General features: G+C 35.9%; 2 protein-coding genes across 2 annotated transcripts in view; one reads left to right on the forward strand and one right to left on the reverse strand.

Annotated features, from left to right (window-relative positions):
• Window positions 1–20,188: 20,188 nt before the first annotated feature.
• LOC100890001 (sushi, von Willebrand factor type A, EGF and pentraxin domain-containing protein 1) lies at window positions 20,189–55,434 on the forward strand. Its single transcript, XM_030989886.1, has 33 exons — window positions 20,189–20,265; window positions 21,584–21,640; window positions 22,924–23,050; window positions 23,824–23,948; window positions 25,370–25,555; window positions 28,077–28,265; window positions 28,854–29,105; window positions 29,532–29,717; window positions 31,307–31,492; window positions 32,155–32,349; window positions 33,632–33,832; window positions 35,468–35,677; window positions 36,538–36,641; window positions 37,390–37,558; window positions 38,246–38,473; window positions 39,106–39,291; window positions 39,892–40,089; window positions 40,577–40,712; window positions 41,643–41,761; window positions 41,999–42,187; window positions 42,550–42,732; window positions 43,060–43,260; window positions 43,706–43,948; window positions 44,600–44,791; window positions 45,908–46,114; window positions 47,252–47,500; window positions 47,842–48,087; window positions 48,364–48,573; window positions 49,744–50,021; window positions 50,830–51,118; window positions 51,465–51,626; window positions 52,023–52,184; window positions 52,950–55,434. The coding sequence occupies exons 1-33, from the start codon at window positions 20,190–20,192 to the stop codon at window positions 53,120–53,122; spliced, it is 6,114 nt and encodes a 2,037-aa protein (XP_030845746.1). The 5' UTR covers window position 20,189; the 3' UTR covers window positions 53,123–55,434.
• A 6,677-nt stretch (window positions 55,435–62,111) lies between these two features.
• The window catches only part of LOC105438274 (signal peptide, CUB and EGF-like domain-containing protein 1), an 11,856-nt gene continuing 1,878 nt past the window's right edge, over window positions 62,112–72,089 (reverse strand). Inside the window, exons 2-11 of the mRNA XM_030990794.1 lie at window positions 72,056–72,089; window positions 71,450–71,656; window positions 70,162–70,328; window positions 69,347–69,428; window positions 67,079–67,255; window positions 66,599–66,772; window positions 64,363–64,536; window positions 63,392–63,568; window positions 62,806–62,967; window positions 62,112–62,214 (exon numbers count right to left, since the gene is read on the reverse strand). The exon at window positions 72,056–72,089 is cut by the window's right edge and continues 137 nt beyond it. Of these exons, the coding sequence (XP_030846654.1) occupies window positions 62,207–62,214; window positions 62,806–62,967; window positions 63,392–63,568; window positions 64,363–64,536; window positions 66,599–66,772; window positions 67,079–67,255; window positions 69,347–69,428; window positions 70,162–70,328; window positions 71,450–71,656; window positions 72,056–72,089 (1,362 nt within the window). The 3' untranslated portion in view covers window positions 62,112–62,206. The remainder of the gene's footprint in view (window positions 62,215–62,805; window positions 62,968–63,391; window positions 63,569–64,362; window positions 64,537–66,598; window positions 66,773–67,078; window positions 67,256–69,346; window positions 69,429–70,161; window positions 70,329–71,449; window positions 71,657–72,055) is intronic.

Below are 72,089 nucleotides of genomic sequence, written 5' to 3' on the forward strand. Positions count from 1 at the left end.
CAAGAGTTATATCATTTCCGGTCTTAAGTGTAATTAAGTCATCTTCCTTTTGTTTGCAGTCAATAGTATTTTTATGGGTATCATCCTATAAAAAAAGACAGGAAAAGATTTTTTTAATTTGAATATTTTACATCAAATAATAGCTGAGAGGGATATATCGAGTTGTTTAGAACACCTGGTTCCTCCCATTTACCGTCTCAAATCACATGTTTTACTTTCACTATACCAGCCTGAATCCATTTTTTGAATATCATCATATAATTATGAATTGTTATGTTACTATTTTTATTCTAGATGATCCATACATAGGCCACCTTTTGGGGGGCTATTTACACAAACATTTCTTTTTACCTTATCTTTGCATGAATTCCAAATAAAAGAGTAAATAATTTTATTCAAAACGTTGATAATAATCTCAGGTACCTTGATTATCTTGGCTGGATAAAAAATTTGAGACACCATCAATGTTTTAATTATTACAAATTTTCCATAGTATGTTAAATTTCTTGGTTTCCAAACTTGTATAATAATACGAATTTTATCAATTTTAGTTTGGCAATTATATTTATTAAGTTCTTTAGCATCCCCCACATATATTTCTAGGTATTTTACAGGCTTTTTAGTACATTCTACTTCAGTTTCTATATTCAATTTAAGAAGTTTGGTTTTAGCAAAATTTATTCTTGGACCTGCATGTGGACCAAAATGTACTATTTCTTCCATCAAGGCAGATAGTGATTCCACACTGTTAACAAAGATTGCTGTGTCGTCAGCAAATTAAGATATTTTTTTAAATTTCTACCAGTTCGTTCATTATATCTGAAATGGGTAGCATAAATCCCTTGATCCCAAAGCAGAGTCGATTTTTTTTAAAAATAGAGTTAACCTTACGCATCCACCCATGAGGTAGGCACAGAGGAAAAAGTGTTGTTCGGGTGGTGCTTTGGGAAAAATCTGGAGACTGATAAAAACCCTCCTTTAATATCCTTGTTTTACCCCCAGGAGAAAATCACTCAGTGAGACTCAGCTATTAAAGTACCCTAATTTTATTTGTTGAAGTTTTGAAAATTGAATGGATAGTAATTCTTCAAAATTTCGATATATTTTGATGTCTCTGTGGATGTTTCATAAGCACTAGAAAATTTAGCCCCTGAAACACTTCTGCTTTCGAAAAAATGAATAATCAAAATATTAAATATTTCAAATAGCGCCTAAGGCCATTCCATGGTAGCTGCGACCATGAAAATCTCAGAATATGTAGTTATGATATATCATTTCCAAACGGAAATATCACTTTGGTCGATTGTAGTCAAGAAACATTGTTTTAAATCTAAAGTAATATCAATATTGAGAGGGAGCTTTCAACATAAAGAGTTTATTATTTACAATTTCATACCTTTAGACTCGATTTCAACCGTGGCAACGATCATTGAATATTGTAAAATCGCATATGCTTCCAATATGTGCATTTGAACCAAAATCATGACCCTATACCAAAGCTTTGTAATATCTTCAATAATAATGACAATCATGATAATATTAACAGTAATCATAGAAGCAGTAGAAGAAGAATAAGAAGGAGAAGAAGATGGAGAAAGACAAGAAGAAGAAGAAGAAGAACAACAACAACAACAACAAAAAGGAGAAAAAGATGTAACAAAAATAGGATGAGGTGGATGCGGTAGAAAACAGGTAGCTAAGATTTACTCCTGTTACTAGTTATTGTGTTTATAGTTACAAGCGTTTATAAATCGTACCTGGTAAAGGTTAAATGAATGTCAGACATCCAACTACTGTAATGACATCGGAAAGGAATGATAGATCGCTCATCCATTCGTTTCATAGTATAGTATTAATGACTGCTTTGAGAGAAATAGTTGTTTTATACGCTCAAGGGAAGGTTAGAATTGTGCTATTGCCCGAGGCGTGCCGAGGGGAATAGCCCAATTGTAACCTTCCCGAGAGCGTATAAAAACAACTATTTCTCGAATATTAAAGCAGTCATTAATACTTTTATATGCCGAAAAAAGAGTCAACTTATGACACCACATTGGCCTTTATCTAGTTTATCTGCATGGTTGTTTATGAGTGTATCTTTGAGAGTAGACTAAAAAATAAAAAATAAAAAAAAACTTTTGTCGAAGATGGGATTCGATCTCTTGCGTACTAACGATGATGTAATTAAAATCACCGCCTTAGACGGCTAACTTAGATCAGGATCTATCGGCAGATGTTGTTTTTTGGAAGTTTATTTTCGTCTTCATGTCAACAATGCAAGATAAAATTGTCGGTAAGATCGATCGAGATTCAATTGTATTGAAATAACCGACCAATTCATCGCACACGTACGGTATCCTCGATCGCTCAGACCATTTTTTAACATGTAAACCTATGGGTATTTCACCAAGACAGAACTATTTTCCCGGTAACCATGGTTACTGGGATTTTAGAACTATTTTTGAGAACTATTACATGGGTTTGGAATTTTACCGGGAATTTTACAGGAATAGTTAAAGTTTATGAATACAATTTCGACCAATCAGATGGCTGGATTTCTTAAGTGAAGTATATAATTAATCTTACGACATTTAAAAAAAGAAATTTACCCCCTACACCCCTTTGTCCTTTTGTTATCACCCTCGTTTGTTAGCGCATTATTGATGAACATCCCTAGTATAAATGACTTGAATCTGTGCATTTTCATAATAGTTAAATGAGTGCTATTTGTTATCATTTTTATTTTGTACAGTTGCTATTAAGCAAGCTTTGTTAACTGGCTTACCAAAGCAGAGAAGATTTTAGACTTTTTTTTAAAAGTTGAGATAACTTTAATACGCAACCACCCAAGAGGTAGGCACAGGGGGAAAAATATTTTGTTCATGTATTGCTTGGGGAAAATCTGGGGGTCGTTAAACCTCAAGTCTTTGATATTTATAAACATGTATAACATAATTATGGTTGTTGATATCCCCCCCCCCTTGTAATGATGATAACAAATACTTATAATATTAAGAATAATGATAATAATACAAATAATAATAGTGGTAGTTATATAGTGTTAGAAGTAGTAGTAGTAGTAGTAGTAGACGTTGACGGAGTAGAAGAAAAAGAAGTAGAACAACAAGAAGAACAGGAAGAAACTAATATGAAGAAGAAGTAATAGAAGAAGAAGAAGTAAACAAATATAAAGAAAGAGAAAAGGAATATGAAGAACAAGAAGAAGAACAAGAAGAAATACAAAGAAGAAGAAGGAGAAAAGAAGAAGAAGGAATACAAAAAAGAGGAGGAGGATATAGAGAAGGACAGTTTGCTTGGATTTATTCCTGTTACTAGGTATTGTGTTTATAGTTACAAGCATGTATCGTACCTGGTAAAGGTAAAAAGAAGGGCAGACATGCAATTATTGTCATGGCATTGGCCGTAAGGAATGGTGAATCAGTCATCAATTATTTCCATATTTATTTTACGACATTTTCTAGAGCATTGGTTATGAACATCTCTAGTATAAATGGCTTGAATATGTTGCTTGTCGTTATAGATGATTAATTACTATTTTAATTCTTCTTAGGTACATGTTGCTAGGATATATGCAATGTTTACTGGTTACCGGCTTTACCAAAGCAGAGTAGATTCAAAATTTAAAGTAACAATTGAGTCAACTTTACGCATCAACCCATGAGGTAAGCACAAACGGAAAGGTAATATTCATTCAGTGCCTGGGGAAAATCTAGGGACTATTACAAATTCCCCTTAAATATACCTAGGAGAAAACCACTAAATAAAACTAATCTTTTATAGTATTTATTCATGCCCTTTGTTGAAAAAAGATTCTGAACAATATCATGAACAGTTTTGGATGAGAAAGTCGGTCTTGGGCACTAAGTCTTTGATATTGATGAACATGTATAACATCATTATGGTTGTTGATATCCCCCCTTGTAATGATGATAACAAATACTTATAATATTAAGAATAATGATAATAATACAAATAATAATAGTATAGTATTAATGACTGCTTTGAGAGCAATAGTTGTTTATATACGCTCAAGGGAAGGTTAAAATTGTGCTATTACCCGAGGCGTGCCGAGGGGAATAGCCCAATTGTAACCTTCCCGAGAGCGTATAAAAACAACTATTTCTCGAATATTAAAGCAGTCATTAATACTTTTATATGCCGAAAAAAATAGAAGATGAGATTCGAACTCTTGCGTACAATGAGTGATGTATCTACAACCAACGCCTTATACCACTCGGCCATCGCGCGGTGTTACCATGCTTGACAGTTTTGTACAATATATACATTAAAATGGATTGAAACCGGCTTCGCATGATGAATGCTTCGCAAAAGCTCCATTAAACGGACCCTTCTTTTACTTTTGCAATGCATATTGGCACGAACTTAGATCAAGATCTATCGGCAGATGTTGTTTTTTTGTTTTTGGAAGTTTATTTTCGTCTTCATGTCAACAATGCAAGATAAAATTGTCGGTAAGATCGATCGAGATTCAATTGTATTGAAATTACCGACCAATTCTTCGCACACATACGGTATCCTCGATCGCTCAGACCATTTTTTAACATGTAAACCTATGGGGTAACCATGGAGACCCCCCCCCCCCCCCCCCACTGAGCGACTTTTCGGCCGGCGCGATTTTAAAATTTTCGGGAGCAAAATATTTTGGGCCCGATTTTAACCCCCCCCCCCTTGAAAAAATCCTGCGTACGCCCCTGGTTACAAGCATGTAACGAACCTGGTAAAGGTTGAATGAATGGCAGACATGCACTTCTTGTAAAGGCATTGGGAAGGAATGGTATATCCGTCATCCATTCGTTTCGTAATTAATCTTACGACATTTTCAAAACAAAATCCCCCCTAGAGACCAAATATCGTACCTGGTAAAGTTTGAATGAATGGCAGACATGCACTTCTTGTAAAGGCATTGGGAAGGAATGGTATATCAGTCTTCCATTCGTTTCGTATTTAATCTTACGACATTTTCAAAACAAAATCCCCCCTAGAGGTCTTTGTTCTTTTGTTATCATCCTTGTTGATTAGCGCATTGGTTATGAATATTTCTAGTAAGAATGACTTGAAGCTGTTGCTTGTCGTTATAAATGAAAAATTACTATTTTTATTCGTTTTCTTATGTACATGTTGCTAGGAAATATGCTTTGTGTACTGGTGACTGGTTGTACCAAAACAGAGTAAGATTGAGGATTAAAAGAAAGAAGAAAAATAGTGTTAACTGAGCGCATCCACCCATGAGGTAGGCAGTGTGGGAAAATATTGTTCATGTGGTGCTTGGGCAAAATAAAACATCCCCTAAAATATATCTTGTTGTACATCTATTTGTAGCATTGTCTCAATAGATAAATTAGTGTTACTGTTATTGATCTTCTTTTGTACATGTTGCTAGGAAATATGGTTTGTTTACTGGTTACCGACTGTACCAAAGCAGAGTAGATTTAAGATTTAAAAGAAAAAAAGAAAAATAACTTCAGCTAACTTTACGCATCCACCCATGAGGTAGCCCGGGAGTTAGGCAGAGAAGGAACGGTATTGTTCATGTGGTGCTTTGGGAAATATCCGGGACGGTTAAAAATTCCCCTAAAATATACCTTGTTGTACATCTAGGAGAAAACCACTAAATAAAACTAATCTTTTATAGTATATTCATGTCCTTTGTTGAACAAAATTCTGAACAATATCATGAACAGTTTTGGATGAGAAAGTCGGTCTTGGGCACTAAGTCTTTGATATTGATGAACATGTATAACATAATTATGGTTGTTGATATCCCCCCTTGTAACGATGATAACAAATACTTATAATATTAAGAATAATGATAATAATACAAATAATAATAGTGGTAGTTATATAGTGTTAGAAATAGTAGTAGTAGTAGTAGTAGTAGTAGACGGTGACGAAGTAGAAGAAAAAGAAGTAGAACAACAAGAAGAACAGGAAGAAAAAAAATATAAAGATGAAGTAAAACAAGAAGAGGAAGAAGTAAACAAATATAAAGAAGGAGAAAAGGAAAATGAAGAACAAGAAGAAGAAAAAGAAGAAAAACAAAGAAGAAGAAGGTGTAGTGGAAGAAGAAGAAGAAGTATAAGAAGAATGAGAACGGGAGAAGAAGAATGAGAAAAGAAGAAGAAGGAATACAAAAAGAGGATGAGGTGGAAGCGGAGGAAAAATGCTTGCTTAGATTTATTCTTGTTACTAGGTATTATGTTTATAATTACAAGCAGGGGCGTACGCAGGGGGGGGGGGGGGGGTTTGGGGGTTCAACCCCCCCTTTGGTATTTTTATGTATGCTAACCCCCCTAAAAAAACCTAACCCCCCCCCCTTTGGATTTTTTTTTTATCATTATAAAAGAAAAAGAAAAAAAAATATGCCCACGGCTAACCTAAAAATGGTGACCTTACCCCCCCCCCCAACCAAGAAAAATGTGAAATTTTCAAATTTCGAGATCAAAAAGTGTCCGCTTAACCCCCCCCCCCCCTCCACTGAGCGACTTTTCGGCTTGCTGAGTCGTTGCGATTTTTTTTTGGACTCAAAAAACAAAAACAAAAGTGTACGCTTACCACCCCCCGATTTTAACCCCCCCCCCCCTTGAAAAAAATCCTGCGTACGCCCCTGGTTACAAGCATGTAACGAACCTGGTAAAGTTTGAATGAATGGCAGACATGCACTTCTTGTAAAGGCATTGGGAAGGAATGGTATATCAGTCTTCCATTCGTTTCGTATTTAATCTTACGACATTTTCAAAACAAAATCCCCCCTAGAGGTCTTTGTTCTTTTGTTATCATCCTTGTTGATTAGCGCATTGGTTATGAATATTTCTAGTAAGAATGACTTGAAGCTGTTGCTTGTCGTTATAAATGAAAAATTACTATTTTTATTCGTTTTCTTATGTACATGTTGCTAGGAAATATGCTTTGTGTACTGGTGACTTGTTGTACCAAAACAGAGTAAGATTGAGGATTAAAAGAAAGAAGAAAAATAGTGTTAACTGAGCGCATCCACCCATGAGGTAGGCAGTGTGGGAAAATATTGTTCATGTGGTGCTTGGGCAAAATAAAACATCCCCTAAAATATATCTTGTTGTACATCTATTTGTAGCATTGTCTCAATAGATAAATTAGTGTTACTGTTATTGATCTTCTTTTGTACATGTTGCTAGGAAATATGGTTTGTTTACTGGTTACCGACTGTACCAAAGCAGAGTAGATTTAAGATTTAAAAGAAAAAAAGAAAAATAACTTCAGCTAACTTTACGCATCCACCCATGAGGTAGCCCGGGAGTTAGGCAGAGAAGGAACGGTATTGTTCATGTGGTGCTTTGGGAAATATCCGGGACGGTTAAAAATTCCTTTAAAATATACCTTGTTGTACATCTAGGAGAAAACCACTAAATAAAACTAATCTTTTATAGTATATTCATGTCCTTTGCTGAACAAAATTCTGAACAATATCATGAACAGTTTTGGATGAGAAAGTCGGTCTTGGGCACTAAGTCTTTGATATTGATGAACATGTATAACATCATTATTGGTCAATTTTTTTTTCATCTCCCCCCTTGTAATGATTATTAAAAAACGTTTATGGTTTTAAACGTAATTCTAAGTTTTGGGAAATTTTGAAAATTGGATGGATAGTAATTTTTTTAAATTTTGATATATTTGGATGCCCCTGTGGAAGTATTATAACCACTAGAAAATTTAGCCCCCACAACACTTCTGCTTTCGAGAAAATGAATATTCGATATTTTACCGGTGCTCCCGGTAAATTTCAAATATTTAAAATAGAGCCTAAGGCCATTCTATGGTGGCTGCGACCATGAAAATCTCAGAATATGCAGTTCTGATATATAATTTCCAAACAGGAATATCGAATCGGTAGATTGTAGTCTGGAAACATTGTTTTAAAGGCCGTTTTTTAGGCTAGGAGGGATTTGACCATCCATGGTGGTCACTGACAGGTGGCTAACTCATAAACTCAGCTCTCAATTAACATGAGAAAAAGAGGATCATGTGGTCCAATGGTCACAGATTAGGAATGTTTTCTATATAGAGGGAGGAAGTAGCTACAAGTAGTACAGTGGGGCTTTAAAGCTAAAGTAACATCAGTCTTGAGAGGGAACTGTACAATATAAAAAAGTTTATTATTTACAATTTCATCACTTTAGACTCGATGTCGACCGCGACAACGATCATTTAATATTGTGAAATCGCATATGCTTCGAATATGTTCATTTGAATCAAACGCACGAACCCATACCAAATCTTGGTGTTACCTTTAATGATAATGATGATGATGATAATAATAATAATAATAATAATAATAATGATAGTAGTAGTAGAATTTGAAAAAAGTAGAAGAACAAGAAGAAGAAAAATAAGAGGAACAAGAAGATGGAGAATACGAGGGAAAGAAAAAGAAGTAGAAGAAGAAAAATAAACAGGAAGAAGAAGGTAAAGAGGAAGAAGAACAACAACAACAAAGAAACACAAAGAAAAAGGGGATGAGGTTGTTGTACTCCTAGGAGAAAACCACTCAGTGAGACTCAACTATTAAAGTACCTGAATGTTCTTTGTTAAAACCAAAATTATGAATTTATATGAATTAATAATTAATACAATGAGATTTAAGAAAATGATGATAATAATACCAATAATGTTATTAAATGTAATGCAAAGTTTTTGGAAATTTCCAAAAATTGGATGGATGGTAATTCTTTAAAATGTAGATATATTTGGAAGTCCCAGTGGATATATTATAAGCACAAAAAAAAAAAAGCCCCTAAAACACTTTCGCTTTCGAGAAAATGAATAATCAAAATTTCAAATATTTCAAATAGCGCCTACGGCCATTCCATGGTAGATGCGACCATGAAAATCTCAGAATATGCAGTTCTGATAAATAATTCCCAAACGGAAAAGCAAATCCGTCGATTGTAGTTAAAAAACATTGTTTTAAAGCTAAAGTAATATCAGCCTTGAGAGGGAGCTATACAACATAAATAGTTTATTATTTACAATTTCATCACTTTAGACTATATTTCAACCGCGACAACGATCATTGAATATTGTAAAAATCGCATATGCTTCCAATGTGTTCATTTGAACCAAAATTCATGAACCCATACCAAAGCTTTGTATTACGTTCAATAATAATAACAATCATGATAATATTAATCGTAATCATAGAAGCAGTATAAGAAGTAAAAGAAGAAGAAGAAGAAAAAAAAAGGGAAAAAGGGAAGAAAAATACAAAGAGAAAGGGAATGAGGTGGTAGGGAAGAGAAAAGTTTGCTAAGATTTATTCCTGTTACTAGGTATTGTGTTTATAGTTACAAGCATTTATCGTACCTGGTAAAGGTGAAATGAATGTCAGACATCCAACTATTGTAATGGCATCGGGAAGGAATGATAAATCAGTCATCCATTCGTTTCATAGATAATCTTACGACATTTTCAATTTTGTTTGGACCCCCTACAGCCCTTTGTCCTTTTGTTATCATCCTCGTTTATTAGCGCATTATTGATGAGTATCCCTAGGTTAAACGACCTGAATCTGTGCATTTTCACAATAGTTAAATGACTGCTATTTTTATTATTTTTGTATGTACATGTTGCTTTTACGAAATATGGTTTGTAAATTGGTACCGGCTTTACCAAAGCGGAGTAGATCTAAGATTTAAAAAAAAAAATAGAGTTAACCTTAGGCATCCACCTATGAGGTAGGCAGAGAGGAAAGGTATTGTTCATGTGGTGCTTTGGGGAAAATCTGGGGACTGTTAAAAACCCTCCTTTAATATCATTTTTTTACCCCCAGGAGAAAACCACTCGATGAGACTCAGCTATTAAAGTACCTAAATGTTCTTTGTTGAAATTTTGAAAATTTAATGGATAGTAATTCTTCAAAATTTCGATATATTTTGATGTCCCTGTGGATGTATTACAAGCACTAGAAAAACTGAAACACTTCTGCTTTCGAGAAAATGTATAATCAAAATATTAAATACTTCAAATAGCGCTTAGGCCATTCCATGGTAGCTGCGACCATGAAAATCTCAGAATATATAATTTCCAAACGGGAATAGCAAATTGGTCGATTTTAGTCAAGAAACATTGTTTTAAATCTAAAGTGATATCAGTCTTGAGAGGGAGCTATATATACAACATAAATTGTTTATTATTTACAATTTCATCACTTTAGACTCGATTTCAACAGCGACAACGATCATTGAATAGTGTAAAATCGCATATGCTTCCAATATGTTCATTTGAACCAAATTCATGACCCCATACCAAAGCCTTGTATTACCTTCAATAATAATGACAATCATGATAAGTAATCATATAAGCAGTAGAAGAAGAAAAAGAAGGAGAAGAAGATGGATAAAGACAACAAGAAGAAGAAGGAGAAAAAGATGTAACAAATATAGGATGAGGTGGATGTGGAGGAAAACAGGTAGCTAAGATTTACTCCTGTTACTAGGTATTGTGTTTATAGTTACAAGCATTTATCGTACCTAGTAAAGGTCAAATGAATGTCAGACATCCAACTATTGTAATGGCATCGGGAAGGAATGATAAATCAGTCATCCATTCGTTTCATAGTTAATCTTACGACATTTTCAAAAAGAAATTTACCCCCCTCCAGCCCTTTGTCCTTTTGTTATAACCCTCGTTTATTAGCGCATTATTGATGATCCCTAGTATAAATGACTTGAATCTGTGCATTTTTACAATAGTTAAATGAGTGCTATTTTTATCATTTTTCTTTTGTACATGTTGCTAAGAAATATGGTTTGTTTACTTGGTACCGGTTTTAACAAAGCAGAGTAGATTTAAGATTTGTTAATTAAAAACAAATAGAGTTAACCTTACCCATCCACCTGGTAGGCAGAGAGGAAGAAGTATTGTTCATGTGGTGCTTTGGGGAAAATCTGGGGAGTGTAAGTACTCCATAAATATACCTTGTTTTACACCCAGGACAAAACCACTCAATGAAACTCAGCTATTATATTACCCTAATGTTCTTTGTTGAAAGAAAAAATATGAATTTATAGGAATTAATAATTAATACTGTAGAATGATATTTAAGAAAATCATCATAACAATAATAAAGATAATAATCATGATAATGATAATGATAGTAATAATAATAAAAATCATGATAAAAGCAATAATAGAAGCAGTAGAAGAAGAAGAAGAAGAAGAAGAAGAAGAAGAAGAAGAAAGAAGAAGAAAAAGAAGAAGGAGAAGTAGAAGAAGAAGAAGAAGAAGAAGAAGGAGAAGAGGAAGAAGAAGAAGAAGAGGATGAAGTGGAAGCGGAGAAAACAGCTTGCTAAGATTTATTCCTGTTACTAGTTATTGTGTTCATAGTTACAAGCATTTATCGTACCGGGTAGTGGTTAAATGAATAACAGACATTCAATTATTGTAATGGAATCGGGAAGGAACGGTAAATTAGTATACAATTATTTCCATATTTAATCTTACGACATTTTCAAAACAAGTGTTACCCCCCCCCTTCAACCATTTGTCCTTTTGTTATCATCCTCGTGTATTAGCGCACTATTGATAAACATCCCCAGTTTAAATGACTTAAATGTGTGGCATTGTCATATTAGATATAAAATGAGTGCTATTTTCAATATTTTTCTTTTGTACATGTTGGTAGGAAATATGGTTTGTTTTATACTGGTTAACGGCTTTACCAAAGCAGAGTAGATTTAAGATCTAAAAGTAAAAAAAATAGGGTTAACTGAGTGCATCCACCAATAAGGTCTGCAGGACGGGAAAGGTATTGTTCATATGGTGCTTAGGAGAAATCTGGGGCCTTTTAAAATTCCCCTTAAATAAACCTTGTACCCCTCGGAGAAAACCACAAGGGACACTCAGCTATTATAGTACATTAATGTTCTTTGTTGAAGAAAATATTATGAACAATATCATGAACAGTTCTGGATGAGAAAGTCAGTCTTGGACATCATCAAGTCTTTGATTTTGATGATGGATAATCAGGGGCGGATCTAGCTTTTTGCTAAGGGAGGGGGGGGGGTTACCAATAATGACGATGCGGAGCATCGTCCACGAGCCGCGAAGCGGCGAGCCGATTTTTTTTTGGGTGTTTATTTCAACCCCGTAAGTGATGTTTTCCTGGCATCTATTAACACAATGGAGACCATAAAAAGCAGTGCATGATAACGTCTTTTTAAATCAAGTAACAGTTAAATACACAGTTATATCCAGAGTTATCATGTGTTTGGTTAAGTTACCAGATGAGTTGAATATCTTCTCACAATATTTGCACTTGAAAGGGTTTCTCTCCAGCGTGCGTTCTTTTTTTTTTTTTTTTTTTTTTTTATTCCTTTTTTTTTTGGGCCGCCCAAGGGGGGGGGGGGTTTAAACCCCCTAAACCCCCCCCCCCCCCGTAGATCCGCGCCTGATAATGATTAGTATAATGACAACAGAGATTAATGATAATAATAATAATAATAATAAACATATTAACTTTGATAGTAATAAAAGAAGCAGTAGAAGTTTGAAGAAGAGTTAGAAGAAAAGGAAGAAGAGGATGATGAGGTGGAAGCGGAGAAAAATGCTTGCTTAGATTATTCCTGTTACTATATAGTTATTGTGTTTACAGCTACAAGCATTTCCCGTACCTGGTAGAGGAGGAATGAATAGCAGACATGCAATGTTATTAATCGCTTTTGGAAGGAATAGTGAATCAATCATCAATTCTTTTCATGTTTAATCTTATGACATTTTCAAAACAATTTTTACCCCCCCCCTAATTTTTTCTTCTTCTGTTATCATCCTTCTTTATTAGAGCATTATTGATGAGCATGCCCAGTAAAAATGACTTGAATATGTGGCATTGTCATAATAGATTAAGATTACTATTTATATCCTTCTTCTTTTGTACATGTTGCTAGGAAATATGGTTTGTTATTTGTTTACTGGTTACCGGCTTTACCAAAGTAGAGTAGATTTAAGATGTAAAAGGAATTAGAAAATAATTTTAGTTAACTTTACGCATCAACCTATGAGGTGGGCAGAGAGGAAAAGTATTGTTCATGTGGTGCTTAGGAAAAATCGAGGGACTGTTAAAAATCCCTCTAAATATACCTCGTTGTTCCCTCAGGAGAAAACCACAAGTGAGACTCAGTTATGATAGTAACTAAATGTTCTTTGTTGAAGAAAAAAATTGTAAGTGACAGTGGGAATATAGGTAAAAAGTACACTTATCAGATGGCAATTTTCAGTATTTTCTCGAAAGTAACGAAGTAACATTACAATTTGAAAGGGGCACTTATTAGAAGTGAAAATGCGCGCTTATTGGAAGGGGAAAATGTTACTTATTACGAATAAAAAGGGGTACTTGAAAAGTCGCTGACATGTGAGCTGCTACTCCGTGAGTGCCCCATTCCAATAGGTGTTTTCATTATTATTACGATAAGTATTATTATCATTTTTATCATTATTGTTTTTATTATCATTATTAATGTTACTTTTATTATTATTATCATTATTATCATCATTATTATTATCAATATGAAAGACGCGTCAACGTGAAAAGCTTGTGATGATTTTGAGAAAACATACCAAGGGTATTGGTTACCGGAGCAGAGCAGATTTAAGATAACAAAAGTTAAATTTACGGGCCTATCAAAGGTATAGTTAGGCAATAAAATAAAGGTATTTTAAATATCGTGCTGGGGAAAAAACCCTGGGAACTGTTTTAAAATCCCCTAAAAACTTGCCTTGTTCTACCCCTAGGAAGAACAAAAGGCAAAGTGAGACTTAGTACATAAATCATAGAAAATAACCGCAATCGAGTAAACATATACCTTTAGTAGATAAAAGCCTGTAATCAGAATTCTGGTGGGGAAGGTTTGATTAGCTTATCCGGGTTAAAATGTTGCGCTGATTTAAAAAATGTCTTATTGACCCTGCTGACGACATTATGGTTAGTTCGGCCTCTAAGGACTATGCACATGTTCATTTTTACCCCAAATATGACAAAAAATACAAAAAATGTCAAGGGAGACGTTAATACGACTAATATTTCTAAAATCAGCACAAAATTCCACCTAGGACCAGTCTATTATAAAATCTTCCCCATCTAAATTCTGCTCAATTTAAACCCGGGGGTACTCACATATTACGACATACGGGGTATACAGCTCTACTGGGTAACTTTTCACAAAAATACCCCTTAACATGGGTCCGCTTTTTTCAAATTTTGAAAAATATGAAAATTTTCCGAGTGATTGACATGCAAACACCCCATTTTTGAAAAAATGGGCTTTACTTCGAGAAAAATCCGCCAAAATGACCCATAAAGATAGGTAGGAGTTTCGAAGCTTCAACGGCACACGCCCGTCAAAACCAAATCTGATCCCCCCGGAATTTAAAGCCAATTGAAACGCCCTGGTCACTAAAATCCCTTGTTTGATTCAAAAATAGTGTAAATGGTCAGTTTAGGTCGAAGAGGCCAAATGACCAAAGGAGTCCGAACTGTGTAAATTCATTCAATGAGATTGATTGTTCTGATTTCAACGCACATTCCTACATTGGATTTGGATGTCAAAACCCGCCCATCAATTGATTCTGACTGGAAATTTTGGTCTGATGTTAGACAAAAATCAATAAAAAACAGTAATTTTGGGCCAAACAATGACCAAAGTTACCACATTGTTGTTGATAGGGATCAATTTGACCACTTTTTTTTAGCATCACGGCAATTTTTAAAAACAATATTTCTGTTCTCGATAATCACTCATAGCTCGGTCGTCTTCATGAGTTTGCAGGTATCATTATTTGTCTTTTAGGTTCTTCGATAAAATTGTAATTTTCTCAATAATTTGTTTTGTTTAAGTAGAAGAAAAAACGTTATATTCGGATACCGAATGAGAGATGACGAATAGCAGAATAATGATAATAATAATGTATTTATATAGCGCATTTTCCACATATGTTCAAATGCGCTTTACAATTATGTTATTATCAGAAGAGGCGAGTTCTGATATATATTTTTTAAAGGTATTGAGAGATTGTTGGTTGCAAAGAAATTTGGGTATGTTATTCCACTGTTTGGGAGTAGCAGTTTTCAATGCTCTGTCAGGGTAGCATCCTGAGAGAAAGATGGTTCAACATGATGCCTTGAGAGGAGCGAGAGGGAGTGGCGGGATAGTTGCCTGATATGAGTGGGAAGAGGGGGGTCACACAGGCAAATCAAAGTGTGGTCTTAATATGCACGTCACAATCTTACTTAAATGTATCTTTAAATCACATTTTTAGACCAAAAAAAGGAAGGTTTTTCTAAATTGTGGATGAGGACCCCTCTTACATTTCCAGGGAGAGGGTCCCTCCCCCTACCCCCACTCCGACGTCCCGCCTGAGTAGCTGACCTTGCAATAGGTCATATTGGAAGTTTACAGGGAATATAGCATTTGTAAAACACGGGAGCCTCTACCTGTTCAATACGTACGGTTAAGAAATCTGCGACAATATTGTAAAGATTAAGTACTAGCAATCTCTGTAATGGAACGTAGCGACTGAGCGAGAAAAAAAAATCAGAGGTGAAATTGAGCTGTTTTAGAACAATCCCGAACCAATGGTCGCAGCCTTTACTCTTTATTGTAATGTTGTTGTTTTGTTTTCATTTTTCAAAATTTCCGAGGGGGAAGGTTCCCCTAGCTTATCCCTTTCCCCGGGATCGCCGCCCGTTATTGCTGAATACATCCGCTGTGTTAGATAAAATAACATTAAAAAAAAAAAATCTTCTTTTTTATCTTAAAGATACTATGTCCCTTTTGCAGCCAACCTCAAATTCTGTAGAACTTTGCAGGAATTATGAATATGTCATGTATGTCCTATCTGTGAAATTTAAACGTTAGCAGTGTCCTTATATTAAAATTATGCAAGAAAACCAGTTTACTTGCTAGACTTCACTGTCAGACACTATTGTCAGTATTGAGTGACTGACTGGCTTTTTCTTCTTCTTTGGTAATAACATAAAATGAACTGTAAAGGATTTGTCTACATCAATAACCCACTTCTTGTAATGGCAAAAATTAAACTGATTGAATCTTTGCGCAGCATAAAACGTACGACCATGCGGTACAATGGTCTGAAAATCAAGACTATTACTTATTGGCTCTATAGCTCCTAAGTCGATTTGCCAACTAATAGTCGTTATTTTCCCACTTTAAGACATTTTCAAGCCTCATTTTTTTTAAGGGGGGTTCTAAATTAGTATTATCTTTCAAATGCCATTGGAATTTAACCTTTTCATTTTGTTGGCCTGCAAAAGGGAACATAGTACCTTTAATATATTTTGACATGAGTAATCATTTACATTGCTCGTCTTGTAGGTGGGAAATATACAGTCTAGTCAATGAAGATAGAAACTGAACAGTTCGAACGAAATGGGGAATCATAGCGATGCATTTGAGTACCCCTCCCTATTCTTTGATTTTCAATAAACATTTCACCGGGCGAGTGCGCTCTTATATTTGAAACCACTTGCCATGAATGCGGCTTTCTGAGACCTGGGAGCTACTGTTTTGCAGACAGTTTATACTGGGATAGAAGAGGCTATTGGAGAATTTGGATATTGTGGCTGTGTACCTTGAAGAAATAATGTGAGTTGATTTTAAGATGTATGGTGTTTTAGTCAACTGTTAAATCTTGCTGTAGCGTTGTCATATACATGCATAATAAAGTTTTGGTTTGGGGTCATGAATTTGGTTCAAATTAACATATTGAAAGTATATGCGGTTTTACAATATTCAATGATCGTTGTCGCGGTTGAAATCGAGTCTTAAGTGATAAAATTGTAATTAATAAACTCTGTATGTTGTATAGCTTCCTATCAAGACTGATATTACTTTAGCTTTAAAACAATGTTTCTTGACTATACAATCGACCAAAGTGCTGTTCCCGTTTGGAATTATATATCAGAGCCCTGTATTACAAAGAGTTGATATCAACCGCAACATATTTGAGGTTGATATCAATCACAACTATGTACATAAGAGATGGGAGACTGCAAACTTGGGATTGATTGAGGGACTTGATATTGATTCGGATCAATATCAACTCTTTGTAAGACGGGGCCCAGAACTGCATATTCTGAGATTTTCATGGTCGCAGCTACCATGGAATGGCCTTAGGCGCTATTTGAAATACACTGTTGCTCATAAAGTTGGAATATTTTTTTTTACCCCATTTTATGGAATTATTAAAATAATTATTTATTCCTAATAGATCTGGATAACAGTATAAGTTCTCAGATCTTATTGAATAATAATTTGCCAGTGTTTGTTTTGTGTGACTGCTAAAGCATGTGTATGCTACTATGTTTATCAACTAGGGGACCTACGCCCTTAAGTCATAAATGACAGTAATGAGGATTAATGCCCATCAAAAGGGCACTAATATAGCACATCGACACGGTTTTGATCATGGGGCCTCACAGTTACATACAACAATCCTCTGTACGGCCATGCATTATGGCTCAAGGCATGGGCACACAGAAGATTTTTTTTATGTTGGGGACCGTGGTAAAATGCAATGAATTATTGATAATTTATTGCATTTAAAAAAATATATATATTTGTGGGAACTGCCCCCTACCCTAGCCCCCGCTGCGTACAGTCATGGTTCATTGGCAAAGCAATTGCCTCGTAACTGTGAGGACCCAGGATAAAAACCGTGTCGATGTGCTATATTTTTCTGTCCAAATGTCGAAAACCAATTGAATATTTGATTTGATTTTATTCTATTTTCTTCTGCATTAATTTTCATTTTTTCGATAACAAAAATATTAAGTACAATAAGTATTTTACTGACAATGAATCATAAATGAGCAAATACATATTTATATATATATACACTGTTATTTTCAAAAATGAAATGACAAACTGTTACAAATACAAAATTTTCTCAAACATTATAACACATTATAACATTATTTGCGGAAGAAGCACTGTCATTGTAAGCAGATTGCTTGATAATACGCCAGCCCCAGACAAAAACTCATGAAATTTATGAACACAATTATTAAGCAGAAACGGATAGTTCATTGGAAATACAAATTTCGATGATGGTGATGCAGATGAGGATGATGATGATGATGATGAAGATGATGATGATGATGATGATGATGATGAATATGATGATGACGATGGTGAAATAATTCGAATGAAATAAGAGATGACATGATAAAGAATAAAGAGTTGACACAACAATTCTACCTTGAGTATTGTGATAATAACATCGTTTTAACTTTGGCCTTAAATGAGTAGATAGAGCAACATAATTTAAAAGATTCTGGGAGAGAGTTCCATAGGTCAGGACCATGGTGTTTTATGGATCTATGGGCAATATAAGTAATTTCGGGTTTACTAGATGAAAATTTGAGGAATTACTGGTATAGGGTAAGAGTGAATAGCTTTATTCATAGTGTAAAAGTTTTGAAATGAAAGAAATATGTTAAGTATTGGCTGAGATATGACCATCTGAATAAATAGATGTCCTGTAGGAACTCAGTGTTATATTGCTCTGGCTTGTAATGTTATGAACATGGAAATGAAGAACAAAATTGAGAAATTCACCATTTTTTAAAATAGATTTTTGATGACGTCATACTTTACCACTCTATATCCAAATTATGCAAGGAAACCCGTTTACTTGTTAGACTTCACTGTCAGACATTATATACCTCACTTAAGAAATCCAGCCATCTGATTGGTCGAATTGCATTCATAAACTTCAACTGTTCCTGTAAAATTCCCGGTAACCATGCTTAAAACATTTCAATATTTTTAATAACCATGGTTATTAAAAAAATAGGTCAGTCTCCATGGTTACCCCATAGGTTTACATGTTAAAAAATGGTTTGAGCGATGGAGGATACCATACGTGTGCGAAAAATTGGTCGGCAATTTCAATACAATTGAATCTCGATCGATCTTACCGACAATTTTATCTTGCATTGTTGACATGAAGACGAAAATTAACTCTCAAAAACAAAAAAACAACATCTGCCGATAGATCTTGATCTAAGTTCGTGCCAATATGCATTGCAAAAGTAAAAGAAGGGTCCGTTTCATGGAGCTTTTGCGAAGCATCCCTCACGCGGAGCCGTTTTCAATCCATTTTAATGTATATATTGGAGAAAACTGACAAGCATGTTAACGGCGCGCGATAGCCGAGTGGTCTAAGCGTTGGTTTTCGATACACCTCTTGTTGTATGCAAGAGTTCGAATCCCGTCTTCGACAAAAATGTAAATTATTTTTTATTTTTTAGTCTATTTTTTTTCGGCATATAAAAGTATTAATGACTGCTTTAATATTCGAGAAATAGTTGTTTTCATACGCTCTCGGGAAGGTTACAATTGGGCTATTCCCCTCGGCAAGCCTCGGGGAATAGCACAATTCTAACCTTCCCTTGAGCGTAATAAAACAACTATTTCTCTCAAAGCAGTCATTAATACTATACTATTGAGTGACTGTTTGGCTTTCTTCTTCTTTGGTAATAACATCCATAAAATGAGCTGTAAAGGGTACATGAGCATTTGTCTACATCAATAACCCACTTCTTGTATAATGGCCAAAATTAAACTGATTGAATCTTTGCGCAGCATAAAACGATCGACCATTTGGTACAATGGTCTGAAAACCAGACTATTACTTACTGTCTCTATAGCTCTTAAGTCGAATCGACAACTAATAGTCGTTATTTTCCCACTCAAAGTCATTTTCAAGCCCCCCCCCTTTTTTTAGGGTAGTTCTAAATTGGTATTATCTTTCAAATGCCGTTGGAATTTAACCTTTTCATTTTTTTTGGCCTGCAAATGGGACATAGCACCTGTAAGGTAGGAATTCCCTTTAAACAAGTGAGAAACTGAATACAAGGATGTAAACGTATTCATTTTTGTGTTGGCCTAATACTTGTAGTGATTATTCAATGTAGTTGATGGAAAAGTAATGAATTGTTTAACATTTAAATAAAACGGAAAAAGGTAAGTACAGCTCTTCTTTGGGTTTTTACACTTTTTTTAATATTTTTTTTTTTTTTAATTCATCATTATGACCTCAGGCATTTCCATTAAACAAATTGTCAAATTCTGCTATAAACAATCAACAGATTCGGAATGGCGGACTGCAGAAAGTTCATCAAAATCCTCCTCCTTTGGATTGTCTTCATGTCATTTTTCACTGAGAATACAGGTGAGTTATTGTAGCCTTGATCAAAAACCAATGCATATTGTCTTACACTTTATCCTTCCCATCTAAATCCTCTGTCTCTCACTTGTTTTATTATCCAAAATCATGATTATGATTTGCGAGATCCAAGGCGCTCTGTCGGATTTAAACTTGACAACGACTATGTTTGGAAAAAGATGTATAATTATAAATGGGCATCTGAGAATCCTTGCAGTACTTGCAGTAAACAAAACGGACCGAAAAAAACCCGTTTAAGCAGATACGTAAGAAGGCGCTGAGATTATGGGAAGGCCTTTACCAAACTGGCCATTAAACTGAAACATTACTACGGAATTGAAAATCGCAACCGGGAGCAGGCGAAACCAATAATTTTGTTCTCGCTTGTCTTTTCTCTCAAAATGTTGACAGTTCATGAGATTGTGACGGTCTACTCACAAAAAAATGAAGGTCCCGTTCCATGTTTGCTCACTTTTCGTAAAGCCCACGAGACTGACAGCTCATTAGAACGACATTCTTTTTATTTCTAAATTCCACCTTTTTCCATCATTTTCCTTTCTCTATTTATGTATATATATTACATTACATTATATTGTTTTCAATTCCACAAATTTTATTTCCAAACCTTTGTAACATTGAATTTTCCATTATACTTATAAGGCTCCACTATTAAAAAGAAAATTGCTGGTCGCTCAAAAGAATAAATTTAGAAAGGAACATTCCACCAACACTGCAAAAACAAGGAGGACATTTTTTTCCCAATAATTTTGTTATTTTCTCCTAACCATTTATTATACACAGTATTAATATAATTATTATTTTTTGTGTGTTGTTTTTATTTCACCGTTTCAACAACCAATCTACTGCAGGATAAACAATCCATAATAAATCATAGCAATTTTCTCTCAAAACACGATTCCCATATCAGAACTCAAGATTATACATTAACTAGATTCTTTATAAATCTCCAATAAACTTTTTCTAACTATGCAAATATTTACGTTTTATTGATTATATACCTTGATTCATCTGTTTATCACATTTGAATATATCCAAGATCAAATCCGAAAGGATTTCTTATTTGCTCCTTTTTATACAAATGTCATAGATCTGATTATTAACTGTACACATTTATTAAAAGCTAATATTTTTGTTGTTTACATACCCAATAATATTTCATTTTCAATTTTAATGCTTTTGAAATGTAATCTTTTGATATGCTTCATCATTCTCAGCAATTCGGTTTTTTGAATGCTAATGCGAATGTTTATTTTTAAATTGATCTTTTTACTTAAATAAACCATTCAATGAATTTAATCAAAAGCGTTTTGGGATCGCCGGCGGCGACGACGGCGTAGTCCACCACCACCACCACCTCCAGGTAAATTTTACTTTCTAAGAATAGATGTGTTCTAACTAAATTTTAATAACGTCATTTTTTGTTGTTGACCCAATGGCTCCATCATATTTGAGCTCTGGGGGGCGTTTCATGAAACAATTAGTCGGTGGTTTTCACCGACTAATATCATATTCACCGACAATTATTTTGTCACCGACTATTTTCCAGGCCTGTGATTGGTCAAATTTAGTCAGCGCTGACTAAATTGTCGGTGAACATGATATTAGTCGGTGAAAACCACTGACTAATTGTTTCATGAAACGCCTCCCAGATCTTTGTTTGGTGCCTAGTGATCTAAATATTATAAAGACAAAATTTAAAGACCATTTCAACTAATATTGTTAAATTTTGTTAATGTTTAATGTTGTCAGCAGGCAGGTTTTGTTATGGTGATCCCACAACAAGACTAGTGCTTTAGGATATTCCGCCTACTTCCAAAATCTGAAATATATGCATGATACTCTCAATTTGTTTTTAAGACGGGAATAAATATTCAATGAATTGAATTGAATAAGGTGTAAATAAGGCTACTGCCATTTCAATGATGTACTTCGAAAAAATTGATGAAACCTGATCGAAATGTTCAGGCATAACCTTTTATATCATGACTGACCACTGCCAGGCATTTTGTATGGTGTCTGCTAGGGTTTAAAGCATTTTTGTCTACAACTAGTTCTTCTACTATCCAATTGGTCTGTTCTCATATACCCCAATCCAGTCCACTATCGACATGATCAAATAATTATTTCGTTTATTTGTTTATTTGTTGTTGTTTTTTCTCTGCGTTATCAATATAGAACTTAATCATATACATAAAGTAACAATTATTTCTTCATTATACATTATTATAATTTTTATAAATATTTTTCAATGAAAAAAAATAAATTACAGAAAACGCAGGAGATCGCCATCATCCATTAGGTCTAATAATTCTTTGATGATTATTATTGTTCATGATTAAATGATTATTAGACCATAATGGGTAGACACAACGGCCATTAGATAAACTGGGAATAAGCCCGATTTTCACTTTGACCAAATGAGTGATTGACGTAATGATTATGAGACCATGTGGATAATAGACGGGCTTGGTGGTGTAGACCGAATGGGAATAGACCAATTGGGTATAAGACGAACTGGTGGTAGACCAAACGGCAAACTGCATGGGTGAAACCTGGTGGGAACTTGTTCATCGATCCCCTTTGGCTCTTGGTTAAGTAGAAACAATGAAACATTTTTGTTATTAATAATTTTTCCTGAAACAGATACCACGAGACCAAGTTTCACCTACTGCCCTGGGAATCTTGGAAATCAGTACACAACAACAGCGTCTAAGGCAGTGTCTTGGAGTACACCAAGGGCTACGGACAATAGTGGATCTGTTACAGTTTCGTATGTCGAATATGTATTATATATATATGTTGCTAAATGTTAGTGCTAACAAGCAGTAGTAGTGGTGGTAGGATCGAGGAAGAAGAGGAGTAAGCCGAGTAACAGAAGTAGGATATGCAGTATTAGTAGAAGTGGTAGTAGTATAGTAGTAGAGTAGTAGAAGTAGTAGTAGTAGTAGTAGTAGTAGTAGTAGTAGTAGTAGAGGTAGCAATATTCGTAGTAATAATACGTAGTTGTAGTAGTAGTATAGTAGTATAGTAGTAGTAGTAGTAGTAGTAGTAGTAGTAGAGGTAGCAATATTCGTAGTAATAATACGTAGTTGTAGTAGTAGTATAGTAGTATAGTAGTAGTAGTAGTAGTAGTAGTAGTAGTAGTAGTAGTAGTAGTAGTAATCGTCGTGTAATAGTAGCATGACCATGAATCACTATAAATGTTTTAATGGAAATATTGAAAGCATCCGGTGATTCAATGCTCCATATGTTAAATTATCCATTCTTTAAAAAAAAAAAGTTTATGCTACGACAAAATAAAAGTATGTTTGAAAAATCATTTTTGGCAGCGTCTAACTAAAAACCGATTCAATTCCCCAGAATGTACACATTCATTTATTAGCAGGTTATTGTATAATCTGAATTCGTCTTCCTTTTCTTGTACTCAAACGGAAGATAAAGTTTGTTCATTATGACAAATCCATTAATAAAGTTAGGTCAATAAGCTGATGCTTGCCTGTAATGTTGATATTGCTTTGATACATCCCCTCTTGTAATTGACAGCAAAGTATCAGGATCAAACTCTGGAACTACGTTCAGTGTTTCCAGCTCTTCACACACCATTCAATACCGAGCAACGGACAGTTCCGGAAATTATGCTACCTGCGAGATCACTTTTAAAGTTGTAGGTAAGAAACAGACAAAGAAGTCTTTAAAAATACTTATATTAATTTTGTAAAAGGGGCACCAGTCCATAAGATCTTGATATTTTTCGGTTGCCCCTAACAATATGTTAACTTTATACATGTATATGATTATGTCAATATGTTTTATTGTATTGTACTATTTTTTTTCCATATCGTTGAATAAAGATGAATTGAATTGAAAAAAAAGCAAAATTCAATTTCCAGAATCTATTTTTGGTGATTATATAGCGATATCCTTTGATTCAGTAAAGATAGCAACCACAAATCAACGACAACAATTAAGAATGATAATAATATTTATATGAATATAATATTGTTGTTCTTATTATTAATATTATATATTATTATTATTTATATGATTATATTTTTACTTTTTATCAATGATATATCACAATCCATCAAATCTGGTGTTCTAACAATATATGCTGATGATGTTATTTTATTTGAAATAGGGAAAGATGTGCAAACTATAACCTCTAGACTCCAATCAAATATTGATTCTATTAATGATTGGTACAAACAAAACCACCTAAGAATTAATGTTGACAAAACCAGGTTTGTAAAAAACGCGTAAAAACGCGTCATATGACGTACGAAAACCAGGGTTTGTCGACAAACCTCCTTTGTCAATTCGGGTCTGTGTGTCTGGTGTCGGTCGTTGTTGTTGTTGTTGTTAATTGCTGTAATGGTAATATCAGTCAAGAACTGACTATATAATCATAAACGCCTTTCTTTTTAATATTAATTTCCTTCTAGGAACGGTATAGGCTTCTCTCTCTTTTTCTCCCTTAAAATCCTATATATTTAATCTTAATAACTCAAACAAGGAATTAAAATGAAAAAATAACAAAACAAAACAACAAAAACCCCCCAAACCGGCCACCGAAAATGCCCGGTGGGGTCACTCCCCTGCAAAGAGTGACACGTATGACCGTTACCACCAATGCATATAACCCCCTTTTGCGGTCAATTTCATGGACATTTTGTGAAATTTAACCCCCTTTTTTACGTCAAAAAAAGGACAAAATCGTGCTTTGGAATGCCCCTATTTATAAGATTGTAAGGACACTTTCGCAAATTTACCCCTATTTTACCATATTTCAAGGACAAGACTCGGCTCCGAGAATTTTTCTTCCCGGTTTTCTCTTTTCCCTTCCCGGTTTTCTCTTTTCCCTTTTCCTGACCCCTATTTATCAATTTCGGGAACACCTGTGCACCCCTGTTTTCTTTATTTCGAGGAATATTTTTTCCGCAGACATTGCTTGAAATTGACCCCTTTTTCCGCGATTTTGGTAACGGTCATGCGGTCCGGAAGTCACATTGAGTGATCCCACCGGGCGAAAATGTAGATTTTCGTTGGTCATCATCTATATCAAATTGACATGCCTGTATTGTGCTTGCAGGTATTCGCTGCTCCACGTTGGTAGCCCCCTCTCGTGGCCAAGTAGGATGCACCAATTCTAATTTTATCTCATCAGTCTGTACATACTCCTGTTCAACTGGATACCGAGTAGTTGGTGTGACAACTCAGTCTTGCTATCAGTCAGGCAACGATGGATCGTGGACCGGCTTAAAGCCGTCTTGTCAAAGTAAGTGCAACCTGGTAATCATCGCCCCCCCTCCTTTATGACCCCTTTGGCAAACCCGGACTTTAGTGCCCAGCTGAAAATCTCAGTTTATTATGGATTTAATATCAATAATATTAATTATGCTAATATATGCAAATATAAACATACCAAAACTTGATGATTTTTAATCATTTGACGTCATAAAAAGCAATTTTAAGCCAAAAATAGCAGCGAAGTAGGGGATCTCCTCTTTGCTTGATGCGAGATACTAGCGAACTGAAATAACCGAATAAAAACTATGGTGAACTAAAAAAAGAAAAGAAAAAATCAAACCACCTCTGAAATTACCTTTGAAATGTTTATTAATTTTTTCTTCCGATATGCGCACATGATAGGGGCAGGTTGGGATGGGATGGGGGGGGGGGTAAAAGGGCAAAGAAAGAAGAAGCAGAATGAAGAAAAGAGCCCCCGGAAAAAAAAATAGAAAAATGATTACAAAGAAATAAAAGTAAATAATAAATTTAGCCCCCCCCCCCAGGCCAGTTGCCCTTTTACCCCAAATTTGGCGAGTTTTCAGCACCCCCATTCCATCCCACTCGCCCCCTCGATGCGTGCATGCCTATTAAAGAGAAAGGGAGAAAGGGACGGGGGGGGGGGCAGAGAAAAAGAAAGAAAGATTAAAATAACCCTTAAATTTGGCGCCCCCATCAGGAAGGGGGGGGGGGTGTCATCTCTTCAAACCCCCAATGTTTCGTGCATATCTGGTGAGAAAGAAAGAAGAAGCAGAATAAAGAAAAGAGCCACCCCGGAAAAAAATTAGAAAAATGATTACAAAGAAAAATAAGTAAATAATAAATTTAGCCCCCCCCCCCCAAGGCCAGTTGCCCTTTTACCCCAAATTTGGCGACTATTGAGCACCCCCCCCCCATCCCATCCCAACCTGCCCCTATCATGTGCGCATATCGGAAGAAAAAATTAATAAACATTTCAAAGGTAATTTCAGAGGTGGTTTGATTTTTTCTTTTCTTTTTTTAGTTCACCATAGTTTTTATTCGGTTATTTCAGTTCGCTAGTATCTCGCATCAAGCAAAGAGGAGATCCCCTACTTCGCTGCTATTTTTGGCTTAAAATTGCTTTTTATGACGTCAAATGATTAAAAATCATCAAGTTTTGGTATGTTTATATTTGCATATATTAGCATAATTAATATTATTGATATTAAATCCATAATAAACTGAGATTTTCAGCTGGGCACTAAAGTCCGGGTTTGCCACCCCTTTACCCCCCCCCCCCCCCCCCCCCCCCACACTCAGTGTTATTTAGGGTACACGCGTGCTTATGCACGTTCCCTCCCTTTGAAAGCACCCCCTATCTCCGGTGTGTACATCATGCAGCTGCATGCTGCAGTCACACCGCAAAACCGACCCATGTTTTAGCCACTGATGGCAATGTAAATGTTCGATTTTTTGTCGGCCCGGTCAGGTGTATAGATCGCGTTGGTGTGACCGGGTTATTGAACTTTATAGTTATGTATGTAATGGTATGTACGATCGAGTCTTCCGGCATGGCCCCTAGGCCCTAATAATAGTAATAATGATAATATGCCAAACGTAATATATTTGATTTTGAATTTGAGAAGTGCTCCATCCAAGGCCAAGGCCAATAACATATTCCTAGGGGGCAGGATGATGTAGCTCTCTCTCTCTCTGTCTCTCTCTCTGTCTCTCTCTCTGTCTCTCTGAGTCTCTCTCTACCTAGGTTTTATGTTATAACTTGTGTTGTTATTGATTTCCCTGGCTCCCCCACTCCAGGAACGGAGGGACCCCATGCGTGTTCCCAAATTCTGGCTCGTAACAAAGAAAAAGATCTGCCCGTATTGACTTTACACCCCAGACTTATGCTGAAAGGGGGGGGGGGGGGGGGGGGGTGTGGCTGCTGGAAAAACGTATATACACAGGCGCGTACGCAGGATTTTTTCAAGGGGGGCCGGGGGGGGGGGGGTTTAACATTTATAAATCGGCCGAAAATTTCGCAATGACTCGGCCAGCCGCTGAATAAGCGGGAGGGGGGGGGGGGGGGGGGGGGGTAAGAGGATAATTTTTTTTTTTGTCTCAAAATTTGAAAATTTGACATTTTGATCCGTGGGGGGGGGGGGTAAGGTCAGCCATTGAAAAAAAAATTGCAAAGGGGGGGGGGGGGTTTACACACAGAAAAATACCAAAGGGGGGGTTTAACCCCCCCCCCCCCCCCCCGTGTACCCGCCTGCATATGCGTACCCTAAAAAACACTGAGGGGGGGGGGGGGGCGGGTTGATTTCATCCTTGAGGGGAAAATGATTGAAATTGCGATTAAATTGTGAGGTTAGAATTCGATGCTATTCAGATACCATGATACCTGAATGAGTGTATTTCACATCAGCATGTTTGTGCTGTTTGTGCGCAGAAGAAAAAAGTCACAATTTAGATTTTATTCACGTTCTATTAATTCATATCAGAGATCTTGATTCCTCGTTATTTTTAAATTTATTTTTTGTTAATCCAAGGGATCACATGCAGTTCTATAAGTGCTCCAACCAATGGTGCATTGAGCTGTACGGATGGTTCCTACTATGGCAGTTCATGTACCTTCTCCTGCGACTATGGTTACACTCTTGAAGATTCACAGCCAACATGGACCTGCTTGCAGAGTGGCCAGTGGTCCAATGGGCACGCTGCGGCATCACGTTGTGTTGGTAATAAAGAATATTTTGCAAAATTACATACAAATTAATTTTTCCCTGCTCAATCACAGCAAGCATAGATTGTCTAGTAATCACACGATTCTAGAGGTGTCCTGGTATAGTTGTTCATTTACTTGACTCTTAATCCAAGGGTCGAGAATGCGACTCTCAGCCCAGCAGTTGCGTCCTCTAGCTGGCAAGACATTATCCACATTTGCCGCCTTCCGCCCTGGTTTAAAACTGTAAACGGGTACCTGGCTATGGATAATGGAAGGGGGTAATATTTAAAGCTGATGAGACTCTCTGGTTGAACAATTTTATACTAATTATTATAATTTTTATTGTTATTATTGTTATTATTATTATGATTATTATTATCATTATTATTACTATTTTATTACTACTTTTATTGGTGTTAATTTGTTGCTTTGTTGTAAGCATTTTCTTAAAATCATTATTATTACTCTTTAAATTTCTTATTCTAGTACTAGTATTCCTGCCAAAAAAGGCAACATTCCATTTCATTTTCAGAATAAGTTATGTCATAAACTCTAAACATAATTATGAGCTAATCCTTGCTTCATTGTTCTTTTTGTTAAGACACTTTGCCGCCGACATTTACACAATGCCCTATGGCGCAAACCGTCTATGCCCCAGCTCTTGAAACATCTGCCAGTGTCTGGTGGTCAGTGCCAGTTGCCTCAGATAACTCTGGGGATGTTGTCAGTCTTGTCAGGGACCAAGGACCTGCACCTGGGAGTACATTTGGAGTTGGTAATCAATTCATTCTGTACAAGGTCACCGACAGTGCGGGAAATGAGGCAGTTTGCTCATTTTCAGTTACAGTGAAAGGTAGGAATTTGACTTAAAACCAGCTTACTTAAACTTGAAAATAACAATAATAAAAGAATAATAGCAGTTTCTTTAATATTGGAAAGGGAGATTATTTTTCAATTAAAAATGCTTGGTTATCATTAGATTTTCAATCCAGGAGATAACAAAGATTGACGAAAATCACTTGCAGAACAACCAGTACACAGATAAGGGACCACACACACACACACATGTAGCTTATTCCCCCCCCCCCATTTTGAATATATGGAAGCATGCAAGAACAAGCTTTAAGCATGTCTTCTCTTAAAGCATTCCGTACGTTAATAAAATGAATGAGAAAGCTTATAAATTTTGATCACCTTTACCAATAGGAAAAAAAGGACAACAGTGACAACAATACGTTGGAATATACTTGTGTTGATGCATATCTTTTCTTTTTCTCAGTTGTGTATTGTCCTGCCCAGGCTGCCGATCCACCTCTTCAGATTAGCTGCCCACAGAGTAACATCCGTGGTTCAGAGTGTACCTTTAGTTGCAGTACAGGATACATTCTTCAAGGCAGGCAGAACCTTCAATGTATGATGGTAGATTCGACAGGGGTATGGAGCAGTGATACACCGTCTTGCCAAAGTAAGCAAAAGCTAAAAAATATCAATCTGACAAATGTCATCTGTATTTTTTTTACGGAAGGGGGTATTTGGTACTTAAAACATTAATTTTCAATTTGAAGAGAACTTACATATATGCAGGACAAGGAGAAAAAATGTCGATTTTCATCACATATTGCATTGTACACAAGAGAAAATATATTCCCATTTTTGTCTTGCCTGCGTAGCAAAAAGCGAGACATAGGCGCCGCTTTTCCGGTGACGGCGACGGCGGTGGTGGCGGCGCAAACATCAAAAACTTAACCTAAGGTTAAGTTTTTGAATTTGATATAATTAGTATAAATATAAAAAGTATAAGTTCTTAGTCAATAAAACTTTGACTATAGGGTAATCAAGTCTCCCCAATCATGTGAGTAGAATTTCAGGTCACTAAGTTAAGGTCAAAGGTCATTTAAGGTCAACAAACTTAGACTTTGTTGTGGCATCAACATCAAGATTTTACCAATTTTGTTTCTGATTGTCTCATATGATAGAGCTAGGAGGGGGATTTAAAATTTCTAAACAGAATCGTGAAATTCATTATCTATGCTAATTTATGCAAATTTATTCGAAATCACAAAAAAGGCTTCTTCTTCTTCATTTCTCGACCGATTTTAATTTGGTTTGCTTTTAGAGCTAACTTTGGTACTCTAAACTTCTACACAGAATTTTGAAATTGTTCTCCATTAATTAATTATGGTAATTTATGCAAATTTATTCCAAAAATAACAAAAATTGCTTCTTTTCCCTCATTTCTTGACAGATTTTGTTTTGGTTTGCCTTATCTGGTACAGCTAAATTTGGAACACTAAACTTGTACACAGAATTGTGAGATTTTGGTCCATTGGTTATTTATGGTACTTTATGCAAATGAAATGAAATTATGTCCCTTCCAGGGCATCAAATTTTTATTTTTTGACCAGTTCAAAAGTGTACCACATAAAATTTACGGTATTCGTTGTTGCAAGATGCGGATGAGCGCTACGTCATTGACGTTCTGGTTTATCATATTGAATTGCGTTATGCAGGCGAGACCGCCGAGAGCGTTTCCCTTGTTATATTTATGTAAGTATATTTTTGGGTACGATAATGTACTAGAAGCTCTTTTTCCTAAAAAATAATCTAGTATTGCTACTACTAAATCATGACCTGGTTCTCTAAAGTTATTATGGTTCGAGGAGAATTATCCCCTGGACGATCACACCCCTTTCCGAGGACAATAACCCCCCTCCCCAGAAAATTATCCTCCTGGATAATAAATCCGCCCACCCCCCCCCCCCTCCTCCCCCTCCCCCCCCCCCCGAGGACAATTACCCCCCCCCCTTCCCCCCCCCCCCCCCCCCAAAAAAAAAAAAAAAAATTAAAACCAACTTATTATCAGGGTGGACTTTAATGAACAGGGAGTAATTTTCTGAGGGGTAAATATTTTCGGGGGGGGGGGGGCGTGTTTGTCCTTGGGGGTAGATTCTGGGGGTAATTTTCCAGTGGGTGATTGTCCAGGGGGGTAATTGTCCTGATACGCCTTTGTTTGCCTAATGAGATTATCTGTCTGTTATATGTGTCACGAACCAGTTCTCCAGTGTGAAGACCTGTCTTTGGAAAATGGTGGAATGACAGGAGATTGCAGCAGGGATTACGGATCTAGCTGCCATTTTGAGTGCGATGCAGGATATGAAATCAACACGGACGTTCTTACATGCGTTGCTCAGCCTGGAAGCTCTTCTGCAGTTTGGCAAGGGGATTCACCAACATGTACTAGTAAGTTTGGTTTTGTTTGAATGTAGGCTCTGTATCTATTTAAATATTAATCAAGGGTTAACCATTTCTTGTATCCCAATTAATCCAGATAGAACGTCTTTTGGTACCGATTTAATAATAATGATAATTGTATCCCTCTCTTTAGTATATTGAATAAATCTAGTCATCTGATTGGTCAACATTGATTTTAACCATGCCCGTAAAGAAACAAACAATTGCCTGTTACTCAGATGGAGGGCAATAGTTAAAGAGAAAGATGCTCATTGCCCCGGGAGCATAGTTAATTTTTCCCCATGGTTTACGTGTAAAAAGCTTCTTTATGCGAGCGCGGATACCATACAGTAAAGTGTGTGTGTGATTCCTGAATGATCGTAACATTCAGGCAACTTTCCAGCAAAGATTTACAGACAATGTCTCAGATTTTCTGTGATGTTTTACTTTTAACCAATCTTCACTCAAGGAAAAGGAATTTGGTATATAAAAGATGTATGGACTGCTTTAATATTTGAATCATGGCTGTTTCTTTACTAGCTCTCAGGACGTTACATCCTGCTATGACCCCTCAGCGCGCCCCCCTCTTCTTCGATCCCCACCAAACACAGACAGCTAGACAATAATTCGCATCAATTAAAATTGATTCTTCATTGATCAATCCATACTAGGAATCCAATGCAGGAAACCTCAGTTAACAACTGCCCTGCAAATATCTATCACTTCCGAATGCCCTTCTGGGAGCCTCGTGCCATCGGGTAACCCTTGCAACTTTCTCTGCTCAGAAGGGTACTTCCTACAGGGTGTTGAAGATTCGACATGCAGAGAAGACGGCTCGTGGAGCAATGAATTTCCCACTTGCCATTGTAAGTGTATGAAATTAAGAATATTTTCCAATTAAGTCTTTGTTGACATGACTATTCTTCCAATGATGTCGTAGCTGTCGTTTCAAAGAAGATAGTTCCAAGGGGTATCATGCTGTCTATAGTTTCAGCCTCTGATGCAGAACAAGATATTTAACTAACTTGAATTGACAAAAGACTTTAAGGTAAAGACCAGTTATGGTCATGCGATTGCATTGTGAAAGAAACGTTGTGGAATCGATCAGAAAAGGTTGATCATCTAGCATATAAGTATTGGTGTGTACTGCAAGGTTCTGGAATCATCAAAATGATAAGAAATTTGGACCAGTCTTCGTAAAGTTACAAGCACTGTACACAGAAAGATGTATATGGGACTATACGCACATGTGCGCGACACGTGCAATCTCTCACAGACCATGTAGATAAACTAATTTACCAAACATATCAATTAATAGGCGGTTTCCCGGCAAATTTGTTATCATCATGTATTAGTCAAAACATATTCTTTCACATGATTGGTAATAAGAGCTTCCATTTCATTTTTTGAATTGGGGCGTTTCCAATACTGGTCTTTACCTTTAACTCCGTTTTGTTGACAATCAGCCATGCATGAAGTCTTTCGTCTATGGCTGATCGTCAACAAAAGGGAGTTAATTCTTTTGTCAATTCTGTTTGTTGCTACGGCAGGCAGCCAGTGAAAACGAATTTGTTTAATAATTTATGGAAATGCAAGCATTACTTTTAAAAACAAACAGAACTTGTTATTCCTAGCTCATTTTTCCTGATTGAGGTGTCATATGAAAGGGCAGGAACTGCACTTTCTAGAAATGTGATTTTCTCTTTGAAATTCAGATACCCTTCGCCAAATGACTTTTTGGTTCCCTCTCTTCAAATTGATTTTAATCACTCATGCATGAAATATGCATATGTGAGTTGCAGCAAATGAAAGAAGAGGATCTAAGCTTTACAAATATGTGTCATTTATTAATTGTAATTGTGACTAAGTTATGATAATACATCAATAATTCTCGGTTTCTTTCTTCCTTAGATGCACTGCATAGAACAAGCAATTTTGTTATCCCACGTGTTTGTAATTCTGAGTTAAATACATTTAAAAAGTTATTTTTTCAATAAAAATGATATGTTGTTTTTTGAATGCCTGTCATTCTACCTCCTCATCGGTTTAAAATGCAATAGAAATTGCTGGTAAGAATAAGCATATAGGTGCACTTTTTCACATAACTGTCGTTAGGTTTTGAATTATTTTTGTGTGATCTTCTTACAGTAATCACCTGTGAAGTTGCAGATGTACCTGTCCCAATGTTCGCTGTGAAACAAGGCTGCACAACCGGAGAAGTAAATTACGGAACAGTTTGCACACTTTCTTGTCAAGAAGGTTATGAAGCTACCAAATCTAGTGAAATGACATGCTTGGACGATGGAAATGGTGTTGGGACTTGGTCTGGGGATTCCATCGAATGCACCTGTAAGATTTGATTCTGTTTTTATGCCTCCATTACGAAGTAGCCGGAGGCATTATGTTTTTGGGTTGTCCATCCGTACGTCCCGTCCGTACGTCCCGTTCTCGTGATCGCGTTATCTCAAGAACCGACTGATGGATTCCCGCCAAACTTAGGTCATTTATGTATCTTGCAGAGCCAATGAACTGATTAGATGTTGGGGTCGCGAGATCCAAGGTCAAAGGTCACAGGACTCATTATGTATGCAAAATAGCTCGTGATCGCGTTATCTCAAGAACCCTTCGATGGATTCCCGCCAAACTTGGGTCATGTATGTATCTTGTAGAGCCAATGAACTGATTAGATTTTTGGGTCGCGAGATCCAAGGTCAAAGGTCACAGGGTTCATTATGTTTGCAAAATAGCTCGTGATCGCGTTATCTCAAGAACCCTTTGATGGATTCCCGCCAAACTTTGGTCATGTATGTACTTTGCAGAGCCGATGAATTGATTAGATTTTGGGGTCACGAGCTCAAAGGTCAAAGTTCACAGGGCTCATTATGTATGCAAAAATAGCTTGTGATCCTGTTATCTCAAGAACCGATTGATGGATTCCTGCCAAACTCAGGACATGTATGTATCTTGGGTGAGGCAATGAACCGATTAGATTCTGGGGTCATGAGGTCAAGGTCAAAGGTCATGGGGCTCATTGTGTATTCAAAAATAGCTTGTGATTGCATTAACATTAGAACCGATGGATGGATTACCATCAAACTCAAGACATACTGTACATTGTATGTATCTTGCATTTGGGGTCATGAGGTCAAAGATTAAACGGTCATACATCTATATGAGAAATAGCTTGTAATCTCGATATTCTGAGAACCTGTTAATGGATTGCAACCCAACTTGAATTTGAAAAATTTCTTCTGTTTTGGTTTGTAAAATTGCTCTATGACGGAGGCATCACTTTCGACTGCGCGCAGTCGAAGTTCCATCTAGTTTTTTTTATATAGGTGGTATAATAAGAAGACAATTTTCAGAAGGCATTGAAATACAAGAGTTGGAACGATGAATTATTAATTAGAAGGATGTAATGATTATCTTAGAATAAATAAAAACTAATAAAGTTTTATTATTTCCCACCATGAATGATGATGATTATGTTTAGCGCCATATGTCCCGGGATGAAAACAGCTGAAGCCTTAACTAGAACATTCCAAATTACCCAATGACAAACAACAATAACAGCGATTTAAAGAATGAAGTGTAGAAGTAGAACACCTCAGGTAAATTCATAATTAGCTCATCATCATCATCTATATTATTTTTATTTGTATTAAACTCAACATTTTCCCTCTTAAGAAAGGATACTTACTTTTGCACCATGATAACACTGCCTCCCTCCACTAGGTTTATAATTTTTGTTTTTCTTCTACATATTCTATTAATTCATTTGTTAAAAACAAGGAACAGTTTTATACAGTGGTCCATAAAAACGTTTTTACTGCCACTTTGTATTAATCATGGGATGGATAGGCTAAAGGCTCCAAGATTAACCGTATAACATTTGGAAAAAGTAATGTTAGAACAATGAATAAAAGTACAATTGAATATAATCTGACTAAATGAAAGCAATATTATGGTTTCTATCATTGGCAGTTGTCACCTGTCCAGTCCCATCACCAGAGTCAGTGGGCACGACGGTAAGCTGTTCGTACTCTGGGATATCTACCGCAGCCTCGTTGAAACAAAACTACTCTGCCTCATGTACATATGGATGTGGAAATGGTTATTCAATGACTGAGGGCACATCACAGAGAGTCTGTTTGGCAAGTGGTGATTGGAATGGAATCCCAGTTATATGCGAAGGTGGGTTTACTCAAAGGACTTCTAAAATGTAATGGATCTTCACTTCGACTTTCAAGCCAAATTAATAGGCCTAGAATGACATCGTACGGTAATACAAAAGCTTCATGCCATAGTCATGATGGCCGCCTATTTATTTTATTGTTGTACGATATTGTGCAATTGCGAATAATAGCCAGTTGAGGTATCAGGAGATAATTGTTGATAGCTGGTCACACCAGCAGTCCCTATGCTACAAATAGTCCAAAATAGTCCTTAATAGTTTTTTTCAAATTGGTGTGCTTCTACTCAGATGATCTTATGTATCAATAATCTATACAAATAAATAAAAGTAACTAAGCATTTCCAACATATAAAACGTAGGAAATTTTTGGAACACACAAGGTAGATAATATTGAAGTTTAAACTAATTTTAGAGAAAGGTGCCATTGCACAACATGCAAGCAAATAGATCTGAAAGCAAGCCTGACCTTACCAGAAGAAAACAAATATATATATATATATACAAAAATATAAATGAAAAGGAAACAGCTCCAGGTGGTACTGTACTGTTTGTTTCACTTAAATGCAACCTTTCGTACACAGTGATGACCCTTTTTTGGGGAATGAAAATATCAAATGCAACATTTTTGCTACCATTTAATCACAGTGGCTTTGCTGTTCTGTCGATCCCATTGTCAATGCTCGAAATAGTCCCCTAATGGCACAGGAAGTTGACACTGAAGTGCAATCAGACAGAGAACTTTTCCACGTTTCGAGGATCAACTCATATCAACCACGGGATCAACAGAGCAGCAAAGTTACTGATTATAGGCTACATTTTTGCTGAATTGCATAGCTGTCTTTTTTATTTTTGACAACAGATTTAACCTCACCCGACCTGTCTTGCCATGATGATGTTGATCTGATAGCTGACCCCGGGATGTTGTCGGCTGAGATACCCTGGGGCCAATGGGAGCCTCTCATGGTATGTATCCTTTCTGATACCTTTGGATGGATTATGGAGACCATAATAGCACAATAACTGTGATAAAGAGATGTGATGATCTCTTTCTCCAGCAGACAAGAATAAATTTCTGTGTTGTGGAGGGAAGGGTGTGAAGCAAGCATCGACACCCTACCCATATTTATATTGCATTATTGCGTAATTCAGAAGCTATATCATAACACATAAAAAGGAAAAGGTTTTAGGGTCTATACTCCCACTTTTGTTTTAAGAAATCTGATCTTTTGCTATAGTGATTAATCAGTCAATCAAATAATGTCAAGTTTTCGTAAACTTATACATTGAAAATCCTTATTTTTAGGCCTCTGGATACTAAAAGTGCCAAAACCCATGAGCTTACAGGGATTCTGCCCCCTGGACCCCTGCCTTTATACGCTCCGCTCACGTTGCTTGCTTTCCTCTAATGGACTCTTGTTTGATAAACTGAATTCTTCCTGCTGTTTTCTTTTACTCAGAGGCACTACTATTATAATGCATTTGAATCCGATAGAGTTACAGCGTTGGAGATTCCTGAAGTATTTTTGTAGATCAGGACCCGTCTTATAAAAAGTCCTACAATCAATCGCAACTTTGTTGTCTCCTGTCTCTAATGTACATCGCTGCGATGTTAATCAATCGCAAATAAGTTGTGATTGTTATCAACTCTTTATGATAAGACAGGGCCCTGAAGATTCAAACGATTCCATTGAATATTTTTCGCCTCCCACAGGCCTCGGATTTTGGTACAAGTATTGAAGCAACTCTTTTCAGTATTAACTCTGATGAAGTAGGTCCCAATCGGCCATCCTCGTTCTCAGAAGGTAGTCATACTCTAGGCTATCGGGCAGTGGACTCATCTGGAAATGAGGTCCATTGCTCATTTACTGTAACTGTAAGAGGTATGTTGTTGTCTAAACCCATTTGTTAAAAAGTGATATATGATATGTATCCTATAAACTCACAAATTCAATGCATATTTCTTAAAAGCTAGTTGAATGGAGTATGTAGTACTTAGAGGCTCCGATACATTATATATATATATATATATATATATATATACATCTATTTAGGGGGAGGGGGGGGGGGGGTTGGCGGGTTGGTTGTTGTTGATGTTAAATACAATAAAATAAGCAGTCAATATATGTTTTATACACGTGCCGATTCTCGAAAACAGACGCGTAAAAGAATAAGTTTTTCAAAATTATTTTATTCTAGGGGAAATTTATAGGTGAGAGAGCACTGCACGTGTGTAACTGTGCGTGTATGTGTGTGTGTGTATCCATTATTCACTGTACACGCAATCATGTATTTTGTATTTGCAAGTAGATATATTCCTGGTCAATATTTTTTGCTATATTTTCCAGCAATTTTGACCTATCTAGAGGCCTAGAATCTTCTTAGTATACAAATGTTACCATATATATCTCTAATGTAATTTGGGGGCTAGGACAAAAGCTATGCCTGCAATATTTCAAATTATCCTAAAAAGTATATGTACGAGTGATATTCAAGAATCAGAATATTAATTCAAACAGAAAATCATAAGAATATGTACAATGCACATTAGCAATACCTTCTCAATACAGTTCTGAGATGTCAGCCGCTGCCCATACCTGACAGAAGCATCGTATCATTAGTGTCAGGATTGGGATCGTGTCATGGAGGAGTTGTGTATGGATCGGTGTGTACTATCAGCTGTGAGCTGGGCTATACCTTGTCAACTGGGGGCGGGTCTCTGAACAGAAGTTGTGACATTTCAGAATCTGATCAGAGCAACGATGGAACATGGAGTGGTCCTGATCCAGTCTGTGATGGTAGGAGTTGAATTATCATTCATTTGAGGAAACAATCTTACTCTCTCTGATGTTATCATTGTGTGCTATGCTATCGATCGTTCCTAATGTACATTTTATTCTAGTTGTATCAGTGTTCTGTTACTGTAAATGCTCTCAGTATAAAGAAACATGTTATAGTTGTAACTACTAGTCATGTTCCATTTTTCAATCATGTTTGATATCTACAGACCATTCAAAATCTTGGGTTTTTTAAAAAACTTTGTTTCTCATTCTTTGGGGCATACATTGATAAAGTTTTCCTTAATTTTTTTTGAGTTTTTTAATATTTAAACATGAAAAACAAAAAACACCTTAGACTTGACACATCCAAATGTAGGTAAACAAACACACACACACACACACACACACACACTTGTGCATACACGCACACTACCAAACTCAATAATTTCTATCATTAGTCTTCTAAAATTAGCATCAAGCTTTGCCATTCTTAGAAAAGGCTCCTAATTGCAACTAAACGTCTTGCTGAGGGTATATTGAAATAATAAAAGTAATTTACCTGGATATAATGAGCTAATGACTTCATGCTGATCAAAGCTTGTATTAAACAGTTCTGAATGCAAATATTATAATTCATTTCCTCTCTTTAGTTGTCAACTGCAATGTGCCCGCAGTTACCAATGGTTTATCAGATTGTCAGTCTTCTGCTGTACCGTACCTGACGCCCTGTCAGTTTGATTGCCAGCCAGGTTATAGGGCACCTTCAAGAGAGGAGAGTACTTCGCGTACATGTCAAGCAGACTACCATTGGAGTGGAAGTGATTTCCAGTGTACTGGTAAATTTAAAAAACAAATTCAGACTAGATCCTTTTATTTCTACTTTTTGAATATCATTATAAGGATAAACCTTAAGAACCTAATACATTGTCCAGCTGACATTTAATTGCAGATTTTTTGTTTTCATGGGGATAAGACACCAATAATTCCATCCATTTCCTATACTGAATTAGGGTAGAAGCATAAAGGAGATACAATCGCATTTGGTCTTTTTTTGTTGTTAACCGCATTAACATTTTAATGTACCATTATGGCTTGTATTGTAATGAGGCTTATTAAAAGAAGGTAGTAAATTAAAAGAATGGCTAAGAAATCTTTACGCAATAGGGTCAGTGGAAATAGAGCAATATATCACACAACTTCTGAAGGTAATAGTATTTCAACCTGAATTCCATGCATTTTCTTCCCCTTTTTTTTCGGTCGTAATATTATAAATCATGTTGAAGTGTGGTTTCCGAAATCATGAAACAAAGTATCGAAATGCGTCTCTAAAAATTAAAATATCGCCCTATAGACTTATCGCTCATGGAATTATTGTGTTTTTCCAAAGTCATCTTTTTTAATCGATTTTCTTGATGAATTCCTTTTCGTTTCATTAGAAATAGTGCAGTGTCCGGCTAGATTCAGCATCTCATATGGCAGTGTAGAGCCAAGTGAATGTTCATCATTCGACTTTGTTCCATTTGGGTTTAACTGTGAGTTTACCTGCGGCACTGGCTTCGTAGTACAGGGTCTCAGAAAATTGGTTTGTAATACAAATGGACAGTGGAATCAGAATGCTCCTCCGACTTGCGAAGGTATGTCAACATTTACTCTTATCATAGTTCTTTGTTTATTTTTCTCAGCATGTACATCGAGAAGCAAGGAGCATACATCTGTATCCCGCACATATGCCTATCACAGATGGAATTCTGAACCTTTTGGTTAAATTTGGTACTGTACATTGCGACATTTTGATAATGTTCACAGATTACCCTCAACGTATATTGCAGTATCTCAAACCAATCTCATGAGCCACCATGAGTTTTATGCACAATTAGTATGTATATTATCTCACCGTCTAAAGTGCAACAATCCAATTTTTTCACTATATAAATATTCCATGCATTCCTGTCAAAGAACTCATGTTTAATTTGCAACATTTTTTAACTCGCCTTTCTCACATGTTTTCGTACATAAATTTTTGACCACGTCCCCTCATATTTTCCTTTTCAATTATAATTGTTCTTTGATTATATTGTTTAATGGGAATGGCTTTATTATTTTCTGTTACGTTTTACTTAGATGTTGAACCTCCCATTTTTGATGTCACCTGTCCTCTTAATATCAACATGGATGCTAAATTTGCAAGCACAACTGCTGAAATTGACTTCCATGAACCCACTTCAAGTGACAACTCTGGAATTGTGAACATTACTCGGTACATCATAAGCATTTGCCAAGTACTTCTGCTGCTGCTGATTTTACTACAACTATAACTACTACTACTACTGCTACTACTACTACTACTACTACTACTACTTCAACTACTACTACCCCACTATCACCACTGCTAATACCACCACCAACACCTAACCACTCCTCCTTTTCCTCTTCCTCCTTTTCCTCCTACTACTATTTCTACTACTGCTGCTACTACTTTTACTATTTGTATAACAGCTACTACTACTACCACCACCATTCCTTCTTCTCATCATAATACTATTACTTCTACTTCTACTATACTACTTCTACTGTTACTCTAAGTGTTACTAATACTTCTACTACCTTTATTTTTCTACTATTAATTTTACTATTACTACTACTTCTACTACATGTACTACTTCTACTACTACTACTACTTATTATTGTACTACAGTCTACGTCTTCTACTAATACTTACAGCTTACACATTTAGATGAATCTGCTTTGATTGATCACTCCCTCTCTCTCTTTCTTTCTCTGTCCTCTCTCTTTCTCTCTACTCCTTTGTCTCTCTCTATACCCATTTCTCTCTCTCTCTCTCCCTCTCTCGCTCTTTCACTACCTCTCTGTATGGCTTTCTCTCTCTCTATCAGTTCCCCGTTTGGTAAAATTCAGTCATTTTTTTTCTGATTAAACAAAATTATTGAAAAAATACATAAGAAGTAAACATGTAATAAACGCAAGTCCATCTTTCTTATTCCTGTTACCTTATTACATGAAGGCCTATCACTTTAACCATATTGTTTTTCTTGTTGCTGAAATAGTAATCGTAATACAGTTTTCTTATTTCAAAATAAAGTGTAAAGATAGATGATTCATATTACTTCGCTGTTAATGACGCATATATACATTGATATCATTCTGTAACATTTGTTTTATAAAAAAGACTGGATTCTGAATATATTCCTGGAAGTGAATTTCCAGAAGGTGATACAAGAATTCGATACCAGGCAACCGATGCTTTTGGACTAAGTTCATTCTGTGACGTTGTCATTTCAGTCAAAGGTAAGTGTATATAAGGAGAAAAAACGGAATAAGAGAAAGAAGGGTAAAGGCAGTATCAATACGTATTACAATTACAAGTGTATGGGAAATGCATTGTGGTTTACAAGACCGAAGCGTGATTGCGTGCAATGTGAATGCATACATGTACATGTTTTTGTTTAAAAGAGAAAGTGAAACGATTGAAAATAAATGTGCATGCTAAATTCATTATTGAAAATGTGTTGTTGATAATTTCAGTTCACCGCTGCTCCGTCCAACAGCCGCCCCTTCACGGGGCCGTTACTGGCTGCATTGACTCTTTCATTGGAAGTCGGTGCTTGTTTTCATGTGATGTCGGCTATAATCTGGAGGGTACATCAAGTTTGCAGTGTGAACTAACCTCTGATGGGACGTCTGCATGGAATGACGTCACTCCAACTTGCCTCCGTAAGTTTGTAAGAATTTTCATTCGTAATAATAAAATGTAGGGCAAAGACATGATGACTTGTTTGCAATGTCCTAGTCATTGACATTGATAGTAGTGATGATGAATAATATTTTGCATATTTATTGTATATTTTTTAAATGATTAAGTTGATACTACAAATATTCTAACGTACCATTCATTCACCCTTCATACCTAATTCTGAAATAGAGTTTTTGAATATCCATGCAATTGCCTGCAATGTTAAAGGAGAAAGTCTTTGTCATTATACAGTTTTGTGCTGTTACCTTTGCTGGAATTATCTGGTCAATACATATTGATACTTAAAGAGTTTCCCTGTTACCCTATCATGCCAAATGAACAGCTCAGCAGTGTCCAGCTCTGCAAATTCCTGAGTTTGCCTCTCTTTCTGGCTGTGATAGTTCACCCGTGCCTTTTGGATCCATTTGTACATTCTCCTGTGAACTGGGTTATACTGGCATTGGAGAAAGCATGAAGACCTGTCTGGAAGAAGAGGTGTGGTCTAGTACAAGCTTTGTATGTGAAAGTAAGTCATCAGCTCAATTCCCTTCATTGAAAATAGAAACTAGCCTGTATAGCCTACATTAGATTGGAATAATCCTACCATTCCTGAGAGTGTTAACTAACTCTTCCTTTTAAACAAAATGTCATAGTAATAGAAACATTATGCTTCTTTTGCTCTTTAATTTGCATAACTTTTCTTGGCAATTATTAATTTTTGCGCAATAAAACAGAATGTCATTTAGATCAGTGATTTTAAATTGTTTTCAAGCAATTTGTTTTATTCATATGATATGATCTTATTTGTTTATTGGTGAAGTAAATAATACAACTTTGTTCATTCCATTTGAAGGATTACCATGTGAAGCGCTGTCTGAACCATCATCCATTACGATCTCACCAGAGACTTGTTTGTCCGGTCCACGCTTTGGTGATGTCTGTACGCTGGAATGTGAGCAGTTTGGTTTCAAGATAACCCCTCCTGATTTGAAGGAGGTTACTTGTTCCAGTGATCAGACCTGGACTGGCGAGGTAGAACAAGCTCAATGTGTGGGTAAGAATCTACATACAAATGAGGTCTGCTCGTATATATTGTTTAATTGTCGAAAAGAGTGTTTTCTACTTGACTGTAAAGTTTACATTCATACTTACACTACGTAAACATTTGTCATAGTAGTACGATGCTTTATTTAGAATTATTTTGATAGGCTTTTTTTTTATAAAGATAATAAGATATATGTGAATTTTCAACATAAAGGAATTTGAAAAACCAGTCAATTTTTTCCAGAGCTGCATGTATCAGTGTAAAGATAATAATAATTCTCATTCTTAACCTTGTTTTTTTTTGTGGAAGTAAATTTTTAAAATTCTTTAGAAAAATACAATTGTCAATAGAATTTGAAAAATCTGTACATGTTAATCAATTGCCTTCATAATATGTGGCATGAGGCATATGAATGTGATGTTTATGGATACCTTATTGTCACCTTTTGTTTCAGATTTACAGCTACCAGTATTTGAGGACTGTCCGTCAGATTTTGTTGCCTTTGCGAACAAAAGCTCCAATAAGGCCAATGTGGAGTGGTCAGCAGTCGCTACGGACAATGACCCATCACAAGAACCGGTAGTGACCTGTAATCTCCAACCTGGGATCTTGCCCATAGGTGTACATGTCGTCATATGCAGTGCTCAGGATGAAGCTGATAACGAGGCTACCTGTCAATTCAGAGTGGAGGTCAAAGGTAGGATTCTTCATATACAACAGGGCCCAGTGGCGTAGCAAGGGTCCAGCCGTAGAAGGGAAAATGTTTCATGGTGTGGGGGAGGGATGGGGTGGTGTGTGTCGACGAATACAATGAAAACTATTCAAGTCAATAGAAGCAGGAGGTAGCCCTTTAATGGTCTTTTCTCGTCCTTCTATCTGTATCAGTCTGTTGCTCTCTCGTTTTTCTGTATATTTGTCATGTCGCTATCATCCCCAGCTAGACCGCAGACTTAGCCTAACACATAGGCTATACACCCCGACAACTACCCACAAAACATCTACACCCCAAAAGTTATCCCCAAGAAGCCTTTACAAATCCCAGAAAATATCTACTGCTGTAAATAAGCTTTAACTAATGTTGACAAAACTGGGCTCAATTTCTATGAGCGTGAAAAGATTAAATGAAAAGCAAGAATGAATATGCTTATATGTGAGCAATTGGTAATGAGGATTAATGCCTGACCGTCACCAAATAATGGTACGAACGCATTGATTTAGTTTCGAGGCCGGGACCTCCCATTTATGAGACGACTGGTCCACTACGCGCCTTTACTTGTTGTTAGTATCATTATGAAGATGATTATTATCATTATTTCATTGTTGACATGACTGTAATCTTCTTTTTAAGCACGTCAGTGTCAACCCCTGATTCCTCCTGCACATGGCATTATAGTGGATGAATGCGACAACACCCACGGCTCTACATGCCACATATCATGCTCTGAAGGGTACCGTTTGGTGGGCTCCCCAATCGGACACTGCGAGTTCGATGGATCTTCGCAGATGTTATGGGAATTCGAGGAAGAGGCTTCTTGTGAAGGTACCGTAAACAAAATGAAAACAAAATGAGTGTTTTTGTCGGACCCTAGCTGGGTGTAAAGCTTTGTGCTCCCCGGCTAACACTTCTTTTATTATAGTCATAATGCCACTACTATTAACCCTTACTGTACTGGGGGGGGGGGGGCCTGAGAGGCCCCCCTCGACATTTTTGGAGATCGCGCCGCAACCGCTTGGAATTTTGAATTGTCGTTTCATGACATTTTTCCCTCAAGTCTTGCGCACATTTTGATACCATTTTCGTCAAAATCGGATATACCTGTAAGGTGTTACATAACAATTAGTATGTGCATGTCATCAAAAAAGTGCTATAATTGCATATATTCATATACAAAGCAGAAATGTGAAGATATGAATTGATATCAAATTGCTTTTATATGTTTCTCAGAGTAACTTGATGTATTCTAGGACAAAAGAATACATTAGAAATAAAACAATAGATATAATAAGAAATAAAAAAACAATAAAATACATAAGAAAATAATTAGTTGAAAATCGCATCAAATTTGCATAAATTATCATTATTAATTACATCAAAGAACTATTTTGTGTTAGAAAAGAAGTTTCATATGAATAATGAGTTTCAACATTCAAAAAGTGGAGTCTGACAATTTTTGTAATGATTCTAGTTCCCTAAATATAGTTCCAGATTTGATATTCATAAATGCGTAATTTGCGTATTCATAATTTATGCAAATTAACCTATGCATTTTCAAATATCATAAAAATAATGAAACCTCATGAATTTGAGATGGAGGAAACATTTATTCAATACATTTTTAAGATTCTTCACAAGTCTATGGACAAATATGTAGAGTTTTCTGTAAAATGCATAAAATTAACATTTTGCATAATTAATTAGGCTATAACGACAAAAATTTGCATATTAGGAAAAAACTAATTATACCATCTTGTTCTGTACGTAAATATCTACAAATATGCAAATTTTCGTGTTCATCGGACATTCGACGACCGAGATCATAGGGGGGGGGGGGGGCCTCCCAGGCCCGCCCCCCCCCCCCAGTCAGAGGGTGCTCAAAATAGCCCAATACAGTAAGGGTTAAAGGGTAATAACGGTTTCACACGTTATGATTTTCAGAAATCAGCTGTGCCCCACTCGTTGTTCCTGATTTAATCCGAGTTTCTCCGGAAGCGTGCTCTGAGTCGGACATTGTGCCCCGAGGGACAGTCTGTACTTTGAACTGTAATTTCGACCTGACGTTAGAAGGCGACAAAGAACCTCTGACTTGCCTCAATACGGGAGAGTGGGATCGTGAACTCAATACAGTGTCACTCCTGTGCAAGGGTAAGTCTAAAGTCACACTAGAGTACCTACCAGTCTTCAAGCAAAGACAACCGATAATACTGCAACCAGTGAAAACAATAGCTGATTAAACCCCATAAATTTAAAAGAAATTAGACTCTGGGACTTGGTGCCGATGGGTTAATCACAGGTAACATACTGCTTTATTCATTAAAACTTGAAGGTTTGTGTGAAATTACCTGGGTGAAGGTTAACATACATACGCTAACTGGTTGCAGAATTTTGGCCACTGTTTGTCATATTCTGTGCCTCTGTGGCGATTAATAACTGCGCAGAAGTTTTTGCACTATCCAAAGACATAGCAAAGGTCAAATAACAGTTGTAGTTTGTTGGCGATCGATGGTCTATTGGCTGCCAATTATATAGTTACAAATTGGTTGCCGATGAGCTGCTGAAGGACATCGACCCAAAATAAATATTCGGCTACTACCCGCAGAAACTGAAGACCAACCGCCACCGCTTATCTTTGGACGAACGATCAAAGATCAGAGTGACCGGCAAAAGGTTTTTGATTCACAATCGATGCAACATTAAAATTCACCAGCCGACCAAAATCCTCTAGCAACCAGTCAAACACCAATAACAACCTTAACGAGACACTCAAAAACGTTTCTTTGACCATTGACAACCAACTGGCAGCCGCCGGTCAGCAACTGATGATCACTTAAATGATATTCAGGCTTTAAATATTTTCTTATATCTACAAACAGCATTTTTCATAATTATACTAATAGTTTATAATGCTTGAACTACTCCCATCACCACTCCAATGACTACTAACATCACCACTACTACTAAATACTATTACTACTAATACTACTGCTAGTACTATTACTTTACTACTACTACTACTAGTATTACTACTACTGATATACTACTACTTTTACTACTACTGCTACTACTACTTCTACTACTACTACTACTACTACTACTATACTACTTAACCGTTGTTTGTATACGAATATCAACCACTGGGGGTAACATAGGTCATACGCACATTAACTGAGTTTTTGTCATAAGATGCAGTAGTGTGATACGTATAGCACCCAAAAAATTATTATCAAGAAACCGCTTTATATATGATCGAGGCGTAATTATGTTGTATTATTTTCTTTGCAGATAAAATCCCCCCTACTCTCATCTATTGCCCACCACATATCTTGACTACTCGTACCGAGTATTGGGGTGTGGAGGAAAGTTTTGTTTACCCATCAGCAGAAGATAACTTTGACATGGCATTACAAGTAACCGCTGACCCTCCAGATTTAACGTCACCCTACATCTTCACGTCTGATACAACATGTACATACACATTCACTGATGATGCAGGGAATAGTGTGCCTTGCGTCTTCCAAATTTACATCACTAGTAAGTATTAGTTGGTCATACATTATTAATGAAATCAAAATATCCCCATTATTTCAAACTAAACGCATGAAAATTGTTACTAGTTTGAACGGATGCATCCAAAGGCAACAAACTGTAACAATTTTGCCTACAAAAGCAATGTTTAAATCGAATGAACAAAAATTGTATGATACAGACAAGAAAAAGATATTATGCATATATATTTATTATATAACTTTTGTGCATACACTTCTCTTAGCCTATAAAATATTTTTGTTTAACCACTTTGTAATGAAAATCAACAATTCGTAAAAGCGCATGTACTGATGAACTATCATAAATCACCACCGTCTGTTTTCCAGATGAAGTTCAACCAATCATCACATCATGCCCAACTGGTCGTGAAATGATTACAAGTGAAAGAGTTGGTCTTGTCAACTGGGAAAAACCCTTGTACATGGATATGCCCGGTGTTGAGTTGGTGACATCTTGCAACACTCCCCAAAGTCCTGTAGAACTTCCCTGGGGAGATCATGACATAATGTGTCATGTTACTGACCCAGACAGTGGTTTGCAGGCAGCGTGCAGAATGCCCTTCAAAATCAGACGTAAGTTTATCTTTTTATTGTGATCAATTTACTAGCTGAGATTAATTTAAAGAGAACACAAGTGACCTATATATAACTTCACAACACATATCAAGAAAAAAAAAATCAATGAGCTTCGCAAAATGTCGTAAAATATGTGACTGAGGTCTAAGTTTTCCTTTGTTAAACATGAACTTAGACCAAGAATCAGGTTTAACTGAATTAGTGAACTACAGATCATAGATGAATAGTAATAATTTCAAATTATGTTATGCGTTATTTCTTCCTTTGCTGCAGCCGTTCCCTGCGCGGCTCTTGCCATCCCTGCCCATGGAGCACTGGCCTGTGACAACTTTGCCTTTGGTCGGTACTGCAGTGTTCTCTGTGAAGATGGCTATGACGTCCCACGGGTAAGGTCTAGGCGAGGAAGTACAAGCACCATGAAATTGTTCATCTGCGGTAACTCTGGATTATGGTTTCCTCAACATCTTGTTCCTGACTGTTCAGGTACCTGGCAGAGCATCTACATCTCATAAATACCCAAGTATATGCTTGATAGAAATTGAAATATTTGACAAAATGTACTTACCAGGCAAAAAAAAAGGTTTAATTTTTTGCCTCCTCTATGCAATATACTGTTAGGTCAATCAAACTTGCACTTCTTTCTCTTTTGGTATGAAATATTGAAAAAAGAATGAAAGTTAAACTTCAACAAATTAACAGGTCATAAAAAGCCTAAAAGAAAGAAAAAAGTTTTTGCGGTCGCTAGTTGAACAGTACCTTGTTTTATGAGCAGTATCATTGTTTGGATTTATTAAATGGTTCACTAATCATTTATTATTTGTCGCTGTTGATGTGGAATGAAACCTGGCTTTTTATAATAATAATATTAATAATGTATCTAGATTTATATATATATATATCTATCACTTGATATCCAAATATCTCTAAGCGCTTCACAGAAATTTGTATTACCCTGGTCATCGGATTCATTCATGCACAGTGTGCACCACTTCCACTTCCGTTCCTATGGAGATTTCTAAATCAAAGGCTTCCGTCATCCTACCACGTTCCCATTTTTCTCCTGGGTATGGAGTGGCAAATACCGAATAATGTCTAGCAAATGAGAATTATTACCCATGTAGGGGGTCGAACTCATGGCTTTTGTAGTTCCTGTCAAGTGCTTGAATTACTTGACTTAGACACCTTCAAAGCAAGTTTTAATTCCACGTCAACATCCATAAAGAATAAACGATTATTGAATGATATGATCAATTTTAGAATAATACTCCTCATGTAATCTACATACATAGGTTCATGTTAAATACAGAATCATTTCGGATTTCTCTTTTCAATTCTGTAATGTAAAGTATAAATGAATCAATGTGTTATGGGAACAGAAATCAACCTCCAACATGATAGCAAGATTTTAAATAAAACAACCAGAGACGCTTGCAATAACTTAACCTACGAAACAACCAGAGAAAATTTTAATCACACAACCTTTGAAATTTGCAAACCTTTTAGTGGCTTTTCATAATCCAAACATGACACTTCTTTAGGCACCACAATAGGGTATCAAAATCACACTTGAGTAGATATTATAGAAGTCGTAAAGATTGTTTGTCCGTTTGGAAGTTCAATTTGCAATTTCCATTATCTCTACTGCAATTTCAGAAACAAGGTCATCAAGACACAATCTACCCCTGACAATGTACTACCCATCACCATGTTCTCACGATGACACAGCAAGCACGGAGGCAGTAGCTACAAAGTTTCTTCAGATCATAGAACAGAGTTATTTCCATGATATTTGCACAGACAATCACCTGTGTACAGTTGACAATGTGAATGTATCGTGTGGTAGCGTGACCGACCGTAGAAGGCGCTCCATTTCTGACAACAACATGGACATGGCATCACAACGCGAAGGATCTGACATGAAGGTTACCATGGTAATAGGAATGGCTCATAAACTGTAATTCAAATTCATTTGCTAACAGAATTTAATTGACATTGTCTGTCTCATTGGAAGTACCCACAGAAATCCATATGTCCACAAGAGTTAACATCACATGTTTTTCTTTCTCTATATGATCCTGACAAATAAACAGAAATTGAAAAAAGAAATCATGCATACAAATATAAATTCAAATAAAACAAAACGAATGCGATGTTATAGATTATAAATCTTGATTATGATGCATTTCTTATCATCCTTTTCCATCAGATCTCTGAGCAAAATATTTAAAGAATTTCATGACAGTAAACATATCACATTTTAATTTTCCAAATCTTTATTGTGACTTTGATATTAATACGTGATGATACAAATTTTGCCGAGAAACCGCCCACTAATTGATATATTTGGTAAAATATTATATCTATTTGGACCTGATAGGTATCGCGCACGTGTCGCGTAGTCCCATATACATCTGTCTGTGTACAGTGCTTGTAACTTTACCAAGACTGGGCCAAATTTCTTATTATTTTGCTGATTCCAGAACCTTGCAGTACACACCAATACTTATATGCTAGATGATCAACCTTTTTTGATCGATTCCACAACGTTTCTTTCACAATGCATGGCCAGAACTGGTCTTTATCTTTAACACTAGGATGTGATTTAGGTGATATTGATATTTTTCTTCACAAATTCTCGGTATTATAATTTGTCAGTAATGTCAGTGAGTGCAATTGTATTTTGAGGGAATAAAACAAGATATTATATTTTAAGCAATTCTCTCTTTTTATCTTTAATAGTTGCTCCAGGTTTCTCCCCCTAACAACCACAATCGTGGTATTGACGGAGAAGGAAAAGGGGCTGAGGATATTCTTCATCGTCTTGCACAACACATACACAGTCACATTCAGCACCACATCATGGAAGCTGATGGCCCAGAATGGACTATGGAGGAGTCAGAGGAGGGAGAGGACATTCTTGAGGAACCTGGACATCAGCAGTTTAAACCAGAAGCAACTTTACTCCTTGGAGATATTTCATTGGAATGCGATCCAGGACATTATCTAAACAAGGATCTACAAACATGTGGTAAGATGGCTTAAAAATACTCATTTACATTTCATTTAATTATATTAATGTGTGTCTGTTTTTATGCGTATTTCATTATTATCATTTTTCCTGAGGGGGAGGGGATGGATACAGAATCTTGATGAGTTTATTTATTTTGTATTATTCGTCATTTATTAAGAGACTTCTTAGCGCAGAAAGGAAAGCATAATGTTTTAATCATGATTATTCACCGTGAAACTGGAAGAAACTGTACCTTATGAATGTTTTGGTTTGGACCATTTTCTTGCAGCATGATATGCATCATTTTATACATGAACACCTGTGTTTTTTTCTTTTTACTACCGGTAATTTGCTATAATCACAGTACCTTGCCCTGCTGGCTATTATCTGGATGTCGCATCAGAGATCTGTACTCCGTGTAACCAAGGTTTCTTCCAGGATGATCAGGCTCAAACTGACTGTAAGCCATGTAAGAATGGAACTTCAACACGAAACCAAGGAGCAACTCATTCGAATCAATGCGAAGGTACACATATAAGATTATTACTGTTGGGCCTACTCATGAAAGTACTTTATATCGTTATACAACATTTGTAATCCTGTGACAGGAAAAGGGGATGGTTTGGCAGTAATAAGCAGAAAATTTTGTCAACGCCTTACTCAGGGATTATCATAATCTGTTGGCCTTAATGGCATTTGATGTCATTGTAAGATAGTAGATTAGGTAATTACATAGACTATTATTATCGTAAAATACTAGTAATGGTCACCCCAACCGATGAAAGCTGTCTGTTTCACTCTGTTCACTCTGTTGTCCTAGAGATTTAACCATAACTTCAATAGTTATATAAATCTATGGGTGATGTTTGTCATGTATACGCTTGCCTACCTTTTTAATTTATTCCATTTAATTCTTACGCAGTGCTATGCGGTCCTGGTCATTTCTCATCGACGGGATTCTCTCCTTGTATGCGGTGTGAGCAGGGTTCATACCAATCACTTCATGGTCAAACCCGCTGTGAGAATTGTCCACCTATGTTGACCACGCCAGACCATAGTGGAACGTCTGCTGACGATTGTCAAGGTGATTTCTCAAACAATGATTATAATTCTTTGATAAAGGCAGTTTATTCTGATAAGCTCTGCCCTGTGTTTAACCTGACATTCTTGAAAATCATCGCTAGTCCATTATTGTTATAGACTTCAAGCATGGTTTGCTCTTGGTGCAGTAAGTTTCATGGTGCGATATTGGGGTCAAACTATGAGTATTTATTTATTACTACAAAGAGAAATCAAAGTTTACATTCACTTACCTAGAAAATTTCAGGTATTTTGTTTAAAAATTATTTCAAACACTCCACCTAATTCTGGTTATTAGTACACGGTTACAAACAGTATAATGTTGTGCTGTCTTTAACCTTGTTGTTTATTAACTCCCCCCCCCCCAAAAAAAAAAAAAAAAAAAAAAAAATGAAAAAAAAAAATGAATAAAATCAAAATCATCAACATTTTTGTTGGTAATAAATCGAAGGTTAGAACTTGATCATGAGACTGAATCAACGTAATCTCCAAGGACTTCAAATTTCACATTCCTAAACACTTTTTAAGAAACCTCAGAGTTATGAATTATTTATGCCATTTTGAATTAAGTGGCAAGTTGTTGGAAAAAACTGGTGTTAAAAAAAAAATGGTATTGTATCTGACACAGATTTTGTTTCCTTAAATAAATTTAACATATCATCGTAATTCTGAAGAAATAAGTTTCAGCTTCAGTTGATTGTTTTTTTATTCAACGAATAAAATTGATATATTTTACATCTAATTAATCAATGATTATTCTCCTTTCTAGAGCCCTGTTCAGCCGGACATTTCTCCAAGAGTGGCCTCCATCCTTGTACACTTTGTCCTCCAGGCTTCTACCAACCACACCCACAGCGCACATCATGTAGAAGATGTCCTGGGTATACTACCACAACTATGTCAGGAGCAATATCTATCAACAGTTGTCACATCGTGAAGTAGGAGGGTGGTTTGGGGACTTCACTTCTGGTTTAGTCCAGGAATCCGGCCCGTTTTTAACAATCTCCTCCAAAAGGCGATCTCCCCCTATTCGCTGTAAGCTCTGAGCTGGCGTGATCCCCAAATTTTTACCAGTGCTATTGATAAGGGGAATTTGGCTAACCCGGTTGGAGTTGTGCACAATATAGCGAATGCTGCTTTGGTGGGCTAGCACTCTAAAAAATTATTTGCCACATGAGGTGACCAAATGGATCAAACTCCAAGTTGACCAGACTCTGTGTATAGATGCCTCTGATTTGTATGACTGGCTGGCCGTATATTCGTGGATTTCGCTATGCCTATTACGCTTGCAGCGGGTAGGGGATAGGATTTTTGTTTATCATGTACATTCTCTATCATGTAACTATTTCGCAAGGAGATGATTTCAGTTATTACTTTGTAGTGGTAGTTTTAAGTTTCCAATTCGTTTGTTTCTTGCAAGCTTGGGTTGGGAATATTTGTTATCCGGCTGTGTATAGAATATCTGTTTCCAGTATGTACATAATATGATAAGTATAACAAATATTAGTACACCGTGCTAACATTGTGACTTGATTTGACGGTCATTCCCACCTTAAGGAAATAAGCATGTTTTCATTAAAAAGTTGATTAAAGCAAGCAAGGAATCCTTTTCAGTTTTTGTATAACGAATATGTTTATACCAAAAAGAGACCAATTTAAATTTCATATTGGCTAATGAGTAATACAACTTGAATAAGAAAAATTGAATAAGAATTTGGCAGATTTTGAGAGTATAATGAACTTTACCCATCGTCAAATGGTTTGTATAAGAAACAGGTTCTGCAAAATGTTGATATAATTAGTAAATCAAAAAACCCTACACCACTCCTACAAATGGAGTTTTATGTAACACATCGACAAGTCATTTACCTGTGACAGTTTTAATTTAAATTAATTTAATTTAATTTTGATGAAGGAACTTTACATAATTATCTTGATCTAAGGAGACACGAACGAACAAAGTTTTGATGCTATGGTTCAGACAACTCTCTCAATCTGAGTACATAGACAGTTGTCTGGCAATAATTTATGACGTAGCAATCGCCAAAACGACATCTTCTTGGATTGTAACACTGGCATTTAACTTTACCATCAGTTTGCCAGTATAATCCTAAATCTGAAGAGAGTGTCTAGTCCATAGATATCGAATCCCTCACAGGTAGTTACGTTTTCTACATGTTTCTACTTGTAACTGCCCTAATGAACTTGTTAAACAACAAACCCTTGTATGGTCCATGCTATACTGAAGTTTAGGGCAAGGGTATCTAATTCTGTTGATCTCTAATGATATTGTCGAGACGATTTTGCTCTGTGGCAATTTCCACGGGGGATATTTTGGCTCGCGTTTTTGGAAATATGAAGATTGATTAATAAGTGCAGTGTATCATGAATGTCACAGATTTTTTTATAACTGCAGTGCCTTGTAAAGTTGTAATCAAAACAAGATCTAAAATATTTTCATATAATGAACTGAAGGGCAATTTCTATACCCTATGGTATGCCCCATGAAAATCATGTTTGGATTACGTTGTCATGTTTGCACATTTCAATAGATGATGTGCAAGGCTATTGAAATTGACTTAACTTGAATTTTCGAAAGTAGATGCTATTGTGTTTTAAAATGTGTTATTTGCAGTGTGTATGTTAGTGTTTTGTGATTATTACAGTGTAATTGATTGGAAACAATCGTTAGCTCCGTTCATTTTTTTTATAGTCTACCGTTCATTGAAACGATTTGTGGCTTTCAAATGCGTTTTCCTAATTGTTAATAGCGTACATCTTAACTTGAATAGATAGACTGCGTGGTATGTCTTCTGGCCTGGAAGTATCTATAGATTTTGAAGATAGCAAAAACGCACCACCTCTATATCTATGCATCAATTTCCTCGATTGTAAGCATGGCAATGTCACTAAAATTTCCTGTTCTGTTTCCTAATTTTCAATAAACACAGAGAGAAAAACTCATTTTCAATATTTTTGATTGATTACTAATACCCATGTATTCCGTAGATACATGTCTCATAAAGAAGTGTGTAAACAATGTTGCGAGCATGCAATCATATACTTTTAAATAATTCTTGTTTAAAAAGGTTCATCATGTCATCAGTTCAGAGCCAGGCGGGCATTCTCTCATATCAATTTACATAAAGTTAATGTCCTTCTGGCTCCAAACAGACGATCATGTATCCTAAAGAAAATATGTTACTATTCTTTTTTAGTTCAGAAATAAAAATGACTTTCTAAATAATCATTAATGGACGTTTGATTAAGACCTTATTGTTGTAGAACTACGTGTATGTTTTACTGTAACTGTTAAACATTTAAACATTGAGAGGGTATAGCAAAGGTCAAGAGAGTAAAAGAAACAGCGACAGTAAAGAGAAATGGAGAGGTGTGGAAGAGAGGGAGAATAGAGAGACGAATTAAAGAAGGAAGGAGTATAAATTGTACAGACGGAGATCAGAAAAGGGGAACTATTACGACATGTAGTCTAAGGGATAGGAATCGCCTCAAAAGAATAATTACATGATAATTGGGACAGAAAATGCAACATGCAATATCAGCAATATGGTATGAATGCTGCCCCATGGAGTGGAGATGGTGCAAAGATAACACACACATGTGCACACAATCCGATGACCGGGGTTAAAAACCTAATAGTGTATCTGTAAAGTGATTAAAGACGATTACTTCGTATTAGGCACTTTATGAATACAGATTTATTACCATCAAAATGTTTTGTGTATGGAATTGAATAGTGGGAAAACAAATGATGCGGCATTGTTGCTAAGCTGGGAATGAGAAGGGAATAAAATACCAGAGAAAAGAAATCCCCAAATACCAGTTGTGTTCAATCGATCCCAAGTTCCTTAAGGAAAGGCTAATCTGGCAACGAGTTAGCTAATTAACACAGACATAGAAAAGGAAAGGTCTTGATCCTTCATTAATCTTTCTCACAACTTTAGTACAATTTAATGTAGGTTGCATCGAACATATTTTTTCATGGAAGTGCAAGGGGAAATATAAACACCTTTGAAATCCTTGCTTTCACGTACTATCCTATGGCAGGTGAACTTATTTTTAAAGGCCAAATGGAGACAAAGTCATTGAGGTTTATGCGGAGTATTTTCAAATTTGGGAGCATTCATTGATCTTTTCCATATCCTCAAAAGTGTTGTAGGTCTCATTTTATACCACTTCAAGGAAATGCTAGGGGAGATTTAAATCGATTTGGATCCCTGCTTTCACGTGCTAATTACCTATGACAGACGATTTTTTTTCTTCTGTAAAATTTGACTAGAGCATGCATATCAACTCCCCCGGATTTATGGAGGCAATTATTTGACATAAAGGTTTGAAAAATGATTTTGTTTTACGAGTTGATTTTGTTATCAATGGATACATATGGAAAGATTGCGTCATATATTAGCAACAGTTGAACAAAAATCATTCTTAATATTAGCAATTTTTTTGCGGAATCAGTATGTTTAGGACCATGTTCAAACAACCCATTTTAGGCTACTGCCAGCCTTTGAATTTGTGGGTAAATGGCAACATATCTGAAACACAGCTATTTACACACAACCATGACTAAAGAGAAGTGGTATTGTAGTTCACAAACACATTCATTTACACAAAGAACCTATATATAAATATACATTATTATCACTACTATAGGAATTTCCGGCCAAATTCGCGAGTTTTTCATTTAAATTAGTTTGTCTTGCGTTCAAATTCTACGGTTTTAGTGCTGTCAGATATATCTTTGGTTTATATTCCTTTTTCTAGTTTTCAAATTCTTCTCATTCTCAACCAACGAAGACAAAGTAAAGTGGTGGAACGAATAATTTAAAGAACTCTCTTTTGGCATGAGATTCAGAGCTAGCTGCATTGCCTTTCTCTACCTGATCCCCTTTCTCCCTTTTATTTGACTAGCGTTTGACGTGTTTTTTTGCAATACTTAAAATTACGAAAGAATGGTCAATGCCCCGTGTATATTTATAAGCGAGACTTACTTCTTCCAAAACAAGTTTATAATTGTCAGCTTGGATGATGAATTTAATTACTATTGTTTTATGTTTAATATTGAAGCTAGTTTTCAGAAAATTCTTCAAGTTTTTATATTTCTTTTACTTGCTTCTATTATATTTTTAATCACAATTTCTGTTTAAACAGAATAAGGGTATGAACTTATCAGCTCACTATATTAATTTCTTCCTTTAAAGAAAATATCTTTGAATTCCACTTCCCTGTTCGTTATTATTATCATTACATTCATTTTAACATTTTCAGTTTTATTTACTTATTGTCTTCTTGTACACGATATCTTTACCATCACCATCATAATTTTTTTTCGAGGGGGGTGAGATCTGTTGGGCCGTTAGATTGGTTCACAACATTCAATTTCACATCTTTGCTTCTGTCTCTCTCTGTATCTTTCTTGTTTCCTCTCATCTTTCTCGTTTGTTCACTCACATTTTATTATAAATATCTATACATGCATGTCCTTTGCCAAGACATTGATCTACTTCTGCCACACTCCACCCGGGTGAGGTAAATTGGGACCGGTAGGAAGTAATTCCTTGAATGCTGTGAGCACCGAAATCGGTAGCCTAGCAGAGCCGGGGTAATATTAGAGCGCTTTGAGCACCCTACAGGGTGGATATGTGCGCTATATTAATATCCAATATTATTATTATTATTATTATATGTATGGTTTGTTCTATAAAAGAACATGCCATTTTCGTTAACACATGGCACGATTAATCTCCTGAAAATGTAAATTCAAACCGTAATTCTACTGCCTCGGTAAGAATAAATTACAAAAGCATAGTTAGGCTTCATTCACACAAATAAAGGTCCATTAAAATACGAGACGTCTCTTTTTTTATCTCTCCACTTGCATTCAGTTGCATTCACTGACACGTAAAATAGCTATATTTTCCAACAGTTAAATGTTTCCTCTTGTCTGGACTTTCATTTTGTTCTGTTAACAGACCGTGTTCTCATTTCATGTGTGAGCGAGGCACTCTCTTTTCTCTTTCATTCACAATATTCTGTCTTTGCTTTTTCGTATTCATTTCGTCATTTTACCTGCTTCACAGAAAATAGACAAGAAAAAAGCTTCAAAGGAAAACAGATAAGCACACTTAATTTTGTTTAATATACGCAATCACCTTTACATGTATTTCTTGGTTAATTTAAGTATGGAAAAACGATATATCAAGAATTAAAGTGATAAACATTGTTAGTGTGGGACATGTATATCAACCAATAGCAGTTCAGTGTTTCCTTTTTTCTTTCTTTTTAAATTTAATCACTTTTTCCTTCTCAAGTTGGCAGCAATTATTTTCCTACATTATTTCAAAAAACTAAAATGTTTATTGCAATATGCAATGTGAACAAAACTGCAAAATTTAATCGAAATTTTGCCAATTTGTACACGAAAATTGAGATTTTAAACTCATAACTGCGTTGCCAATGTAGAGACTTTAGTGATTAGTTTAAATTGAATCACTCTCATTCGAGAATGACACAACTTACTGCATTAGAAATAAACTCAGAAGTGTATGTGTGTTTTGCTCTTTCTGCGCAAGTAAACTTGCAATTGCTAGCATTCCGGTCAAAAGATAATTTAAAAAGGCAATGGAAGGAAACGCTACTGTTATGGGTTAAAAAATTCTATTTATCCTCCTCTACGCCCTAAAGCATATATAGATTACCATAGCGAAAAATATCAATTTTAAAGGTTATATTTATCACAATACTGCAACAGCTAGCTAGGTATCATAAACAAAAAGTTACTGGTTTCGCACACTGTATTAATTTTCATAGAAAGACTGAAAATATATACATTAATTTCAGCAGAAAATTTCCGAGTTACATATATACTTAGTAAGATATTATATACCACGCACCTAAAGAAAAATATTTAAGATACATTTTCATGCTCTTTTACCCCAAAACACTTTACTAATAATTTTCTTACATAACTTTTTCGGGTAATTTGTGCTACGTAATTTCTTCCAAAAAAAATATAGGGGTACATTTAATACTACATGTACTCACATTGTTGACATAATAGCAATTATATGAAATAAATCAAATGATTAATTTGATCAATAATGTACATTGTATATCAAAATAAACGAATTCAAACTTAGAGCATAAACATTCAAACGGTACTTTCTGTGACAATTACATGAAGCTTTTAAAGAGGAACTCATCACGTTTGTATTGATACTTTTCTTAATCGGCAATACATAGCATTAATGATGCAAGATACGTTTTGATGTAAAAGTGAGATGTTCCTCTTTATCCAAAAACCAAATGTAGATCTACATTGTCGGAGTATAAAGTAACATTGGAATAGTAGCTCTCTGACTTCGAACAGCCCTTAGTTGTATAAACATTCTAACATACATGAACATGTTAAAAGTAGTGCATTTTGATCTGAATATAGAGAAAATACACATTTTCAATAGTCGAGATAATTCTTATACAGTGCGTATAAAAAGTATACTCAACTTTGGTAACTAATTAAAAGATATAATCAATATGACCTTAAAATTTGTTTCATGGTAACAAATTGTTATGTTTTCTATCTAATGATACACCATGATACATTTTCTGCCACGGAGGACTGAGCACCAGACTTCCCCAAAATTGCCAAAATCTCCTGGTATATGCTGACGTACCAAATGTCGGTTAGGCCACATGCATGTAGGTATACATTTTTGTTGTGTAATCCTTTCAAAATGTTAAAACCTGCTTCAGTGGATCATTGTTTATTTAAGAGATGTATATATCAAAATATGAATAGGACATTGTCTGTAAATGTCTTAATCCACGGGATAACCTTAAATCATTTCGAACAACCTACTAAGTTCTTGTCTGATATCTAAGATGTTTCTGATCACTTGTCCAATACACCATTTCGGATGAATAAGGTGTGTGAGGCGAATAAAAAGTAATTTGTTTTAAACAACACATGAAATGTATAAATGTACTAACCTTAAAGATTCAATAAATGCAAGAGAGAATGCAAGTTGGTATCTACTAAGATATTGACAATAAACTTTTACATAAAAATATAGCTCTCCGAGTAAGCTATTTCCATTTTATGACATTTATTACTCGATGACAAGGCTTGCCGTCAGCATAAGAAAGAGAATATGATAAAGCTTGGTTTTAAATTAGCCTTTTCTTTAGTCTGAGTTGACATTGCAACCTCTCATATCAAAACATTGCATTTTCCCGCTAACCCTAATAAAGTGCAGAATTCTTAAGGGCTCCTGACCCCGCTCCCCCCTCCTCAGTGTTATTTAGGGTACACGTATGCATGTTCCCTCCCTTTGAAAGCACCCATATCTCCGGACTTTGTTGCGTGAAAAGTACCCCTTTACCGGAGATTTGGGGAACATGAATGCGGTCCCTCCGACCCCGGAGTGGGGTTGGGTGCCGGGCCTTACCCACATACATTGCTTCAGACAAACTTGGTACAGTACAAGAGGATTGTGATAATACATTTTGGAAATGCTGTTTCTCAGTCATCCATTTCAGATGCGTTACGAATAACATACTATATAGAATATTAGTTCCTTATTAGAAGGCCACATAGGTTACTTATTTCAAATTTGGAATTTTTTGTTCTATACACACTGATATTAAACTGTAATATAACATTGAAAAACTGTTTTCCTCATCTTTTCATAATGCAGTACAGTTACACTACTGAGTTTGGCGTATAAATCATTGATCCTAGAATATGATGTGCGCATCAAAACATTCAGGTGTCTGTTATTAGAACTATGCAAAATCTTATTAAAATACGAGAGCAAAGGTTTTAAAATGTTTGTAACCTTAATAGTATTGGCTCCATTGCAAAAACAATGTAACAATTTTCTAATAATTCATATTTACTTTTCAAAAGTTATACAGATTTGAATAATCTGCTATCAAAATGCATGCACGTATGTGGAAAACAATATGGGTCTAAGGATAGCACTTTGCGGTATTCCGCTTGTAATTTCTTTAGTATTCCATTGCTTTTTCCTATAAGATAATTTTCAAACCATTTGGTGACTTTTTAAGACATACCGAAATTTTTGGCAGAAGAATGTGATGATCATTGAAGTCAAATGCCTTTTGTAAATCTAGCATAATAATTCCTGTTGTACACCCTATGTCCATATTATCCAATATTTCTTCTATGATATTTAAAAGTGTAGTAGTCGTTGAATATTTGGAATCCAAAACCTGACTAATTATCACATAATAAGTTGTTGTCATGGAAAAATCATATGTCTGCTTAAAAAAATTTCTAGCACTTTTGCTACTACTGGAATAAACGATATTGGTCTGTAATGGCCTTTTCCCTTCTTATTTCCCTTTTTATAAGTGGGAGTTTCATTTGACATTTTCCATGTTTAAGTGGTACATTTCCTTGAAGCAAGGACTTATTTATGATATGTCACATTGGTTTGGAAATAAATGGTAAAATAATCTGTTTAAACAATGCTAAGACCTCATCTTGACCTGTAGCTTTTTTGAGGGAAATGTCTTTTAATTCTTAACTTTTTCAGTGCCGATGTCACATACATCTGACAGATAGACTTGTCATGTTCATTAACCTAATGCCCGACCACATGAAAGGGATATGGCGGTCAATGTATATCGAAATTTTGAGCCTAAATCAATCATTATAAATATATGATTATTATATAGTCATATTATGCTACCATAAACATTTTCTGAGAAACTTGCAGATTTTTAATAAAATATTATTCCTGGGTATCTTAACATTGTAACAATCTACTCCCGTTGAATGTTAGTCTTTTTCTCTACGTGCAATCATATGGCACCTGTAAAGGTCTGTAGGTTGTAGTTCAATCCCCATACTTTCTTGACTGTGTTGATGAACAGTGTGTCAGTATTTAAATTAGGCACGTCTTGAGATTTGTTAAGAAATTAAAAACGATGCCAATTATTTGATCCAAGGTATCCACTTGTGCGTTGGGGCTTTTGTCAGTATCCTGCTCTGGTGTCGAATTCATAGGAAAAAATGGAGAATAATGAAAAGATAAAATAGTGGCGAAAATGAATAGTTAAAACAAATGAGAAAATGTACTGTTGTATCAATCAGTGTAGATACAATAAACTACAAATGCGAATATATAAATCTTGTTGTTTCTGAAAAAGGAGACCATCATCATTGCATTCTTCACGTTTCAGGAACTAAGAGTGCATTATTTTAACATTGCAAGACAATTACTGTACGGGTATACCATGGTAAAACCATAACCTTAATAAATCATTATTTTAACCCGTCTATTAGAAGTATTTTGAAAAGGGGGGGAATATATTTCTATAGGCTTTATTAGTTTACCATAGAAACTATTCTCCATCTCCTGAATGAAAGCATTGATAAAATATATCAGATAAGTAATCGCAACTTTGCAATACTCTGATGTAAATTTTGCTAGCTTTAACCATTTATCTGGCAAGAGGAAACTATTTATTCTCATAAAGTATCTATAGCTAGGCTATCCCACATCCAAATATGAGGTCACTACATTATTTTTTAATAGGAATGGAACAATGTGTCTGTCTCTCTTTTAATATACCTGTACAGTCTGCAAGTTTGTCTGAACTTTCATCAAAAGTAACCAGGTTGCCAGGACATAGGTTGCAGGATTCCTCACGATGATTGGTCTGGTCTTGATAGGTGTTTAGAGGACATGGAGTACATGATGAACTTTCTAGATAGCTCCCTGGCTGGCACACAACTACATAACCAAAAACATTGGGAAAATTCATGTAAACTGTAGAAACTACATGTAGGTGTTGTACTAGTACTACTAGTAGTAGTATCAGCAGTAGCTAAGTAGTAGTAGTAGTAGTAGTAGTAGTAGTAGTAGTAGTAGTAGTAGTAGACTATAGGAAAAAGGCTTATCTGCCAAAAGGTTTGTGTTCTGTTGTGGATTCGAGTTTTGAAAGTGTTAGTCAATGCAGATAAAATTATATTTTCACACACAATTTAGTTCAATTTTGGCTGAGCATCACTCGTAGTTTAGTTGACCGATTGCAATGTCCTTGCAATGTCCACAATAAAGTAATTCTTAACCTTACTTTTTAGCACCAAAAGATTTTATGAGAATATAAGAATTTATGAGGATTTTCATGAATAGATTATCTTTCCTTTTCCCTTACCAAGACAGTCATTACTTTGTGAAGATCCATCCAGGAAGGTAATCATTCCTGGAGCACATGGAATACATTCTTGTTCTTGATGCACATCAAGATCTAAGAATGTGTTGAGTGGACACGGTGGGCATAGTGGATTGGTCTCGTTTGATAAGTCCACGTAATGCCCTGCATTACACACCGCTAAAAAAACATCATACAATATAAGCTACATAACTGTACCTCTCTGAGCATTTGACAGCAATAAATTTTTCATCATTTTATAATTTGTAGTCGTAACATAAGCATACGACGGACACTTGCACTCGCAGTTTTAAAGTTTCAAACATTTGTCAGAATTACTATCACATCATAATTGTAGTTTCTGATAGGTAACATTTTGCACATTAAGAATAATAAGCCCATCGATAAATACATATTTATGTGATGAAAGATTTTGCATGCTCTGTACATAGTTTGAACCTTGCAATGGTAATATTGCTTTGAGTAAATTAACAAATTTTATTAACATTCAAAGTTCTTGGAAAAAATTGTGAATATTCTTTATGATTACTTCTGGAAAATAACAAATAACATATTGTTACCCTTTGCCTTGGCGAACAGATAACTTAGGAAACAATAATTTTAAAGTAAGTAATAAAGATGTAGATAATTCATTTTGGTTTGGGTCGAAAATATAATGATAATTTTATAAAATTACCCAGACAATTTTTTCAACCTCTCAAGATCTTAGATGCTGCTTGTAAGTATTGGCTGGCATGGTGATCCACAAGCCTACTGTATATCTCAAAATCTTTATATTGATCAGCTTGATATTGTCGGAAATGAAATAATATCACCCTTAGTTTTCGTAATTTTTCATCACATGTACCTTGGTAACTAAATGAAATGATTAAAAAGTATGAGAATGGAATAGGAAGTATAAGAGAGAGAGAGAGAGAGAGAGAGAGAGGGGGGGGGGGGAGTGTGAGACTTACCAACACAATCAGAAGCACTTGCTGTTCCTGGTTCCAGAGTTACATATCCAGCGGGACAAGGGAAACAGCTTTCGATTCCAATTTCGTTTTGGTAAGTACCAAGAGGACACGGGATACATGTAGTGTTACTAGGATCTGACCACACATCTTGGTAATGACCGAGTGGACATGGTTCTATATGGAATGAGAACGATAACAAGTTATCAACACATGGTAATATATCAAAAATAGAAAGATTTGTGTCGTGTTATAGTGGAGTGGTATAATGGTTCTTTCACTTGACTCTTGATCAAAGGCTGTCTATCACCATTATAGGTAAGGGCGCTATGTGAGTTGATGTCAAGCTCAAATAATGAGCTCTAGTTTTGTTTTGATCTTTATCGTTTCTACGTATTTTTGTTTGTGTTTTTTTAAAGAATACTAATAGTAATAGGCATTATATAGCGCGTTCTATCTAGACAATTCTATTCCCAGGCGCACAAGAAAAATTAAAGAATAGGAGAGTTTGAATTAGTGTCATAGTGCCAAGTAAAGGTATTGTTTAAAAAATATGAGATTTCAGCTTCGATTTATAGGTCTCTACGGAAGTTATAATTCTCAAATCAAATAGTAAACTATTCCAAAGAGAAGGTGCTGCAGCTGAAAAGGCCCTTTTACCACAGGCTACTCGCGTCTTAGGGATCTTAAGAAGATGCTGGTGTGATGATTTTAGACTACGAGCTGGTATATATTAGCCTAACAAGGTAATGTAGTTTGGTGCCTATCCATGTTCAGCATTCCATGTGAGGAGAAGGATTTTGAATTATATGCGCTTGCGCGCTTGCGGCTTGCGGATTGGCGGGGATCAAAGTTGAATTTCGCTCGGGTGGGAATCTAGTTCAGAGAGAGATAGCGAAGAGCAAGGCAATGTACTATTCTCGGAAGGTTCACAGATTAAATCAGATTGAACCTTCTCAGTGGTATCGTCAAATCCGGAAAATGGCTGGGTTCTTCAAACTACCTTTCAGCCTACCATCATGTAATGGACACAATGAGTCACAAAAGGGTGCTAGGATTAACGAGCATTTCTCTGAGATCTGCAGTTAACTCCTGCAACTAGACCTACATCTTTGCCGTCCTCCCTTCAATATTCTTCGGTACCACGTAACATCTATGCTCATGATTTTTTACAATATCCTGCGACGGCTGAATGCGTCTAAGGCCACCGTGTCCAGTGATATCCGGGTGAAAGTTATAAAGGAGTTTGCGTTGGAACTTTCTGAGCCCCTGTCGGTATTATTCAATACCAGTCTTTGCACTGTACCGACCCTTCTTGCATGAAAAGAGGTGTGATTATTCCTATCCCGAAGAAACATCAAATTACACAACTATCGGATATGTAGGTGGAGCATCTGCGACCTTTCTGCCGTTATAGATCAAAAGCAATTTGATAACGTCAATGGTACATCTACTTCGCACTACCTTGTCACTTATGCCAGGGCTGATTAACCAAATCCAGACCCTGAATGATCTTGAGCAAACCCTAGCCTGGTTGAGGTAATTAAGCACCGGCTCAATTCGTTGAATGATGTCTTTTTTTTGTCACGTTGTCTCGGGGCTACTGCAGAGTTTAATTCTAAGGATAAAACTTCTTGTTCCTGCTGATTGGATGGGCGCTTGCTCAGGACGATTACTGTTTTGTTATGAGTCGGAAGCTGGATAGATCTGCGGTCAGACGGAGTCGAAGCGAGCAGTAACTAAGTTCCGAAGGCAAATTCAAATGATCTTCTCTTAAAACTCCCAACCCTTTTCCAGTCCCCTTTTGAGAGAATAAACTTGAAAGCTGACTGTTGATCTTTTCCTGGAGTTGATGAAGCTGGCTGCGGATGTCTTTGATCCTTTGCCTGATAAGGTGCTATGTAGTCCTGGGGTTTTACACCATAGTCCCGTCACATTTTAAGGAAGATCAGGGGGTTGATGTACTTTGCTTGTTTGGTATGGCTCTGTTCACGTTGTCTGCTGGATCAAAGACGAAAGGTACAACCTACATCGAAACGTCGATACAGAGCATGATTGGCCCATGTCAAGGCCAACTAACCATGTCAAAGAATATGCGGTGTAACCGGAAAGCTCACCCAAATATCATCATCATTATCAATATATCTGAATACAAGTCTGTTAAAAGGCCCATTCTGCAACTCAGCTAAATTATTATGAAGGATAAGAAAAAAGATTATATCATGTTTAATGAACCTACCTATACAATGTTTGATATCATCAGCTCCGGGATCATTCGTTATTAAACCTGGGGGACATGGGAGACACTCAGCTTGTCCCTCTTGGTCTTGATAGGTGTGTAGCATGCATGGAGCACATACAGCTGTGCTGGTGTTCGGTAGGAAGTACTGGAAAGTACCAGCGGGGCATCCGACTATTGAGGAAAATAAAATAAAATCAAGATATGATATCGTTAGGAAAGAAAATCTACATTTCCCGCTATATGCCTTTACGATGTATCGCATAAATTTCTTTGAACAATCTCTGTATGACCTATAGAATTCATGGTTAGGGTTTTTTGCTTTTCTGGTGGAAAATTTAATATAATTTCATGTCGAAGCAAAGTACCAAAAATGCTCTTCAAGTCAAGTGAAGCCATTTGCTCCTTCTGGCAAACTTTTGATTAATGTACAACATAATTCTATTTTTTTAAAGCAGATGTTCAATTTGTTTAACCTACCACAGCTTCCCTGTACTGTCAAACCAGACCCTCTCGGACACGTAATCTTCACCCCAGTGGTACTTTTATTAGTGTCAACTGCAATGACCTCACCATCGACTTCCAATGAGAAGAATCCATTTTCCAAACGGTGGTCAAATCTGTTGCCAAATTCGCCCAATGATTCCTCCATAGTAACTAAGGGAAAAAGCCAATATAGGTACATACATAACCGCGGTAGGACTGATGTGATAGTGTTAGAGCGCAGGGGCATCACATGCGGACCCATGTATCCTTTACAAAAAGCACCTGCTATAGGGCAACATAAAATATGTTTTTGGTGATATTAATGTCCAACACTTGATACAAAAAAATGATCTTTTTTCTTAAAGGGCAATCCAACCCTTGTTATAGCTCGTTTTGTATGAAAGCAAAAATATAACAGGAACAAAATGGCAAAAGTTTGAAACGAATCTGATCAATAAAAAGAATTTAGGAATGTTTGAAATATGATATCAATGCGAATCTTACATTACTAGTTTGGTTGGTGGTGGTAGGACATGGATAACCCATTTGCCGGGTAAAAAGATATCACTTATTTCTATTCAAATCATGCAAGAAAACCCGTTTACTTTCTGGACTTCCCTGTCAGACACTATTGAGTGACTGACTGACATATTTTTTTCTTTGGTAATAACAAACATAAAATGAGCTGTAACAGGTACATGAGCATTTGTCTACATCAATAACCCACTACTTGTATTGGCCAAATTAAACTGATTGAATCGGTGTGCAGCACAAAATGTACGATTATTCGGTACAAGTGTCTAACAAATATTACTATTACTTAGGTGATTGCACTCACTTATGTCGATTCGACAAGTAATGGTCGTTATTTTCCCACCAACATTTTTTTCTCAAACCTTTTCGTTTTGAGGGAAGTTCTAAATAAGTATTGTTTTTCAAATGCCGTTGGAATTTAACCTTTTGATTTGTTTGTACTGCAAATGGGACCATGAAAGGTACTTATATGTATGCCAGACAGAAATTAACAATTCCTCATCTTTATATTATCGTGATATCCCAACATTTGAAAGTTACCCCCCAAAGTATAAGATTTCAATAAATCTGAGTGTAATACAAACAAATACAACATCATCTGAGGTCTGGAAAAAAGGAATACATTGAATCGATACAACATACAGACGAGATGAGATGGATGAAAAGGATGAGAAGAGACAAGAAGAACTCAGATCACACACACACACACACACACACACATATATATATATACACTGAAATTAATTGATATACACAAAAATACAAACGAAACGCATTAATTCCTTTTAATATCATTGCCAATCTTTCTAATCATTTTCAGTGTTAATGAAAATTCAATTATTTGTAGGTTATATTCACCTGTATCAGTAAGGAGAGTTCATTTGTTATTGTTTATTGATAGAAAGAGACAATAAGGCATACAAAAAGTTTAATGAAAGTTCAATGACAGTTTGATGAACTTGTATTTCTATGTCTTTCTGTAGACTGTAAATATCACTCGAATGGACGTAAATTGCGGTTAACAAAAAAAAAAAACACACACACACATACACGCACATAGTTTGCAAGAATCTCCAGTCAATTGAAGGAGGCAGACTTAATCAAAAGAAAATTAATAGAGCTAACGTTTAAGTCCACCCCGACAATAAGTGTGTATCAACAACATGAAGAAATGAAAAGAACAGATTAATGAAGGTTTGAGAAAAATTGGAGAATAAATATGAAATGAATTCGTTTAATCCATATTTTTTTTAATGAAATACTCCGAATTTGTGAGTCAAATTGGCAAAGGAAAATATGATGCCACTACTCACATTTTATCCGTGGATGAATGCTAGAAATGTCATTAAGTTCCATTTATATTAAAAATTATATTTTCTATCTTATTTGATATTTTATCACGGATAACATGTCCTTTTATGTACCCCCATATAAGACAGGTCTACTGCTCATAGAAATGTAGATTCGGGGTATTTCTGTCATTTAGATCAGTGGTGAATTGTAAGAGGATGACATCACAATTTCTGACTCCATTGCCAATTTGTCTCAACGATTCTGTGATTTTCATGATTTTTAAAGATTCATAATTTTCTTATTTGTTGTCCGCTTTTTCTCAAACTTTCACTGAATTGTTTCTCTAATTTCTCTGCTTATATTATCACAAATTCAGTATCAGGGTGGATTTCCCCTTTCAGAAAAAAGGAATTTATTAGTATCTTTGTGGCTCACCATCGCTGAAATCTATGTCGAATGAGATAGTGATAGGAGATTCTTCAACTGACCGCTTCTTCGACAGACCACAATTGTTGACCTTAATTAATTGAGGAAACAAAAAAAAAGGTACCTAGAAAAGCATGAAGAGTGAAATGAATTGTGCGGATCAAGTATCAGATAACGTGTGTATAAACATGAATAAAATTCTTCTAGTATTGAGAATCATTATCTCCTGTGCTTTTGTGTATTTCTCGAACTTCTAACATAAGTCAATACTTTCTAGTATATATTTATACAAGATGAAAAATAAATGCACTATTTTCCCAGGCCGTAAATAGAACCTCAACTAAAAAGACTGTTTACGGCTAGGCAAAGTTGGTCACGTGATTAGAACCCTACGCGCAGAGATGTTATGTGTCAAGTCACTGGATTAAATCAAAATTATATGGTCCTTCGGTCAATGTAATAGTACTTTTGCAGTCACCATGGGCCCATATAATTTTAACCAGAGCCTGTCATGAGAGTGTATACTTGTACACTAATTCGCAAATGATATTAATCGCAACATACATAAGAGATGAAAGGATGCAAACTTCCGATTGGTTGGAGGACTATACAGAATGGCTTTCCTAGGAGATTTCGATCAATTGCAATACTTTATTAGACGGGGCCCTAGTTAATATTTTTTGCAATATTTCCCAGTAGGAGCGAATTTTATGCCTGTAGTTTTAACCAATCAGAAGCCTAGAATCTTCATATGAGGTATATAATATAATTTATACAAAATATGACTGATATGACTGATAAACTTTAGTCGATGTCATACCAACCTGTATATTTGAGAGAGCACAGTCAATGCAGCCACTGGCATGAACATTGTTTATGATGTTAGAGCTGACTAGATCTTTAAGGCTTTCTTCATCTGCCACCGAAGCACATGTTGCACCTGAGTAAGCAAAGCTGACTTGCACCTCTAACAAATCCGGAGACATCGTTTCTAGTAATTTACATACACAGATAATAGTATAATCACGAAGCATTGGCCACAAATATTTGAAAGTTTTGGTCCTGTTTTTTCTTAAAAATAAAGTGTTTTTTTACGAATGATTGTGCAGAAAGCTGACATTTAGCACAATAGGTAAAAGGACCTGGTACAATTCCAGGATCGCCATATTGTGTCACTTTTCTGTCAGGTATGTTTGGTGGTGTTACCAAAGTTCGCGCATGACCTACGTTTGCTATCTCAAAAAATCGGGAAAATAAATAAAATCTGATTTTTCACCAACGTAAGAGGATCCTAAAATTACCTGAAGACGAAATTTTCTTTGAAATTGGATATGAAATTATAAAAATATTGAAATATTATTAAAAGATTGGCGAATTTTGCAATCATTTGCGTCCGTTCCGAAAAATTATTAACTCTTCATTTTCAGAACAAATATCTTCGAAATTGAAGGTACAAAGTAATACAAACTGATTTCATTATATCTTGCCTTGCAAATGATGAAATTACCTTATTTTTTATGGATCGTCTTTAAAAATATAAATCAGCTGTAATTCCCCGTGCGTGAAGTTAGGTCACGTTGACTTTTTGTAGTTGCAGCGTGCATGCCGATCCGACATCGAAATTTTAAATCGCGATAGCTCCGGAATCTTTTGACGATATCAATTTTTTAGTTAACAATTTTGCAGTAAAAACATTGCCGTCCATTTAGTAATGATCGAAACAAATGAATTTGTGTAGAATATGAGAAATGGTTGATCAGATATCCCATTTCTAATATTTTTAAAAATGTCCGTGAAATTTTGTCACCTCTTTATTCTTCATGTTTCCTTTTGTATAGTATGGTGTCGTGATATAGTGGTTCTTTTACTGGAGTCTCAATCCAAGGTTTGAGGTTCAAATCCAAGCCTGACACTAACGTCTTTTGTCAAGACATTAATAAAAAATTTACAATCATTAATATTATTTATGTTGTTATCAATATTATTATTAAGATATAATTTCAACAAAAAAGGGACACGATGTGCCGCTGCGGAAATCAAGCCATGAACCATGTGATCCCCAGTTCGGTGACATATCCACTAGACAACGAGACCTCCAACATGTTGACTTACCCACGCATGGAGGCAAACTTGCTCTGCGGTTGTAATTACTTTCATGATCCCATTTATAATCTGACTTCGGGCCACATGAATATTCTGGCAGTGTAGGTTGAACGAAGCCAAGATCAGGTGAGTTACAACTGACTGTGCACTTTTGGGTTTCACCTTCGCTCCAACAGTTAAGTGTGGCATTACCAGGAGTCTGCAGATACAGACAACCTTTGAAATAAAGAGACAAAACTTGTGTAACCATTTTCAATCATAATAGTTCAATGTAAAAAATTTCATGTGAGTTAATTTACTTTTACAATACACAAAAAATGTAAAATAATCATCATTACAATACATCATCATCATCCTCATTGTGTAACGTTCTTTTTTTTTGGACAAAGTGTCAGGTTGGACGTTTCATTTCCCTTGTATATGCCCTTATCTCAGCTTCCAGTTTCAAGAATCTGTCTGGATGAAGGCCCGATGTTCTTTGCAATTCCAATACAAGTACATGTAAATAATATTAAAACAAACACTTCATATCTGAGTGTGAGATTGAAGTCAATCTTGAAATTAGGAAACAACAAAGACACGGAGAGAGGTGGACGTTACCAATTTATTACGTACCTGGACAATCCTGGATATTACATGGTTCTTGTTT

Source organism: Strongylocentrotus purpuratus, unplaced genomic scaffold (assembly GCF_000002235.5).
Source record: "Strongylocentrotus purpuratus isolate Spur 01 unplaced genomic scaffold, Spur_5.0 spur5_scaffold_19, whole genome shotgun sequence".
NCBI classification, from domain to species: Eukaryota; Metazoa; Echinodermata; class Echinoidea; order Camarodonta; family Strongylocentrotidae; genus Strongylocentrotus; species Strongylocentrotus purpuratus.

Bases quoted from the DNA above. Each gene is read 5' to 3' on its own strand.
- LOC100890001 (XM_030989886.1), top strand. From the start codon at position 20,190: ATGGCGGACTGCAGAAAGTTCATCAAAATCCTCCTCCTTTGGATTGTC. The intron at 44,792-45,907 runs GTACCGTAAACA...TATGATTTTCAG, and splicing joins GGAAGAGGCTTCTTGTGAAG to AAATCAGCTGTGCCCCACTC. The intron at 48,574-49,743 runs GTACCTGGCAGA...CTGCAATTTCAG, and splicing joins TCTTGTTCCTGACTGTTCAG to AAACAAGGTCATCAAGACAC.